Below are 72,089 nucleotides of genomic sequence, written 5' to 3'. Positions count from 1 at the left end.
CTTTTTGCCCATGGTTTTAGACCTTCGAAAAAACCAAAAACTTTGTCTTTTTCGAACATATCCCATATGTCCAACATCAGCCCGACAAATTATTTCACATAGTCCATAATAGTACCCGTATTTTTCACATAGCTTATGCCTTGCCAAAATTCAACATTTTCGGGGAAGAACTGAGAATGCTATTCTGGCTTTAGTTTCGCCCATGCGTCGATAGTGCATTAATCCTCTTAGATGTCCATGAAATAGGACTTTCATCACCCTATTAGATGTCCATGAAACGGGACCTTCATCATAACTTGGCGTCTTCTGCTGATGCATTGTTGCTAAACTGATCTTTGACTCGTCAATAGCTGTAGTTGTAGCTCTGAAATACTGCTCCATATCAAATATAAAATTTTCTAATGCTTTTGCGTCATGAACCCCACAGAAGGGCTTAGGCTCAAATACTTTTACCCTGTTGAATTGGATTGCACCCCCAGTTGGGGCTTGGTTTCCCATCACTATCATGGTGAGGTTAATTCTTGCACCGATGTCTACAATCTCTGCCGGACAATATCGAGCATTTTTCTTCTATCTCGACCAACCGGTCAACTTGGGACTTGCCCAACTGTTTTTAGCAGACATGATTGCAACTTTTCAACTTCACAAGCTGACTTGGCTATGATATTATTTGTCACAATTGCACAATGAAGGTCAATTGATCTAAATTTGAATAGCCGATGACACAATAAGTGTTTCCCGCAACTTCCACCCCCGTTCTTGAAAAAATGTTTTAGAAAATGGGTTTAGAGAAAAAAAGGTTTTCACAAATGTTTGAAAGCATGATTGAGCAATGAAGATTAGTTGTATAGCTAAAAAGCTATAAAAGGGTCAACAACACTTTATAGCATATAGCTCTCGGGTGTGAAGATAGGACAACTAGTCATACTCTTACATAGTACATTTTGAACAAAAAAACATCTACCACCCTTGCATATAGAAAAGGGTAAGCGGCAATATACTAGAAAAAGTATGTAGAAAGTAAACTAACTAGAAAAATGAAATACATAGGATGAAAGCATGGTAAAAATATGTGGAGGCGGACATGGGGCCATGGGTAACACGCTCTGGACAAGCATGACTATGATACTATGCTTCACATAAGAAATTTGGTCATTTTCTTCCTTTCTTCACTATTGATGCTAAGAAGCTCCATTTTGGTTCCTTTTTGTTTTGTTTTGGCTCATGTGGTCCATTTTACCTCTTAGTTGCTCAATACCTATAAAATAGCATAATAAACACATAAAATCCATGAATGGGCCCAAATTTAGCTAGGAAAAGAGAGCACTTTTATGGTGATATCAAACGTTTTGAACAAACAAATTAGCAAAGGGTACCATAGTATTAGTCAACTTCATTTCAAGATGATTTTCTAGGTTAGTAGCAATGTCATTATATCCTGAATTGATGGATTGTTAGTAGTTGCTATAATTGTAGAGATCATGGACTTATTGTTGGGATTGGTGTCCTAATTCTCCTGGTAGTCTTATAGTTTGTAAACACTCTATAAACATATTGTTATTAATAAAATAAGTGTTATTTTATAAGCATTTACTCAATCCAATAAACTAAGATCCGAGATTATTTTATGTAACTTAAGCATGTATGTGGAGACATACAAGTGGATCATGTCTTAAGTAATAACCTAAATGATTTGTAGTATAAGGATAAAGAAGGGATACCTTATCCTAGTGACACTACGGATACGTCATTCATAATTGAGATTTACATTTCACTAGGATGACCATAGGATGACCATAGGGATACCTTGTCTTTGTAGATGTTACAAGTGTTGTAAAGTGCTACAAATAGTCTGATCCTGACCATTCATGTGGAGACATGCGAGCAGAGTATCCTATACAAAGAGTTTGTATAAGACTGGATCACGAAATGATTAGTCTCTTTATATAATGTCATTCATAATTGAGATTTACATTTCACTAGGATGACCATAGGTGACATGACCTTAATCTTGAGTTGGGAACTCCTGTGCATGAGAGCGGTCCTTTGATTTGTATGGGTGAGAGTAGCCAGATTGCCAACTCAACAAGCCTACCATTTTGGGGATTTGTCTGATTGGGGAGTTGGGAACTCAGCTACACAAGACGGAATTCACTCCTTCCCTGAAGCATGGGTAAGTAGATAAATTGCTCCCTTAAGGGCTGATTTCGGGTCTTGAACATAGTGGCCACACCCTCTCTTGGGAAGAAAGGACTCAGTCATAATATGACGATGACTTATTGTTCATTAGAGGAATCAGTGGTACTTAAGGAGTTAGATATAACTATAAGGGCAAAATGGTAAATTGGCCCAGTTGTACTTACGAGTGATTTGTGAAGGGTCATTGTACAATTGAATAGTTATATCCAATGGACACAAAAATATATCTGTAGTGCAAAGAGTGCAACTATTGGTCTTTAGTGGAATGACCAAAAGTTAACGGATGGTAGATCTCGTGATTAAAAAGTTTAGTTAGTTATTCTCGTACCATTGGAGCTTCAAGCTACAGGTCCACAATTAAATTGATTCAATTATATGTGATATAATTGATATGATGTATTTGATACATTATTAATTGAAGGAATTAATATAAATATGATTTATATTAAATACCATAAAATAGAAAAGAACTATGGTTTACATGTTTCATATGATGAAATATTAAAACTATAGGTTATAAATATAATATGATAAGTTGGTTATTATATATACTTATAATATATTAATTATATTTTTTATTTAATAACCGAATTGAGTGGGAAGTTTTGCATGGTTATGGTAACCGTGAGATAAAAAGGAAAATGGTTTTCCAAAATCAAAAGTTGATTTTCATTCAAATTGGTCTCACAAAAGAAAGGTTATCGAGTAAAAGAGTTTTACTAAATGATAGCATCTCACATACTAAAAGATCGAGTACCGAGTTTACTATACGATAGTTACTCATTTACTCCTTGGTACACGATCGAGTAGCAAGTCTATACGATGGGCTTCTTCTTACTACACGATCGAGTATCAAGTCTATGCAATAGACTTCTTCTTTCTCCCACTTACTCGATCGTCTACTCGATCATTTTCCTCATTCATTCCTCTATCCAAAGTCACATGGAGCCCACAACTTCTAGATTATCACACCTAGAATACCAAGGTAACTCTTGTGGTGGTGTTCTTGTCCCGTTCGAGGGTCAAAGATCGAGTTAGACTCGATAGTGATCGAGGATTCTTCAATTCGTGCACTTGGTTATTCTAATCATTGAGTTCGAGTTCGTGCTGTTGAACGAGTTGCTGAACGATCGAGAGATACTTGAAGAAAGAGTTCTTCAAAGGTTTGCATACTGTATTCCTTATGCAACTAGAGAAACATGCTTTTAATTTATTGTTTATGAATAATCTATTCTTTTAGACTATAATTGTTTGTGTTCTTTCTCAATGAAATTTAGAACGATTCACTTCCACTCATTGGTTCTCTATTTAGAGTTCCTTCAACTGGTATCAAAGCTAGGTTGTTCTGATATTCCAAATTCCATTGTTGTATTGAATTTTATTTTACAGTCTTGGTGGGTTTTAAGTTTTCTACAATGCATTTAAGTGTTAAGTGTGTTGTGGATGGTTTGATGGATGTTTCTGGATGATTTTCTCTGTTTTAATTCCTTCTTTTACATTTCAAAGTTAATTTGTAAGAACCCCTATGTTTTTTTGGAATAATTAACTTGCTATCGAGTCTGTATTCAAAGTGTTTGGTGTGTTTTGAGTCGTTCATGATGAAGTTTCAAAGAAGCATGAAGATGTTTTTCTCATCGAGGAAGACGACCAAGGGTTGGTCGTATCATGTAGCCCAGGCTAAACGGTCATTTAGATTTGGCTAAATGATCGAGTAGAAAAGTTCTAACTCGATTGTGTAGCATTTACTAAACGATCGCATGGTTGATGCTAAACAAACGAGTAAAGTGTTTACTCGATCGGTTTGCGTTGGCTACTCGATCGTGTAAACGATGGAGGTAAATGATTGTTGTGTATATAATACTCGTTGCATGGTAGGTGTGTGTACTAAATGATCGAGTAGACCAACATGCTTCATTGCATAGTCACTGGCTACTCGATTACTCGGTATGTGATACTCGATGCTTGTTCCTCGATCGTTTAGACGATTATGCTTCATCATATAGTTGTCGTCTACTCGATTGTTTATACATGCATTATACTCGGTGCCCTACATGATTGAGTGGCCTTCATGCTTCATCACATAGTCAAAGGCACTTGATCCATACTACACGACCAAGGTTACTCGCTCAACATTACTCGGCGATCACAAGGAGTTGCTACATGATGAACTGAAGAGACTTCGCCCGGGCGGTTCAAGACCCGGTTCGCTTGTTTGAATCGGTTGACTTGATGATCTATGTAATAGTTAGCTTTATTTTTCTATTTTGAGACATATTATTCCAGTCCATCATGTTTTATTCAATGTATATGAGATGTATGTTAGTTTATATGGCATAATGTATGACATATAGATTTAAAACCCATCTTCAGTTATGCATTTATTCATACATCATATATTATAAGTGTTATAATATAGTAGATTGCTTGATTAAATTACATTAAAGCATGCTAATGCATCATATAATATAAGAGTTATATTTACACATGCATTAAGCATATCATGCATCATCTTTATATTATAAGTGTTATAATATAAGGGTGTATGAAAGTATGTATGCTTGGTCCATTACTTAGTTATATAAGAGTTATATAAAGTAGTAACGAATGAACATTGGATGAAGCATGACACTTAGGTTTGATGCATTGCTTCGCATTGTGGTTGCTTTTGATTGTTTCATTTTCTATAAGGGTTATAATTAATGAAATTAGAAAAATCAATAGTCAAGAGTTGCATGCAAACTTAAGTAAAATCACGTTTTAAAAGGGTTTTAAAATTTGATTAAGATAGACCTAAGTTCATGGTTCTAATGAGATTAGAAACCTAAGTTTAATCTTTTAAATCGGTTTAATAGGATTAAATTGATTTGAATAAATGATTAAATTTTTAATAAATTTATCAATAAGAGACCTTTTGTCTAAGGCGGGTTCTAGCTAGGCTGGGGTATTTAAGCTGACGGAAACAGAACACCCCTACCTAGGAACCAACCTAGAAAGGTGAATTAGATAGATTTACTGCAAGCATGCAACAAATGATTAAAGTTCGTTAAAGTGTTTAATGAATGATAATCAAAAGTTGTTTAACTTTCCAAAGTAAAAGTTAATTTTGGGAAAACCGAAACAGTCACTTAGTAGCCATGTTTTTCTAAGTAAACTAAACCCTAGGTTCTTAAAATACTCAGTGGGGGGAAAAGATGTATGTGATATGTCAATTCCACTCACGTTTCTCCCTTAATGTTCATGTCGTGAGATTCATGTTTGGCCTCGTGGTGCCTTGGGAGCGTCCCCCTTTAGATAGTGTTTGCATGGGTCAATATGAAGGTGAACGGAGAGAGTATTTACAATAAGTGGGAGAAGTGTGTGTGCCAACATATCTTGCGATCTCCTTCATTAGTTTACACCGTGAGATTTTCTAGCATGGCCTCGTGACGCCCTGGGAGTGTCCCTCTTTGGATGGTTTGTGCGGCTGGTCAATATCAAGGTGAACTCCATAAATGGATTGGGTCGCCTTAGTTTTTTTCCCTTCAGATTGGCTATTTGGGGCGGAACTCTAGGATCTAAAATGAAGGGTCACATTTACAGGAAATTGTTAAGAAAGTTAATGATTTCTTGACCAAATCAATGATGGCTAGTTGTTATAGGAACAAGAGTTATTCTGGTGTAATGATTAGTTGAGAATGTCTCAATTCAGAGGAGGGATAAATTGACTGCCCTTCGGTGGCTTTTATCCTAAACCAGTAAAGCGTCATTACAAAACTAGATGTGTTACAGGGTTCATTTTAGATTTTGCTAAACCAGATTGGATTTGTTATTAAAGAGTAATTTGCTAAAATCTAATGTAGATCAATATGTTTGTTTTTTCAGCAACATATCAATGCTTGATTTTCCGTTAGTTGCCTTTTCTAATTTGACCGATTTCGTACGTTGGAAAGAGTCTATTAAAACATATTTCGTGGTAAACGACCTCGAGTTTTTCATTGTTAAGAAGTGTCCTCAAGTCCCAAACCCTGATGGACCTCGAAATGTTCATAATGCATATCGGGAATGGATGAAGGCTAATTCAATGGCCCGACTTCACATTTTGGCTAGCATACCTGATGCATTGGCCAAAAGGGTTGAGAACATGGTCATTGCACAAGAGATTATGAACTCACTGCAAGAATTGTTTGAATGTAAGTTCTTACTTTTTGTGCAAAATGGAATTGATGACAAAGAAACCATTAGTATCAGTTCCCAAGATATTCTCCAGTCCTTCTTGAATGTCAAGGGACTAAAGGAGAAAACAATTGTTGCTAACTCAGATGAAGTTCATCGACGAGAATTGTTCTTTGAAATGGAACTTGGAGCTTATATAGGTTTTGATACTGATCCCACTACTCTCCAGAAAAGGAAGAAGTCTGAAGACGATAAATGTGATTTATTTGTCTTGGAGATGGGCTTGGTGGAGAATGATGATTCTGCTTGGATACTTGATTCAGGTGCTACTAACCACGTATGTTCTTCATATCAAGGATTTAATTCCTGGAAAGCATTGGAAGTTAGAGAGTTGACTTTTAGAGTCAAAATTGGTGAGGTCGTTTTAGCTATTGGTGTAGGCAGGCTTAAGTTATTTTTGGACAAGAAATGTTATCTATTACTGGATAATGTTTATGTAGTTCCTCATATCAAAAGGAACTTAATTTCAGTTTCTTGTCTAATTGAACAAAGTTATTCCATCTCATTTTCTGAGAATAAAGTGTTTATTTTTAAGAATGGTATGAAGGTTGGTTTTGGTTCAATAGAAAATAACTTGTATGTACTAAAGTCGTTAGTCATAAAAGCCTTACTTAATACTGAAATGTTCAAAACAACAACAACTGTAAAAAGATCAAGGGTTTCTCCTAAAGAAAACGCCCATCTTTGGCATCTAAGATTAGGTCCATCAATCTCAATAGGATTGAGAAGTTGGTGAAATGTGGACTTCTAAATAGTTTAGAAGAAAACTCTTTGCCTGTATATGAATCTTGCCTTGAAGGCAAAATGACCAAACGACTTTTTACTGAAAAAGGTTATAGAGCCAAGGAAACCTAAGAGCTTATCCATTAATACCTCTGTGGTCCGATGAGTGTAAGAGCATGAGGTGGGTATGAATATTTCATCTCTTTCATAGATGATTATTCAAGTTATGGGTATCTATACCTAATGCAACATAAGTCTGATGCTCTTGAAAAATTCAAGGATTATAAGACTGAAGTTGAAAACTTGTTAGGTAAAAATATAAAAACACTATGATCTGATTGTGGTGGAGAGTATATGGACTTAAAATTTCAAAACTGTATGATAGAACATGGAATCTCGTCTCAACTCTCGGCCCCAGGTACACCTCAGCAGAATGGTGTATCAAAAAGGAGAAACCGAACCCTGTTGGACATGGTTCCGTCTATGATGAGTTATTGTAACACCCTGCACATTTTTATTTAATAATAATGTATTTTTCAGTAACTTTATTATTTGGAAATTCAGTAATTGTCCTTAGTTGGAGAGTATTTTTGAAATTTTGGATTTGAAGTATAAGTGCGGGAATTTAAGTGTTGGCATGAAAATTATTCAATTTTGAAATTCAATTTGAAAATTAATGGCACTGTAACGACCCGACCCCCTAGGACTTAAGTTAGGTCGTTACTAAAATACATGCATGCATGGCACTTAAAACGACACTCCTTTATGTTGAAATAAATTCTAAATAAATAAGGAAGTTCAAAAGTCCTTTATTAATGCAAACGTTGAAAACAAGATTAGGGTACCCATAAATCACAAAGGTTCATAATTAAATATGAAAAAAAAATTCTTTCTAACAAGTTTCGAACATCAAAACTAACATTAAGAGAAATATAAAAAGAACTTTAAATCTCATTATGGGGAAGCGTAAAAAAAACTAGTCCCAATGGCTCGATCACGAATTCTGCTTGTCCATCGTCGGTGCATCTCTACCCTTACCTGAAACAACATCAGGAGAAAGATTGAGTATAAAATACTCAGTAAGTAACCCCACTACTAGGGTCAGGCTGGGCATCTATGTCCTCTAGATACTCACCTATGGCACATATACACATGAAACAAGAAAGAGACTGAGTCCTATCGTACTGTAGTTAAGTATGCCCACTACCTCTGGTGAATCCCAAAGGAAACACAAACTAGTGAATCCCGAAGGAAACACAAATTGGTCAACCCCCGAAGGAAACACAAACTTGTGAATCCCAAAGGAAACACAAACTGGTGAATCCCGAAGGAAACACAAACTGGTGAATCCCAAAGGAAACACAAACTAGTGAATCCCGAAGGAAACAAAAAATCTAATGGGCATCTAACTAATCAGTAAGGACAGTCACACGGTCTCAACATCAAAATCATCACCATACGAATCTATGACATACATGTAATCCTCGATACCATGACTCTACCACACACATATATACCTCAACAGCATGTTCTACAACATTCATGTATACCTTAACATCATAGTTCTACAACATACATGTATGCCTTAACATCATCAGGTCAGATACAATCATATGGAAACACATACCATCTCATACTAGCATTCAAGTATCTATGTGTATATTTAAACAATTCAGATCTCGTGCCAGAACATACTTAGATTCAGATCATACTATAATTTATCATGTTAACATTTGCCATAACTTACACTTATCATGTTAGCATTCAACTAAAGCCTGACCCGTGGGCAGTTCCAATAGTAAGATTACTTACCTTAATCGAAATTCCATAGATAAAATTAGACAACCAAACGATGACTGCGGTTTGAAGTAACCGCCCTAACATACGAATACAACCATTAAATTTCAGTCCAACAATAATTGTGAAATCTCAGATTCAAATCAACAATACCCAAAAGCTTACCCAAAGAACTTGATCAACAACCACTCCCACGATTTTGACTCCAAAATCTCCTTCTAACAGATTTTAAATCCCAATGGACGACAACTTGGAACCTTAAAGATACAAGGGTTAAGTCAAACTTAATTCAGTAATCAAAGCATGCCCACAGACCAACAATAAGGACCATAACTCTTACCAAAACCCTTTCCGAACGATCTTCAATCTGCTGGACAGTCGCTGCTATGATTTCCCAAGCTCAAATCTAAAATCAAAATCATGCGACTAATTTAATCCTTAATCCAACTTAATGGGCATCCAAAATCTTTCAAGAAACCCAACCACCAAAAATAGATCTTACCAAAATCTAAAAGTCAAGCTGCTGGAAGACGATACGGCACGCGGCGGTCAGGAGGCTGGATCAGCGGTAGTGCACGATGGTCAGAAGGCTAGAGCGGTGGCGACTCAAACGATTCTCTGGATGGTTGAGCAATGCGATGGGCAGAGGAGAAACCGGCTGGGTGAGCAGTGCGATGGGCGGTGGAGAAACCAGCTGGGCGAGTGATGCGATGGGCGGTGGGCAGGAGGCTGGAGTGGCGACTGAAGGCACGTGAATGGCAGGAAGAATTTTTGGGGAAAGGGTTATGCGTGAGGTGTGCGTGAGGAAGAAGACAGTTCCCTTTTTATTTTATAATAATAATAATAACTAAAAAAGGAAATATTATAATTATATTTAAATTATTTCTTTATTCCATTTTATTCTATTTAATTCCTTTCCTTTTCCAAAGAAAATTACTTCCTGCCATTAATTTTCAAATTGAATTTCAAAATTGAATAATTTTCATGCCAACACTTAAATTCCCGCATCTATACTTCAAATCCAAAATTCCAAAAACGCCCTCCAACTAAGGACAATTACTGAATTTCCAAATAATCAAGTTACTGAAAATATATTATTATTAAATAAAAATGTGCGGGGTGTTACATTCTTCCCCCCTCAAAGAACTTTTGTCCTCAAAAGTTTATCCTTGAAAAAGCTCCGAGTACTGGGCCTTCATCTCATCCTCTCGCTCTCAGATGGCTTCCTTGAATTGGTGGTTCTGCCACAAGGCTTTCACAAAAGCAATTTCCCGGCAGCGCAATGTTTTTACCTCTTTGGCGAGGATCTCTATGGGCTTCTCCTCGTAGCTCAAGTTTTCATTCAACTATAAGGGCTCATAGTCAACTACATGGGACGGGTCTGTACATACTTCCTTAGCATCGAAACATAAAAGACATTATGAACTGAAGACAATGTTGGGGGCAAAGCCAAACTGTAAGCTACAGGGCCAACTCGTTCCAAGACTTCGAAAGGTCCAATGAATCTCAGACTCTACTTTCCCTTCCTGCTAAACCTCAGAATACCTTTCATGGGTGCCACTTTTAAGAACACTTTCACACCAGTCTCAAATTCCAGGTCCTTACGTCTTACATCGGCATAGCTCTTCTGTCTGCTCTGGGCTGTTTGCATACGAGCCCTAATCTTCTATATTGCCTCATTCGTGGTCTTCACCAATTTAGGTCCTAACAATATCCTCTCTCCTACTTCATCCCAACACATAGGGGACCTGCAACTCTTCCCATATAGGGCCTCAAAGGGTGACATCCCAATAGTGGACTGGAAGCTGTTATTATAAGCAAACTCCATTAAGTGCAAGTGAGCATTTCAGCTTCCTGAAAACTCTATGGCACAGGCATGCATCATGTCTTCCAGTATCTGATTCAATCTCTCTGTCTGCCCATCAGTCTAAGGGTGGAAAGTTGTACTGAAGTCTAACCGGGTCCCCAAAGTTGTCTGGAGACTTTTCCAGAAGTTAGACGTGAAACGAGGGTCTCTGTCTGACACAATGGACACGGGCACTCCATGCAATCTTACCATCTCCTTCATGTATATCCGTGCCCACTTATTAACTGAAAAGGTGGGCTTTCCAGGTATAAAATGTGCTAATTTCGTAAGTCTGGCTACAATGACTCATATCACAGTGAAACCTTTGACTGTCTGAGGCAATCTCACGATGAAGTCCATAGACACATCCTCCCACTTCCATTCTGGTACACTCAATGGCTGTAACAAGTCTTCTGGCTTCTGCCTCGGGGCTTTCACCTGCTGGCACACCAAACACTTACTGACGAACTCTGCAACCTTTCTTTTCATATCATTCCACTAGTAGTAACGTTTCAGGTCCTGATACATCTTGGTGCTGCCGAGGTGAATCGAAAATAAGGAACTATGAGCCTCTGACAATAACTCATCTTTAATATCACTAACTGCTGGCACGCACAAATGTCCCTAATAAAGGAGGCTATCTTCTGCTGAAACTGAGAATTTGCCATCTAGCCTGACACCACCCTATGAACTCTCTCTTACAAATAAAGGTCGTCTCGCTGTGCATCAATAATCTTCTACCTTAAACTTGATCGTACCGACAACTGTGCTAACTGTGCCGTGACCTTTCCCACAACCACTGTAATCTCTGCCCTCTCCAGTTCCCTGTACAAGTGAGTTTGTTTGGTAATGAGGGCTGCTGAGTGAGCCACCTTTCTGTTTAAAGCATCTGCCACTACGTTTCCTTTTCTTGGGTGGTACAAAATTTCACAGTCATAATCCTTCACCAGTTCCAACCACCTTCTTTGCCTCATGTTTAACTCTTTCTGAGTGAAAAAGTACTTCAAACTTTTGTGGTTGGTGAAGATCTATATCTTCTCTCCATATAAGTAATGTCACCAGATCTTGAGAGCAAAAACCACTGCTGCTAACTCCAAGTCATGCGTGGGATAATTCTATTCATGCTTCTTCAGCTAACGTGAAGCGTAAGCAACTATTCTACCCTGCTGCATCAATACGCATCCGAACCCCTTCTTGGACGCATCATTGTAAATGAATAAACCACCTGATCCATCTGGTACTGTTAGAACTGATGCTGAAACCAGCCTCTGCTTAAGGTCCTAGAAGTTGTTTTCACAAGCCTCATTCCAAACAAATGCTACCCCCTTCCGGGTCAATTGAGTTAATAGGCGGCTATGCGAGAGAAGTCCTTTACAAATCATTTATAGTAGCCTGCTAACCTTAGGAAACTGCGCACCTCACTGACTGTGGTTGGACGAGCCCAACTCGTAACTGCCTCAACCTTTGCAGGATCCATAAAGACACTTTCCTTCGATACTATATGCGCTAGGAAGGACACCTGTTTCAACCAAAATTCAAATTTAGAAAACTTAGCATATAACTTATTGGCCCTCAACATCTCCAACACTTTCCACAAATGCTCCTCATGCTCGACCTCTGTCTTGGAATAAATCAAGATATCATCAATAAAAACAATCACGAAAGTGTCGAGGAATTCCTTGAACACCCTATTCATCAGATCCATGAACACTGTTGGTGCATTCGTTAGACCGAATGACATCACTATGAACTCATAATGTCCATACCTCGAACGGAAAGCTGTCTTGGTTATGTCACTGTCTTTTATTCTCAACTGGTGGTATCTTGACCGGAGATCAATCTTAGAGAATACCGTAGCTCCCTACAACTGGTCAAACAAATCATCGATCCTGGGAAGGGGATACTTGTTCTTAACAGTCACCTTGTTCAACTCTCTATAATCAATGAGACGTAATGATCCATCCTTATTTTTCACAAACAACACAGGTGCACCCCATGGTGACACGCTAGGGCGTATGAAACCCTTGTCCAACAACTCCTGCAATTGGACCTTCAGTTCCTTCAACTCTACCGGGGCCATCCTGTACGGAGCCCTCGAAATAGGGGTTGTGTCTAGCTCCAATTCAATGGCAAAATCTATCTCTTGCTGTGGGGGCAGTCTGGAAAGATCTTCTAGAAAAACGTCTGGAAAATCACTCACTATTGGCTCCAAAGTCAAGGTGACTTCATTCTCTCTGGTGTCCACCACATTGGCCATAAAGCCCCAAGCTCCTTGGTCGAATAGTCTATTGGCTTTCAACGCGAATATCACTTTGGGTAGGACTATGGTCCTAACCCCTTTAAACTTAAAACTAGCTCCTGTAGAAGTTTTAAAGATGACCTTCTTACGGGAGCAATCTATGCTGGCATGATTAGCAGCTAACTAATCCATGCCCAATATAACATCAAAATCGCGCATATCTAAAATTATCAGGGTTACATCTAATGCGCGATTGGCTACCTCTACCTGACATGCTTTTATCTTTTCTGTAGCTAACATGATCTCTCCTGATGGAGTGGAAATGGACAATGCAAATGGCAAAGGTTCTAAGTCTAACATGGCATGCCTCACAAATACAGTAGATATAAACGAGTGCGAAGAGCCAGAGTCAAATAAAATGAGAGCATGGTGTCCCAAAATGGGAAGTGTACCTGTATCCACGGTGCTAACTTTTCGGCCTCACGCCGAGTGATAGAAAATACCCACTTCTATTGTTGCTGGTGGCTCGGGCCTCCCTGGAATGAGCTTACGGATTGGCCCCTGTGCTCAGACGCATTCCTCTTCGGGCATCTATCTGACATATGCCCCTTCTAGCCACATCGAAAATAAATCCCAGAGTCAGCTAGACAACGTCCCCAGTGTTGCTTACCACAAGTGGTACATATCGGCCTGTCTTCCCTACCAGTTACAGCCTGGGAATCCTGTTGTCCCCATTGAGGTGGAGCATTCACCATGTTTTGGCTCCTCTACTGATGTTCAGGAGCCTTGTGCTCGACTTTCCTTTTCTGCCCTACGGAGGTCCCAATCCTGAGCGATTTCCTATATTCCTCTCCCATCTAGGAGTCAACATCAATCCTCACGGTGGCTCGTAGTGCCGCAGCATATGTCTTGAGATCCAAGGCATGCACCATCCACCGCAGTCTGCTCCTTAGGCCTTGGATAAATCTCTCGGTCCTTGCTGCCTCGGCGGCTACTAGTTCAGGAGTAAAGTGAGACAACTTATTGAATTCTTGCTCGTATTCCTCCACCGACATAACCCCTTACCTCAAGTTCAAGAATTCTGCCTGTTTATTGTTTCGGGTGTTGGCCGAGAAGTACTTCTCATAAAAGCGTTCCTTGAACTGATCCGAGGTTGCAAGTTCACCACCAGTATCAATCATCTTTTCTACTGAACGCCACCAGATTTTCGCATTACCAGTTAGCATAAAGACTACGCATTGCAGCTTGTGCTCTTCCGAGTACCTCATAAAATGGAATATTGTCTCAATAGATGACAACCACATCTCTGCATTGATGGGGTCCCCCAATGATCCAACAAAGAGGCAAGGGTCATACTTGCGAAAATCCCTCAGATGTTTGGCCTCAAGAGACAAGCCCTGCATGTCTCGGTCCTGCGGTTGGGTCTGTCGTAATGGCTCGGGTGGCACCGGTTCCTCCTGAGCATGGGTCTGGGCAGGCTGTCCGGCCATTGTGTTACGGATCAGTTCCTGCAGCTTTCCCATTAGGGTGGTTGCAACAGCGTCACTAATTCTGGCCTCTATCACCTTTTCATCAACTTGGGTCACAGGCGGATTTGGAGTTGTCAAAGTAGTCTGGCTACTCTCAACTCTCTCTGCTTGCTTTTCTTCTCTAACTGTCTTTCTTGTTCGAGGTTTTAGTGCCACGTCCTGTCATAAATTCGTACGTTAACTAACGATTTGTGGGGCTTTCTCAGACATCATGAATTTAAAACACTACATTACTGTTCTCATATATGCATTGAAACTTTCGTTAGTAGAACGTACCTGGCGATGACGAGGAATCCGTTACTGGGCCAAGGGACTATCTAGACTTACGTAGTAAGTCAGTCTACAGAACCCAAAACATGGGCTCTGATACCAACTGTAACGACCCAACCCTCTAGAACCCTAAACCCTAAACCCTAAACACTAAACCCTAAACCCTAAACCCTAAACCGTATAAATCCCTTATCTAACAAGTTTCGAACATCAAAACTACCATTAAGAGAAATATGAAAAGAACTTTAAATCTCATTATGCGGAAGCGTAAAAAAAACTAGTCCCAGTGGCTCGATCACGAATTATGCTTGTCCATCGTCGGTGCATCTCTACCCTTACCTGAAACAACAACAGGAGAAAGAATAAGTATAAAATACTCAATAAGTAACCCCACTACTGGGGTCAGGCTAGGCATCTATGTCCTCTAGATACCCATCTATGGCACATATACACAAGAAACAAGAAAGAGACTGAGTCCTATCCTACTGTAGTTAAGTATGCCCACTACCTCTGGTGAATCCCGAGGGAAACACAAACTGGTGAATCCCGAAGGAAACACAAACTGATGAATCCCGAAGGAAACACAAACTAGTGAATCCCGAAGTAAACACAAAATCTAATGGGCATCTAACTAATCAGTAAGGACAATCACACGGTCTCAACATCAAAATCATCACCATACGAATCTATGACATACATGTAATCCTCGATACCATGACTCTACTACATACACATATACCTCAACAGCATGTTCTACAACATGCATGTATACCTTAACATCATAGTTCTACAACATACATGTATGCCTCAACATCATCAGGTCAGATACAATCATATGGAAACACATACCATCTCATACTAGCATTCAAGTATCTATGTGTATATTTAAACAATTCAGATCTTGTACCAGAACATACTTAGATTCAGATCATACTATAATTTATCATGCTAACAGTTGCCATAACTTACACTTATCATGCTAGCATACAACTAAAGCTAGCCTGTGGGCAGTTCCAGTAGTAAGATTACTTATCTTAATCGAAATTCAACAGATAAAATCAGACAACCAAACAATGACCGCGGTTTGAAGTAACTGCCCTAACATATGAATACAACCATTAAATTTCAGTCCAACAATAATTGTGAAATCTCATATTCAAATCCACAATACCGAAAAGCTTTCCTAAAGAACTTGATCAACAACCACTCCCACGATTTTGACTCCAAAATCTCCTTCTAACAAATTTTAAATCCCAATGGACGGCAACTTGGAACCTTAAAGATACAAGGGTTAAGTAAAACTTAATTTAGTAATCAAAGCATGCCCACAAACCAACAATAAGGACCATAACTCTTACCAAAACTCTTGCCGAACGATCTTGAATCCATTGGACAGTCGCTGTTGTGATTTCCCAAGCTCAAATCAAAATTAAAATCATGCGACTAATTTAATCCTTAATCCAACTTAGTGGGCATCCAAAATCTTTCAAGAGACCCAACCACCAAAAATAGATCTTACTAAAATCTAAAAGTCAAGCTGCTGGAAGACGACGCGGCACGTGGCGGTCAGGAGGCTGGATCGGCGTTGGCACACGATGGTCAGGGGGCTGGAGTGGCAGCAACTCAAACGACTCTCTGGCTGGGTGAGCGGTGTGATGGGCGGAGGAGAAACTGGCTGGGTGAGCAGTGCGATAGGCGGTGGAGAAACCAACTGGGTGAGCGGTGCGATGGGCGGTGGGCAGGAGGCTGGAGCGGTGGCTAAAGGCACGTGAATGGCAGGAAGAATTTTGGGGGAAAGGGTTATGCATGAGGTGTGCGTGAGGAAGAAGACAATTCCCTTTTTATTTTATAATAATAATAATAACTAAAAAAGGAAATATTATAATTATATTTAAATTATTTCCTTATTCCACTTTATACTATTTAATTCCTTTCCTTTTCCAAAGAAAATTAATTCCTGCCATTAATTTTCAAATTGAATAATTTTCACGCCAACACTTAAATTCCCGCACTTATACTTCAAATCCAAAATTCTAAAAATGCCCTCCAACTAAGGACAATTACTGAATTTCCAAATAATAAAGTTACTGAAAAATACATTATTATTAAATAAAAATGTGCGGGATGTTATAGTTATGCTCATCTACCATACTCGTTTTGGGGATATGCAGTAGTGACTGCAGTTTGCATTTTGAATAATGTTCCCTCAAAAAGTGTTTCTGAAATACCTTTTGAGTTATGAAGAGGCCATAAAGGTAGTTTACGCCACTTCAGGATTTGGGAATGTCTAGCCCACGTGCTAGTGGCTAACCCTAAAAAGTTGAAACCTCGTGCAAAAGTATGCCTTTTTGTAGGTTACCCTAAAGAAACGAGGGGTGGATACTTCTATGATCCAAGTGAGAACAAGGTGTTTGTATCGACAAATGTTATATTCTTGGAAGAAGACCACATAAGGGATCATAAGCCACGAAGTAAGCTTGTTTTAAATGAGACTTCAACAATAGTTGTTAAACAAGCTGATAGATCAACAAGAGTTGTTGATGTCAGTTTATCTAGTTAACCATCTCAAGAGTTGAGACTACCTCGACATAGTGGGAGAGTTGCAAACCCACCTAAATGCTACATGGGTTTAACGGAAGCCCAAAAAATCATATCTGATGATGGAGTTGAGGATCCATTGTCTTATAAGTAAGCAATGGAGGATGTTGACAATGAGTGGATTAAGGCCATGAATCAGGAAATGGAATCTATGTACTTCAATTCCATCTAGGAACTTGTGGATCAGCCTGATGAAGTAAAACCTATAGGTTGTAAGTGGATTTACAGGAGGAAAAAGAGGTGTAAATGGAAAGGTGCAGACCTTTAAGGCTAGACTTGTGGCAAAGGGTTATACCCAGGTCGAGGGAATGGACTATGAAGAAACTTTCTCACCTGTTGTCATGTTGAAGTCTATCAGGATTCTCCTATCCATAGCCACATTTATATTATGAGATATGGAAAATGGAAAGACTGCCTTTTTGAATGGTAATCTTGAGAAGACTATATACATGGCTCAACCAGAAGGGTCCATTGATCCAGATCAAGGGCAAAAGGTTTGCAAGCTTAATAGGTCCATTTATGGACCAAAACAAACATCTAGATCTTGGAACATTAGATTTGATAGTGCGATCACATCATTTGTCTATAATCAGAATGTTGATGAGCCTTGTGTTTACAAGAAAATCATCAACAGCTGAGTAGCTTTCCTTGTGTTGTATGTAGATGATATCCTACTCATTGGGAATGATGTAGGTTTTTTTTACTGACATTAAGAAATGGCTAGCCGCCCAATTCTAATCGAAGTTTAGGAGAGGTGCAATTTGTTCTAGGGATCCAGATCATAAAGGATCGTAAGAACAAAAGGTTGGTCTTATCTTAAGCATCGTACATTGACAAGATGTTAATCAGGTACTCGATGCAGAATTCCAAGAGGGGTTTATTACCTTTCAGGCATGAAATTGTTTTATCTAAGGAACAGTATCCTAAGACACCTCAAGAGGTTGAGAAAATGAGACGAATTCCCTATGCATTGGCTGTTGGTAGCCTTATGTATGCAATGTTATGTACTAAACCTGACATTTGTTATGCAATCGGGATTGTCAATCGATATCAGTCCAATCTAGGATTAGATCACTAGACGACAGTCAAAACAATCCTCAAGTATCTTCGGAGAATGAGGGACTATATGCTCGTGTATGGAGATAAGGATTTGATCCTTACAGGATACACAGACTCTGAATTTCAGACTGATAGAGATTCTCGAAAATCGACATCAGGGTCAGTGTTCACTCTGAATTGAGGGGTTGTAGTTTGGCGAAGCATCAAGTAGGGATACATCACGGATTCCACTATCAAAGCTGAATACGTAGCCACTTGTGAAACTGCTAAAGAGGTTGTTTGGCTAAGGAAGTTCTTCACTGATTTGAAAGTTGTTCCAAATATGTCTTTGTCGATCACACTTTATTGTGATAACAGCGGGGTTGTGGCAAATTCGAAGGAACCTCGGAGTCACCTAAGAGGCAAACATATAGAACGGAAGTATCATTTGATCCGAGAGATTGTGCATCCCGGTGATGTGATTGTCACGAAGATCGTGTTGAAGCACAACGTTGTTGATCTGTTTCCAAAGGCTCTCACGACTAAAGTGTTCGAGGGTCATCTGGAGAGTCTAGTCTATGGGATATGCAGCACTTTATCTAGGGCAAGTGGGAGATGTTACTAGGGTATAGTATATGCCCTAGTTTATTGTATTTTGTACTATTTGTATTGTACATTAGTCTCCCGAGGATTTAGGACAAGTGGGAGATTATTGGGATTGGTGTCCTAATTCTCCTGTAGTCTCGTAATTTGTAAACACTCTGTAAACATATTGTTATTAATAAAATAAATGTTATTTTATAAGCATTTACTCGATCTAATAAACTAAGATCCAAGGTTATTTTATGTAACTTAAGCATGTATGTGGAGATATATAAGTGGATCATGCCTTAAGTAATAACCTGGTCTGTAGTATAAGGATAAAGGAGGGAGTTCAACTGTGATAAGAAGAGTTCAGCTCTGGTAAAAAGATTTTAGCTGTTGCTCTTTAGTGGAATGCTTGGCAGTTAATGGATGGTGGATCTCGTGACTAAAAAGTTTATTAAGCTATTCACGGACCGTTGGAGCTTCGAGCCACAGTTCCATTAGGTCCCCTAGGTAGCTTGGATAAAGTCGAGACAGTATTTGGGTCAGTTTGAAATGTTCAAATTGATAAGAGAGAGTTCGATTATATATGATATAATTGGACTGGTTAATTATATATGATATAATTGGCTAAATGTATGAGATACATTTTTTTGGAGGAATTTAGACATAAATATGATTTATATCAAGTGGAGGACAAATCACTATAGTAGATATATGATATCAAACTATAGGGTAAGAATATAATATGATTATACTTATTTATTATTAAATGGGTTAATTATGAGATAATTGGCCGACATATTCTCCTCAATTGTGCGTTAGTGGGAGCAGTCGTGTTCGGTTATGGTAATCGAAGAATAAAATGAAATTTTTTTTCATTTGGCAAAGAGTTAGAAAAATTCATAATCGTGTGAAAAAGTATCGGTCGCTTACCTAGAGCCTATACGATAGAGTCTCATTATCTAAACGATCGCATGCCTTTCCCTAAACGATCGCTTAGCTTTCCCTAAATGATCGCCTAGTGTGCCACGTTTTCTAAACGATTGTATACCTTTTACTAGACAATCGCTTTGTAAAACCTACACATGTAGCTTTGTCTAAATGATAAGCACTCCGCTATATGATAGCTTTCTCTCTCACTTGCTTATCGTCTACACGATCAACTTTTCCTCCTACCTCTACCAAATTCACCAAAGACCACACATTGGATTCTCACTCCAAGAATACCAAGGGCTCCAACTGGTGGTGTCGTCCTCGCTGCTTACTTGTTCGTGGGTGTTCGTGTTGCTGCCGTTCATGTAGATGATCGTGCTGCCGTAGTCGACTGTTTTGCTGGACGATAGTGTTCATGTAGAGGTTCTTCCGCTGCATTGAGTTTGTTTTTTAAGAGAGTCTTCAACTGGTATAGGATCTCATTCGTTAAGAGTTCCTTCAATTGGTATCAGAGCCAGGTTATGATATTCCAATTTCATTGTTGCAACGAATTACATATACATTCTTGGTGGGTGCATATCTGCTCTGTTTAATCGTTAAATTGTTGTAGATGTGTGATAACAAGCAGAAATGCACATTATTACAACGTAAAGATATAAAACAATGTAGGATTGCGACGGTAAAAATATGAAAAATCGTGTCCAAAAGCATTAAGTTAAGAACATTGCGATTGCATGCGTCCATCGCATTAAAGCAGCTAATTTACGTATTTTGTGCAGGAAAATGCGTTGGTACAAGGCAGAATTGCGATCCAAGGAATTCAGCGTCCAAGCGCATTAAAAGATTGCGATTGAAAAGCTATGTGTTCGTATGCGTTCGCGAAGATCTGCTCAAGAAGGTGGTCGCATAAAGACGACGCATCAAGGTGAAAACTTAATAAATCACGATGGGACAGAAAGTTGATGACGATCGAATTCGAATTTAGTTGACAAGCCGTTAACAACGCACTGTAGCAAGTACACTCAACTTTTCAGTGACAATTAATCAGCGCGTCAAATAGAGATTTAATGACATCTCATCAGTGTAATCATTTGAGAGAAAAGCTCTTCACCCTAAAGCTCTATAAATACCGAAGGCCATCTTTATTAAAGGAGTTCAGCAGTTCAGAATTTTGGAGTTCTCTTTCGCCATATACATAGAGATAATAGATAGTCGTAGTCTGTAATTTTTAATACTTAGAAGGCGGAGGTGAGCAAAGAGAGACGATGCCGGAAGATCATTCCTGGTTAGCTTAAGAGAGTGTCGGAAAGCGTTGAGAATGGAGAGAGGGTCAACTCTTGTGAAAGCAAGAACATTCTTTTGGACATAGTAGAGAAAAAAACACAGTGTTAAAGCCTTGGGAAGCAATACATTGCTACCAGGCTCACTATCCCTACTTTCCATTGTCATTATGTATTCTAATTTTATTTATAAAATAGAATTTGCATCTCTACATCTGTTCACTCTCTTTACATTGCGCATGAGTAACTAAACTTCTGAATGGGTTGAGAAGCACTTAGCTAGCATAACCTAAGATCTTCATTTTATGCGATCATCTTGTCTTATGTATGTGTCTATCACCCCTTTAGAGATACTTGAGAGAGAGTCTAAGGAAAGAACCTAGACTTAAGAGAGCTAGGTTAGAATCTAGGCTTGAGAAAATCAGATTAGAACCGCATAAGCAAGAGATGGAAACTTAGAGATAAGTTTTGTTTGCTAACATGCATCGCAAGCACCCTAGAAATAGGATATGATAGTATGCGGTCACCTTGTGTATGTGTGTGTCATTCATCATCATATAGACAAGAATAGAGGTTTAGACATAAGTCCTATAGATATCATCGTATACATCGCATGCATCCAAAAATTAGGAGCTATAGCATTTGCATTGAGAGATGACCTGTTGTTGTATGTGTGTAGCATGATCGCATAACTTGAACGCAATCTTAGGAAGTGTTAGCTAAATCCCTTGTCAACCCGTTCCTCGCATACTCATTGTAACTTTTGCTGTTATTGACTCTTTTCTCAATTCTGTCGCATAGGATTTATATTTTAAACAAACATACCAACCAACTTATTGTTTTGTTTGTCACCACAAGGGAATCAGAATTTACTGTCGCATACTGTCTCCATAGTCCCTGTTTTCGACCCTGGGCTTACCAGGCAACCTAGTAGGATTTATACTTCGGATTTTGCTAGGAAAACTTGCATGTACAACACATACACCACTATCGCAATATACATCATTACTTCATCATATTCAACACGCATCAATGTGCGGATTAATGGAGTTTTCTAGGATGTTTGGGTTTGATTTAATTCTTTTACATTTTTGTTGATTGTAAAGGCCCCTACATTTTTTGGCATTATTAATCGTTATCGAGTCTGTAATTCAAATTCAATTTGAGTCTTGAGTCATTCGTGAAGAAGATCGGAGCAAGGGTTGCAGTTCTTTGAGGAAGGAGACGATCAAGGGTTGATCGGGTCATGTAGACGATGGGGTAAGAAATCGCTAAGTATCGGGTCGTGTAGACGATTGGATGCTCACGTATCATTTAACGCGCGCGTGCATTAGACGATCGTTTAGCTGAACAAGCTTCATCACTTAGTAAGTGACTAAATGATCACTTAGCAATGCACGGTAAATTGTTTACCTTTCGCCGCTTGAAGCGATCACGTAGACGATCAGGCTTCGCAGCCTCGTTGTCATCTAAGCGATCGTTTAGCTTTTGCGCCTATCATCTAGTGCACGCTGGGTGATCGTTTAGCATTTACTAAACGATGGAGTTCTCTTGGTGGTTCAAGACCCGGTTCGCCTGTGAATCGGTTCGCTCTATGGAAAATGTAATAGATAGGGTTATTTCATTCCGGTTTGTTGTAAAGGCTCATCCCGGTCCATTAATCCTTAGTTTAATACATGCAATGTATGGTTTTTATATGTCATATGGTATTCACATATAGTAAATCCCACCTTAGGTTATGCATTGGTCATGTATCATCTCTTTATTGTAAATGTTATAATTTAGAAGAGCATGATTTAATTATGTAAGAGCATGCTCATGCATCTTATAATATAAGAGTTATATTTATGCATGCATTAAAAGCATTGACATGCATCATCTTTATATTATAATTGTTATAGTATAAAGGTGAATGGAAAGCATGTTTTGCTTGGTTATTACGTGTATATATAAAAGTTATGTATAGTAATGACCGGACATTGCATGAAGCATGACACATAGGTTACTTTATAGATGTTATAAACACCTTGTTGTGCGCAATGGGTATTTTTTTTAGTTGTTTCTTTTTAAAAGTTAAAGAGAAATTAGAACTAAAAGAAATAAGAAAGACATGCATGCTCACTTAGGTTTAATTTATGGTTTTAAAATGTTTAAAACTTGGATCACATAGACCTAAGATCATGGTTCTAATATGATTAGTAATCCTAAGGCTTTAATCTTTTACTCATTTTAATAGGATTAAATTGACTAATAAAAGGTTAAAGTGTAACAAATCTATCTATAAGGGACCTTTTGTTTAAGACAGGTTCTGTCTAGGTTGGAGTACTTAAGTTGACGAAAACGTAACACACCTACCTGGAAACTTACTTGGAAATGTGAATTAGATAGATTTGATGTATGCATACAAGTTAAAGACAGTCCATTAAAGTGTTTAAATGTGACTACTTGAACTTGTTCATATTTCATAGATAAACGTTGTTTATGAGTAGAGTTTTAAAAAGATGACTTAAACTAAAATCAGAGCCAGATTGTCTAGGTTAATGAACCCCTAGGTAGAACATTCAGTGGGAGGTACTTGGGGCATAAAATGCTTCACTTAAACCTTTCATATTTCTCCTAAATAGTCCACACCATGAGATCTACCCTCGGCCTCGAGGTACCTTTGGCGTGTCCCCCTAACGGATGGTGTTTAGGTAGGTCAATATCAAGCTGGATGGAGAGAGTTTTCATAGTAAGTGGGAACGGGAAGTGCGATAGCATATCCCTCAGTCTCCTTCGTGGGTTGAATAAAGTGACTATGCATCGCCTTGAGGCACCCTGGGAGTGTCCCCTTAAAGGATGGCAGTTTTGCGCATTTCTTTATTTGATCTTCTGTAAGAGGATAAGGTAACTTAGTCTCTTGTCCTAATCTACTTCTTCCCTACGGTGGGCTCATTAGGGCGAGACTCTGGCATCGAAAGCGAGGGGTCACACTTATGCAGAATTGTTAAAGGTTAGCAGTTCTGGACCGAATGAATGGTGGTTGTTAGGTTATGTTCCAAGAGTTGGTTCTGCCTAATGGTTGAGAATGTCTCATCCTAGCGAAGGGGCATCTGATCACCCCACTAGTGACGTTTGTCCTACCTCACTAGGGCATCATTGCAAAATAGAAGTCTTTAACTTAGCATACTTGAAACTATTTTGCAAGACTAATTGGTTAAATGTGGTTTAGAAAAATCTAATAAAGTTTTGTTTGTATTTTTAGTAACAACTTTTCAAAACAACAACCACGTTAGCTTTTCTTAGTGCTAAAAAATTAACTGACGACAATTTTTCGACATGTAAACACATAATCACGATGATTTTTATCATCGAGGATCTCATGTTCACTCTTACGGAGGTCTGTCCTCCTACTACTTCAGCTCCAAATGCCGCTCGAAATGTTCGGGAGGCATACGAGTGATGGACACGGGCAAATGAGAAGGCCCCAGCCTATATTTTGGCAAGTTTTTCTGAAGTCTTAGTAGAAACATGAACCTATGGTTTCAGCACGTGAGATCATGGAGTCCCTGCAAGGAATGTTTGGAAAACTATCTGAACAGCTTATGCACGAGGCACTTAAGTACATATTCAACTCCAAAATGAAGAAGGCACCTCTGTTCGTGAACATGTGCTTAACATGATGGTCCACTTTAATGTGGCAGAGTTGAATGGGTCTACCATCGATGAGGGCAGCCAGGTTAGCATAATCCTGTATTCTTTGCTGGAGAGCTTCCTGCACTTTGTTATTAATGTGATTCTTAACAAAGTGAAATATAACCTTACAACTCTCCTCAATGAGTTGCAGACTTACCAATCGTTACTAAAAAGTAAGGAGAGGAAGAAGGGTAAGGCAAATGTTACTTCATCCTCCAGGATGTTTCATAGAGGTTCGACCTCAGGGGCAAAGCCTACACCTTCTACTTCTAACTCTGCAAAAGGGAAGAAGAAGAAGGATGGTAAAGGAAAAGGGAAGGTGCCTGCTAACCCACCGCCTGTTTCCCCAAGAAGGCGGCCACTGGTTGAAAAAGGAAAGTGTTTCCACTGCATTCAGGATGGACACTGGAAGAAGAACTGTCTTCGCTGGCTGAAAGAGAGGAAGGCCGCCAAGGCTAAGGCCAAGGAAGATAAAGGTAAATATGATTTACTTATACTTGAAACTTGTTTAGTAGAGAATGATGATTCTGTCTGGATAATTGATTCGGGCACCACTAATCTTCTTTCCAGGGGATTAAATCCTGACGATAGCTGAAGGCTGGTCAGATGACGATGCAAGTAGGCACCGGGCACGTCGACTCAGCTGTGGTAGTGGGAGGGCTTCAGTTAACTTTATAGAATAGGTTTCTAGTTTTGAATGATGTATATATTTTTCCCAAACTTAAGAGGAACCTAATTTCTGTAAAATGCTTATTGCAATGTAAATACATTATTTCTTTCAATGTGGATAAAGCATTTATTCATAAAGATGGTGTACTATTTGTACAACAAATCTGGAAAGTAATTTATATTGCTAAGGCCATTAGCCATTAATTCCCTCCATAACACAGAATTGTTTAAAACTATCATAACTCAATCAAAACGTCGACGTATTTCTCCAAAAGAAAATGCCCATCTTTGGCATCTTCGTTTAGGGCACATCAATCTAAATAGGATTGAGAGATTGGTGAAGAATGGACTTCTAAGTGAGTTAGAAGAAAATTCTTTACCAGTGTGCGAGTCTTGCCTTGAGGGTAAGTTGACTAAACGACTTTTACTGGAAAAGGTTATAGAGCCAAGGAGCCTCTTGAGTTAGTACATTCTGACTTTTGTGTTACTATGAATGTTCAAGCTCGAGGTGGTTATGAGTATTTTATCAGTTTTACTGATGATTACTCCAGGTACGGGTATGTTTATCTTATGCAACAGAAGTCCGAATCCTTTGAAAAGTTTAAAGAGTTCAAGGCTGATGTTGAAAACGCATTGGATAGATGGATTTAAACACTTCGATCGGATCGAGGTGGAGAGTTTTTGGACTCGGGATTCCCAGACTATTTGATAGAACATGGAATCGTTTCCCAACTCTTAGCACCGGGTACACCTCAACAGAATGGTATAGTAGAGAGGAGAAATAGAACCTTGTTAGACATGGTTCGTTCGACGATGAGTTACGCTTCCTTACCAAACTCATTTTGGGGTTTCGTGGTGGAGACTGCGGTATACAAACTCAATTGTGTTCCCTTCAAGAGTATTGCGAGAACACCTTTGGAGTTGTGGAACAGACGTAAAGCTAGTTTACGTCACTTCCGCATTTGGGGTTGCCCTACACACGTGCTTGAGGCTAATCCCAAGAATTTGGAACCACAATCGAGGTTATGCCTCTTTGTAGGCTACCCCAAAGGTACACAAGGGGGTTATTTTTATGATCCAACGGAAAATAGGGTGTTTGTTTCAATGAATGCTACTTTCCTGGAGAAGGATCATATAAGGGAGCACAGTCCACGAAGTAAAGTCGTGTCGTGTAAGCTTTCCAATAAAACTACTGAAACTTCAACAAGAGTTGTTGAAGAGCATGCTACATCAGCAAGAGGTTGATGGGAGTTCATCTAGTAAGCCGGTTCCACCTCAAGAGTTGAGGAACCTCGACATAGTGAGAGGGTTGCGAACCCGCCATTCGCTATCTGGGTTTCACATAAATCCTTGTTATGGTAGCAGATGGCAACGTTAAGGATTCGTTGTCTTATTAGAAGGCAATGGAGGATGTTGACTGAGATGAATGGGTCAAAGCCATGGATCTCGAGATGGAGTCAATATATTACAACTCAGTATGGGATCTTGTAGAACAACCTTATGGGGTAAGACCTATAGGTTATAAATGGATCTACAAGCACAAATGGGGTGCTAATGGGATGGTACAGACCTTCAAGGCTCGACTTGTGACAAAGGGTTATACCTAGGTAGAGGAAGTCGACTATGAGAAGACTTTCTCGCCTGTTGCCATGTTAAAGTCAATCCACATCCTCCTGTTCATTGCAGCTTATTATAAATACGAGATCTGGCAAATGGACGTCAAGATGGCCTTTCTAAATGGCAATCTTGAGGTGACCATTTATATAGTGCAACTCGAGAGATTCATAACCCAAGGTCAAGAGAAAAAGTTTTACAAGATGAATAGGTCCATTTACGGGCTGAAATAGGCGTCTCAATCTTGGAACATACGGTGTGATACTACAATCAAATTGTATGGCTTTGACCAAAACGTCGATAAATCTTGTGTATACAAGAAGATCATCAATGCTTCAGTAGTCTTTTTAGTTTTGTACGTAGACGATCTACTACTCATTGGGAATGATGTAGGTTTACTGACTGCAGTTAAGAACTAGCTAGCGACCCAATTCCAAATGAAAGATTTGGGAGAGACTCAGTTTGTTCTAGGTATACAAATCTTTCAGGATCGTAAGAACAAAGTGCTAGCACTGTCTCAAGAATTGTACATTGACAAGATGTTGCTCGCAGGACTCCAAGAAGGGCCTACTGCCGTTCAGATATGGAGTCACTTTGTCTAAGGACATGTGTCCCAAGACGCCTCAAGAGGTTGAGGAGATGAGACGGGTCCCATATGCGTCTGCCATTGGCAGTTTGATGTACACAATGCTCTGTACTCGTCTAGACATTTACTATGTTATGGGCATAGTCGGTATGTATCAGTCTAACCCAGGCCAGGGTCACTGGACCACAGTGAAGAACATCCTCAAGTATCTTCAGAGAACGAGGGACTACATGCTTGTGTATGGATCTAGGGATTTGATTCTTACTGAATACATGAATTCTGACTTTTAGACTGATAAGGACACTTACAAGTCCACATCAGGGTCAGTCTTTACTCTTAACGAAGGAGCTATAGTGTGGCGAAGCACTAAGCAGGGGTGCATCATCAACTCCACTATAGAGGCGGATTACGTAGGGCTTGCGAAGCTGCTAAGAAGGTCGTCTGGCTCAGGAAGTTCTTGACAGAACTGGAAGTTGTTCCAAATATGTCTCAGCCCATTACACTTTATTGTGATAATAGTGGGGGCAGTGGAAAACTCCAAGGAGCCGAGGAGTCACAGTCGCGACAAACACATAGAGCGGAAGTGTCATCTAATCCGTGAGATAGTGCATCGAGGGGATGTGATCTTCACGAAGATCACTTCGGAGCACAATGTTGCTGACTTGTTTACTAAGGTTCTCATGGCTACAGTGTTTGAGGGTCATCTTTAGAGCATGGGTCTACAGGACTGCCCGTGGCTGGACTAGGGAAAGTGGGAGATTTTCTTGTACTGGGCTTTTATGCCACAGTTTATTGTTTTGTACTAGTTTTATGTATACCCATTTCACTTTAGGACAAGTGGGAGATTGTTGGGATTGATGCCCTAAAGTCTCGTGTCTTGTAGTTTGTAAATAGTTTGTACGAATGCTTGTGTTGTATAATATATAATATTTACTTCACATCTTATTTTTGTTCAGTTGTATGTTTTATTTGCTTTACCACAAACTAATAAACATAAAATCCCTGGTTATCTGTATGTAACTTAAACATGTATGTGGTGACATACAAGTGGATCATGTCTTGAGTGATAACCAAAATGGTCTGTAGTATATGGATATAGGAGAGAAACCTTATCCTGGTAACGCTACAGATGCGACCCGCTTTGTGGAATGGTCATAAGTGTTATGATTTATCACAGATAGTCTGATCCTGATCATTCATGTAGGGGACATGCGAGCGGGGGCGTCCAATACAAAGAGTTTGTATAAAACTTGAACACGAAGTGTTAATGTCTCGTTATATAACACCGTTCATAACAGAGACTTCACTTCACTAGAATGACCATAGGTAACATGACCTCAATCCTGAGTGAGTTGGGAACTCTTACCATTGAGGACGGTCCTTTGATTTGTATGGGTGCGAGTGGCTAGGTCGCCGATTCAAACCTACCATTTTGGGGATTCGTCTGATTTGGGAGCTAGGAACTCAGCTACACAAGATGGAATTTACTCCTTCGCCGAAGTAGGGGCAAGTAGATAGATAGCTCCCTTTCCAGGGCTTGAACGATGTGGCGCCACACACCTTCTCTTGGCCCGAAATTTGTTCACACATAGTTGGACTATGTTGTATTATTCATTAGAGGAATCAGTGGTACTTAAGGAGCGAGATGTAACTACAAGGGGCAAAACAGTAAATTGGTCCAGCTGTACTTATGAGCATCTGTGAAGGGTCATTGTACTCATGATTAGTTTTATTCGGTGGACACATAAATATATTTGTGGTAAGAAGAGTTCAACTGTTAGTCTTTAATGGAATGCCTGGTAGTTAATGGATAGTGGATCTCGTGGCTAAAGAGTTTAATCAGCTATTCACGGACCATTGGAGCTTCAAGCCATAGTCCATTAGGCCCCCCTAGGTAGCTTGGATAAAGTCAAGAATCAGTATTTGGGTCAGTTTGAAATGTTCAAATTGACAAGAGGGATTTCGATTATATATGATATAATTGGACTGGTTAATTATATATGATATAATTGGCTAAATGTATGAGATACATTTTTTTGGAGGAATTTAAATAAAAATATGATTTATATCAAGTGGAGGAGATATTACTATAGTAGATATATGATATCAAATTATAAGGTAAGAATATAATATGATTATATTCATTTATTATTAAATTGGTTAATTATGAGATAATTGGCCTACATATTCTCCTCAATCGTGCGTTAGTGGGAGCAGCCGTGTTCGGTTATGGTAACCGAAGAATAAAATGAAAATTTATTTTATTTGGCAAATAGTTAGAAAAATTCGCAATCATGTGAAAAAGTATCGGTCGCTTACCCGAGAGCCTATACGATAATGTCTCTTCATCTAAATGATCGCACACCTACGTCTAAACGATCGCACACCTTTCCCTAAACGATCGCTTAGCTTTCCCTAAACGTTCGCCTAGCGTGCCGCACGATTGTATACTTTTTACTTGATGATCGCTTAGTAAAACCTACACGATCGTGTAGCTTTGTCTAAACGATAAGCATTCCCCTATACGATAGCTTTCTCTCCCACTTGCTTATCATCTACACGATCAGCTTTTCCTCTTACCTCTACCAAATTCACCAAAGACCACACTTTGGATTTACTCTGAGAATACCAAGGGCTCCAACTGGTGGTGTCGTCCCCATTGCTTACTTGTTCGTGCGTGTTCATGTTGCTGTCATTTGTGTAGACGATCGTGATGCCGTAGCCAACTGTTTTACTGGACGATAGAGTTCGTGTAGAGGTTCTTCCTCTGCATTGAGTTTGTTTTTTAAGAGAGTCTTCAACTGGTATGAGATCTCATTCCCTTGTGTTTTATTTATCAAAGCATGTCCTTAATTAGTGTTCTTTGCATAACTATCTATTAGAATGTATGTGTTGTATTTTGGTTACAATGAAATCGGAAAGATCCGAACGCGCTCATGGATGCTCTTCGTTAAAAGTTCCTTCAATAGAGACTTGTGAGCAGAGATATTCTATACAAAGGAGTTTGTATCAGATCGGACCATGAAATGTTTAGTCTCATTATATAACATTGTTCATAATAGAGACTTACATTTCACGAGGATGACCATAGGTAACATGACCTAATCCTGAGTGAGTTGTGAATTCCTGCCTATGAAGGCAGATCTTTGATTTGTATGGGTGAGAGTGGCCAGATTACTGACTCAACAAGCCTACCATTTTGGGGATTCGTCTGATTAGGGAGCTGGGAACACAGCTATACAAGAAGGAATTCACCCCTTCCCTGAGGTCGAGGTAAGTAGATAAATTGCTCCCTTAAGAACTGATTCTGGGGCTTGAATAATGTGGTGCCACACCCTTTTCTGGCTCGAGAGGGGTTCGATCATAGTTGGACTATGATTTATTATTCATTAATTAGAGGGATCAGTGGTACTTAAGGAGTTACATGTAACTACAGGGATAAAACGGTAATTTTGGCCTAGTTGTACTTATGAGCAATTTGTTAAGGGTCATCGTACTGTTGATTGGTTATGTCCAATAGACACAGAAATATATTTGTAGTACGAAGAGTGTAGCTATTGATCTTTAGTAGAGTGCATGACAATTAACGGATGGTGAATAATTTTACTAAAGAGTTTAATTAAGTATACACATAGCGTTAGAACTTCAAGCCATAGGTCTATGAGGTCCCCTTGGTAGCTCAATAGAACTAAATGAGAATCAGTATTTGAATTAATTTGAATTGTTCAAATTAATAGAGAGAATTGATTATATATGATATAATTAAGTTATTTTAATTATATGTGATATAATTATTATAATGTATTTGATACATTATATTATTTATGAGAGGAAACAAATATTTGAATATGATTCTAATGTTGATTATATGAATTTCATTCATTATTGTGAAGTTTAATATAATGTGATTTATATTAAATGTCATATGTGAGAGAAAAAAAGGTATAAGTTATATTGTATATGATACAATATTAAAACTATAGGTTATATGTTATATTTGATATAACATAGAGTTTAATATATATATTATATATACATATATACATATATATATGTATATATAATAAATGTTAATTTAAATAAATAAATTTTATTATTTTGTATTTTAAAATTAATTTAAATTAAATGAGGAAGGGAGATACAACTCCCTCCCCCTCTTTTCTCTTCACCCACATAAGTGGGTTTTTTTTTTTTTTTTTATTATCTTTACGTGTGAGAGAAAAGAGATCGAGGTAGAACGTTTTTTTTTTAATAGAGAAAGGTTCTCTGAACTCCTCTCATCTCTTCATCTAAAATGCTCATTCTACTCCCTTCCTTCAATCCAAATTAGTAAGAGCCCACCACTCTTGGGTTCTCTAACTAAGAATACCAAGGTCTCCAATTAGTGGTATCCCAATTGGCCATTTTGGCTTTGTTCATGATTTGTAGATCGAGAGATTTCTTGAATTTCCTAAAGAATGTCTTCAAAGGTAAAGTTTCATGAACCCTTAAACTTTTCGTTGTTGAGCATGTTGTAGTTAATTTTATAATTGCCTAATCTATTTGTTTATTTTGTAAAATTTCTTCTCTGTAAAAATGAGATTTTGGACGTTCCCACTTCCGTTCAAGGACCCTTCAATATGAGATCCTTCAACATTATGTTTATGCCATGGAATTTTGATACTATGTATTGTTGCAGTATTTGATTGATGGCTGAATTGTGAGAGTGTTCTGAAACCGAAACATGATTTAAGACTTTGATTTTATGCTTATGCCTATGTGAAATTGATAGTGATTGTTAGCACTTCTATCGAGCTATGCACATCACATGTTGTAACCCTTCGGTTTCACATCTTATGTCTATGCACGGTACTCCTTTGGGATCACCACTTATGTTTATGACCGTGCCCCTCCAGGGTCACTACCTATGAAAGCGTGTCTTCGGATTCGTCCCTTGTGCTTAAGCCTATGTCTATACCTAAACCTACGATGCGTTTCGTGCACTTGAGTCTCGATATAGAGGCCATCTAGTGGGCCCAGTAGTGTATCGCTTATTAGGTATATTTATATAATCATAATTTTCTCTCCATATTTTTCAGGTAAAGGTAAAGATACACTAACAATTGATAGGAGGGATCTGTGATCTGACCATTGGGACATGATGTTGCTTCCGCACTGATGTTTTTATTTATTATATGTTTTGGTTTAGAAGTCTAGTATTTAAAACTCTTGGTTATTTTATTTATTTGTTAATTTATTTATTTTCTCAATTTGTTTTAAATTGGAGTTAGGGGTACCCCAAACGGAGTTTTTAGGATTTTATTATTTGAGCTTTATTTAGTGAAATAAAAGTTTTATTTCTTTTATTTAATTTTTTTTCTTTGAGAAATTTATTGTCAAACATATGCATGCATATAATAACATCCTAGAAGCATAATAGAAAGTTGGGTTGTTACACCCTTGTTTTCAAATTTCTGTTTTCAGATTCTCTACCAAAAAAGTCCAAAGAAACTCTAATGTAGCATAGGGAAACATTTGCATATTCATGAAAATGAGTAAGTTTTAGAAAGGGTAAAATCACAAACATATGTTTTTAAGTTTGAAATCCTTTCAAATTTGACCAATTTAGAATGTAATTTTTTTCACAAAAAACAAGACTTTTAAGTGAACATGATTTTTTAGAGATAGTTGCAAATATAACAACCAACCCCAAAGTATTAGTGGATATAACCCAATGTAAAAAAATTGCAGATATAACAAATTTTCGATCCATCTCTCGGAGTCTATAAATGATAGACTATATCACTAATAGAATAGGAGCATGTTGGCGATAGAGTCTGTTTGCGATAAAGTATAGATTTTACTATATTTATAATTATTTGAAAATGTTACTAGACATTTAGAGTTTGTTCGATAAGGAATTTGAAGACAATGGTTTCAATGAAAACAAAGTTGTATTTCATGTTTTTAGATATTTGTTTGGTATCCAATTCAAAATCTGGTATCTAATTCAAAGAATTGTTTAAAATGTATTTGATAAGAATTTTTAAAACATAAAACTAATTGTAATTACTCATTAAATATTAGTTAACAATAAACTGTTATAAATTTAAGTCCCGTTTAATAATCATCCCATTTTTAGTTTTTGGGTTTTGAAAATTAAATCTATTTTCTCCTCATTTATTACAGTGATTTTCATCTTTCTTAAGCATAATTGTTAAATTCTTAGCCAAATTCTAAAAATAAAAACAAGTTTTTAAAAATTATTTTTTTCGATTTTTTAAAATTTGGCTCGATTTTTTAAACAACTGAAAACATATATACCAAGAGAAGAAATTTGGAGGTAGAAGTAATGTCTGGAGGTAGAAGTAATGTCGATGGACTTAAATCTAAAAAAACAAAAACAAAAAACTTAGGTCCCGTTTGGTAACCATTTGGTTTTTGTTTTTTGTTTTTAAAAATTAAGCCTATAGACACTATTTTCACCTCTAAACTTCTTCATTTGTATTTACTTTTTACTAATGGTTTAAAAAACCAAGCCAAATTTTGGAAACTAAAAAATGTAGCTTTTAAACACTTGTTTTTGTTTTTAGAATCTGATTAAGAATTCAACAATTTTACTTAAGAAGTATGCAAATTATTATATGAAATAGAGAGAAAATAAACTTAATTTTCAAAAATCAAAATCGAAAAGTGAAATGGTTATCAAACGGGGTTTAGTTATGCATATGTATTATGTTAAAAATTTTGTATAGTTATTATTTTGTAATATTATATAATTTATAATACTTAACATAATACATATTTTAATTTAAAAATAAATTAATTCAATCTATAATATGACATATTATATTTCTAAATTTTATTATCTTTATTAAATATTATTCTACACTTTAATATTTAAAATTAAAAAAATATATTATTATACACTTTAAAATTTAAAATTCAAAACATTGATACAATAAAAACATAAAAGTGTTGTTTTCAAAATTTGCACTATTTAAATCATAGAATCTTAAAACAGTTTTTAGAAATAGAATTCGGAATTATCAGTTGAACACATTATTGAAGGAGAAATTTTGGACCAATCACAAATTGTCATATCATTCACTAAATTAAATTAATGACAGAATTCCGAAATCGTCAATTTTGTGATCAATTAAAAGTTGACATATGTCTCAAATTGGAATTGAGGACAAATTCGGTGTTTTCGTCGCAAATGTCGATTGAGTAAAATTAATTTCGACCAATGTGACGTTATAATTTGGGCGTTGACCCAGTTACGCTTAAATATGGCTTAATGTGGGCCTAAAACACCAAAATAGACCTAAGTCTAGTTAATTGGGCCTAAAGACCATGCTCAAGTCCAATTAATTAGGCCCAAAGGTCAGACCCAAGTTCAATTAAATTAGGACCAAAGGTCAAACCCATTGGCCAATCAAGTCTAGGCCTAAGCCCATGAAGCCCATCAGGAAGCTTCCATAAATAGAGAAGTTCTCCTCATTGTCAGCAATTCTATACTCCAGAGAGCTTAGAGAAATTCTAAGACTCCTTGACTCCTGAAGCTAACCACGATTGAAGACTCAAAGATACAAGCATTCTGAAGACTGAAGTTTGAAGACTGAAGTCTTTCAAAGATACAAGCATTCTGAAGACTGAAGTCTTTTAAAGATGCAAGCATTCTGAAGACTGAAGTCGAACACATCCACCCAACCGAGAGAGAATCAAAGGATCAAGCACTAGAGATCGAACCAGATCACATCAAATTAACATCAACACCAACTTAAGTTCAACTCCACAAAACAAGTTTTTCTAGAAGCCTCGTGTGAACACTAATCCTCCAAGAAGATCAACAAGCCCAAAAGTCGATCACCCAAGAAGATCAATAAGCCCAAAGATCGATCGTCAACAAGCCCGAAGGTCGATCACCCAAGAAGATCAACAAGCCCAAAGGTCGATAAGATCAACCAGCTTAAGGATTATAATTTATGTTGAAAGCAATACTATGTATTAGAGATTGTATTCATTTACACAAAATTAATACAAATACAAAGTTTAAGTTCCACGGAATTACCAATCAAACAATTTCATTATTAGCTCTAGATACCCATTTTTAGCATGGCCACACAACTAAATATTTTTCTTTTTATAAATGATTAATGAAAGTGATTTCAAATCATCTCCATAATCTTTGGGTCCAAATATGGTAAGAGTTGACAAGTTGGTTTGAAAATTTCAAAAACTGCCGGTTCGGTTTGGTCGGTTTAAAACCTAAGACGAACCAAACACGTTTTTAATGTGTGATTGTATTTACATATTTATATTATTTTTTAGGTTTTCTTTAACTCTCTCCTAAATTTTTTTCAGCCGCCACACACGTGTCTCTATCGTTGGTTTAATCTCTCCTCTCTCGCTGTGTTCACCGCCGCTCGCCGTCCACCGTTTCCCACTCTTCGCCGACGCTCCTCTCTTTCCGTCTCTCTCGTTTCGTTTTCCCCCAACCCATACCTTCAAACATTCTCGTTACATTCTCCCCCAACCGAAACTCGTACCCCTAACTCGATCCAACTACACCCTTAGCTATCAATTTTGGAGGAACTATTTGAAGATTATTAGAAGATTGTGAAGATGTGCAAGAGAATTTTATGATACTAATTGGTTGTATCGAAAGGTCGATAATAAACAGTTCCATTAGAACGTTTCTCAGTCAGATTCTGTTCCTGATTTGTCTATCTCTAGCATTCCAATTGTTCAATAATAATGAAAATCCTAGCCGCTACATCGAATCAGTTGCCTCTAACTCTCCGCCTACCGTCGAAAATCTCCCGCAACTTTGACTCTAAATTGTCAAGATTGGGGTCGACTTCTCGAGCTCTCGTCGGCGGTAACTCAAGAATGCTTGCAATCAAATGCTCTGCTGAATCACTCGGTAAAATTCTGATCTCAAAGAAAATGATTGACATAACAAATTTAGTTTACGATTGGCATTTATGGGGGAGCGAAATGGAATTGTTTATTTTCCGACCCCAGTAGGCCGCTTTAGAAAATTGGAGCGAAGAAAACTTTATTTCCCTAAATGGCAGTACATTTTGATGTATATAATTTTAACGGTTGTACTACTGCTGTTTCCAGTCGACAGTCCAGAAGCATTTATTGAAGCTTCAAAGAAGGGGAATTTGATTCCGCTTCACCGATGCATATTCTCTGATCACCTTTCGCCAGTGCTTGCGTACCGTTGTTTGGTCAAGGAAGATGATAGAGAAGCCCCAAGTTTTCTATTCGAATCCGTTGAACCTGGCCTGCAGGTTTCAAATGTTGTAAGTTTTTAGAAACTGTCATTTCTTTTTCTAGAACACATTTAGATAAACTGCCAATCGTAGCTTATTGCCTGAATAGTAGATTTTGCTGATATGCCATTACGTCAGGGGAGATATAGTGTGGTTGGTGCTCAACCCTCAATTGAAATTTTGGCGAAAGAAAATGTTGTTACAATTTTGAATCATGAAGAAGGGAAAAGAACAGAGGAGATTGTTGAGGATCCTATGACAGTGCCTCGAAGAATCATGGAGAAATGGAGACCTCAACTAATTGATGAACTTCCTGATGCTTTTTGCGGTACTAATTGACTTATTATGTTGATCATATAATTTACTCTATATTGAATCATTGACTTGATACATCTCTTCCAGCATAAATCTTTGTTTTTATAATATACAGAACAATCAATATGACTTCATGTTCGGCAGAAAGGATCCTTTGAGAATTCATTCAAACAAATATATGTGTGTGGGTAGGTGGGTGTAGATATATATTTTGTGGCATGATGCATCAGCAAGGATTCTATGAAGTTTTAAATGTCAATTAGACTACCATTTGGATATCACATGATTTGATTTTATTATTGGATATAGATGATGATTTTTTCCTTTTCAGATCCCATTACAAGTTTATTTTATTTTATCTTTTGTTACTTGATTCAGTTCATGGCTTACTGTTACTTAATTGACTGAAAATCATCCATTAGGTCCTCCTGCATGCCTTCAAATCCCTAATTCTTCCAAATGGATGTCTTGTCAGGAGGATGGGTTGGTTACTTTTCATATGATACTGTCCGCTATGTAGAAAAGAAGAAATTGCCATTCTCTAGTGCACCAACAGATGACAGAAACCTTCCTGATGTTCATCTAGGACTTTATGATGATGTTATTGTGTTTGATCATGTGAATAAGGTAGATTCATCAATTGTAAAGTATGTTGTTGTTCTCAGGCTTGCAATCTTCTTATTTGTATATCTATTTAACTATCATTTGAATTTGAAGATAATGACTCAGTCTGCGTTGATATTAACTGTCAGTGAGTAGCGCAAGAGGGAGGGAGATCCTTTTGATTTTTTAAAAAGTAGATCTTGAGATCTAGCTCTGCCTTTTCTCTTTTGAGATTTTCTTTTTTATGATTAAACATTTTGGACTACGTCTGCATTGGAAATCAAGTTTTGTGGTCAACAGTGATTTGAATGTGTTCAAAATTTTCTTTTGTAGATATCGCTGCTTACTTCTATCCTTGATTTTTATTGCAGCAAGCTTACGTTATTCATTGGGTTCATTTGGATCAATATTCTTCAGTCCAAGAGGCATACGAGGATGGAACCGCTCGGTTGGAGAAGTTGCTCTCCAGAGTACATGACATAGTTCCGTAAGTGATCCTTTACTTTAGGGGTAGGTGTTTCAAATATGATTTCTCCCTACCCCTCCAATCGTGCATGTTGAGGTTTTCCTCAGATTGTTTAACATGGTTAATTTCAGACCAAAACTTCCTGCAGGATCAATAAGATTATTAACTCATCTTTTTGGTCCAAAACTGAAGATGTCAAGTATGACAAGTTTAGAATACAAGAAGGCAGTTTTGCAGGCTAAGGAGCACATCCTGGCAGGGGATATCTTCCAAATTGTATTAAGTCAGCGTTTTGAGCGCCGAACATTTGCAGATCCATTTGAAGTTTACCGAGCTTTGCGCATTGTGAATCCTAGCCCGTACATGACTTACTTGCAGGTTGCGTGCTTTGGCAGTCGTAGTTGTGCATTAAATTTAGCACTAAATGGTTTCATCCTTTGCTATTTTTATTGATCATAAAAACAAATCTTGTCATCAGGCTAGAGGTTGCATCCTAGTTGCTTCAAGTCCAGAAATTCTTACACGTGTGAAGAAGGTAATCTATTAGAGCCGTTATATTCTGTTATTTTATTATTTTCCAGTTGTCTTTTAGCTACTGTCATTTTGATTATCAGTAAGTTAACTGTTAGGTATCCCAACATAGTAAACTCAAAGAAAACACAAAGAAATACAAGACAGTGACACAGTGCTATATCAAAAGAAGTTACAAAACCTTGATGCATTTCTTCTTCTTTCTTTCTTTCTTTTTTTTTTTTTTTTTTTTTTTTTTGCCCTTTTACTGCAGATTCTTGGATTTGGGAGTGGTCGTTCAGTTTGTTCAATTTGCGGTGGTGTTCAACAATGCCTCAGATGCTTTCGTCGTATTATTGAGAGCCCTTGGTTTAATATTCAAGCGAAAATCCTTTGGTCTAATCGCATCTTTGCCTACTTTGGAGGCTATGGTTTGAAAGAAATTCGAGAATTATATCAGGGCTGGATTCTTGAATTCCTTGAATCTTTAATGAGCCTCTTTCTCAATGGAAAATGGTGGTCTCTAGTATACATGGTTCTGATGCTTTTGATTGCCATACATTTTGGGAAGCAACACTTTAGTCGCCGCAGCCCATGGATTAATATTTCTTGAACTTGGAAGTCGGTGGAATTACATGCTCCTTTTTTATTAGAGAAATTTTCAAGAATTCTTTTATGCCATCACCGCTGGGTGGGTTCATCGATGTTGAAGGACAAGTTTCCTAGGCCTTTTTGAATCCCTTCATTACCAAATGGGGCTGTTTCTGATTTTTGGGAAACAACTGCAGAAATTTCAGATTTTGAGGTTCTTGAAGTTCTTTTGTCCGTTAACATTGGTAATGGTAATGTTTCTGGGAAATGGGAATTGGATGCCTCTGGGTCCTTCTCGGTTAAATCCCTTTCTCACTATTTAAATGCCTAATTTCCTCTACCCAAGGAGATTTAATTGGTTTTATGGAAATCCATTAATTCATTCAGAATTTCAATTTTTTTGGATATTTTTAAACCGCAATCTCAACATAGCGGATATTCTTAAAATAAAAATTTGGCTTCTTCATGTTTACAACTTTCCATCTACTTTCTATTAGGAACCAAGGTAGTATGAGATGCGTTTGTCCCACATTGGTTAGAATGAGATGACCAATGTGGTATTTAAGTGTCTTGGCTCTCCCATCCTAATAGCTAATTTTTGGGGTGTGGTTCTCTAAGGTGCTTAAGTACCTAATAATGGTATTAGAGCCGGTTGTCGACGTTCCGGAATGGAACCGACCGGGTGTTGCTGAGTGAAGTGCCACCGGAGTAGCCATCGGGACATCGGCTTTCCGAGGATGGGGTATTGTTAGGAATCAAGGTAGTATAGGATGCCTTTGTCCCATATAGGTTAGAATGGGATGACCAATGTGGTATTTAAGTTGCTTGACTCTCCCACCCAATAGCTAGCTTTTGGGGTGTGGTTCTCCGAGGTGCTTAAGTTCTTAACACTTTCTTTGTCATATGGCTGGGAAAACTTGAGTCACATTTTTTAGTCGTCTGTTTGCTCAAGATGACTGATTTAAGCTTCTCAATCTATTCAGTTTCCAGTGCGTTCTTTATTCAAGTGTCAAAAAAGTAATTGTTCTTTATTTATTAGTGTGTCCTTCATTTCCGTTGAAGCCTCAGCTACTTTGGGTTAATGCAGTCAAAGCTTCATGTTTGGGATTGTGGATGGAAAGGAATATGTGGACATTTGAGAAAAAATATAGTTCAAGTGTGGACGTCTTTGAATCAGTTCGTCTCACTGAATGCTTGGCTTTGGCGCTCTTCAAATCATTTGATGGATACTCTTTTTTGGATATAAATTTCAACCGGCCCACTTTGTGTTTCCAGCCTAATTGGGTCTTTTCTTATCATGTTCAGGCTTCTATTGTTATTTTCATTACATTTTGTCTTTTGTTTTCTTTACTTCTCTCTCTTGTGGAGCTTTGTTGCTATTAAACATAAATCCTTTTTTATTTCATCAATGAGAAGTTCTCTTTTTCAAAAAAAAAAAAAAAAAAAAAAAGGATATATATATAGCTTAATCCATATTTACACGAACTGGCCTTCTTGTTGGCGTGGGAATATCTCATCTCTCCCTCTTTTTTTTATTATCTCTCGATAAGGACAGTTAAGTTTCTTATTCCCAAAAAAAAGAAGAAAAGAAAAAAGAGTGAGAAGTTACAATATACACAACCTTCCAAGAGGGCTATCTCTCTCCCAAGTCCCATAATGGATAATCCTCACCAAAATGATCTTCTCCTAAGGTGCCCAAACCTCAATTATGACCAAGGCACTGTTGACTAATTACTCTTGAGCCCTACTAATATATTACTAATATTTCCATTGTATCACTTGCTAGTATTCTCAAATTAATCTCTAGTTTGACTGGTTCCTAGTCTACTTATGTGGACGCTCGTAACATTGTGGACATGTAACAAAATTTTGTGTTGACAGTTTGAATGCCTCATTTTCTACCTCCCTTTTCTTGAAGGCGACTGAGTATTTTATTATGGGTGTCTGTTTCCGTTAACATTGACAGGGAAAGATTACTAATCGGCCCCTGGCTGGAACCATTAAAAGAGGGAAAACAGAAAAGGAGGATCGAATGTTGGAGAAGGATCTTTTGAACGATGCAAAGCAGTGTGCCGAGCATATAATGTTGGTTGACTTGGGAAGAAATGATGTTGGGAAGGTATATTTCTGTTTCATCGTGGTTTATTTTGTCATATTAGTTGATTGTTTATTTGTTTTATTATTACTTTTTAAATTCAGGTGTGGCCATATGCTATATATACCAAACATATATTGTCAGCTTCTATCTTAGGCCAATGCCTTTCCAGATAATTAAAACAAAGTCCCTTTGTCATAGGTGTTTCTTCCTGTCAAATTCACACCTCTAAACACTTTATTGTTCCCTTCTCCCCAAAGATTCCACGTCAAAGTGCACACCTCCACGAACCACTAAAAACGACATCTCTTTAAAAGGCGGATGGAGGAGAAACTCTCTGATCATCAAAAGAACAATCTTGCTCTATGCTGGTGCATTCTATCATAAGATCAGTTCTACATGCGTGTTCTGTTTCCCTCTGTTCTTTTGCGGTTTCATGAGATTTTAGACCATCATTTTCTAAACTGATATACAATGGTCAATCTCACATGAACGGCTTGTGCAGGTATCAAAATTTGGCTCAGTTAAGGTTGAAAAGCTAATGAATATTGAGAGGTATTCCCATGTCATGCACATTAGTTCAACTGTAAGTATACTTTTCTCCGTGTCTATTCCAACCAAAAGGTTCATGAATAAATATTACGTTGTTGATTTTTTTCTGTCAATAAATAGCCTTGTGTGTATAACATGAACTCCCCTCCTCTCCTGGGTTTATTTCTGTACTCGTTCTAGCATTTTGGACTCCGGTTTTTAACAAAGTCAAACATCATTTAGCTAATAATGAAGTCTCTCTTCCCAGGTAACAGGTGAGTTAGTTGATGATTTGAACAGTTGGGATGTCTTGCGAGCTGCATTGCCAGTGGGGACAGTTAGCGGAGCACCAAAGGTAACGTTTTTACTTCTGCTCGTCTGCTGTAATGTAGGCAAGGTTTTAAGATTGCAGTTTCTGAACTCTGGAGATTGCTCAGTTTTGTTTAAGTGACTCATTTCTTGATGTGGTTTTGGGTTTTTTGTTCGATGGAGCTCATTTCGTGACCAGTGATAATCTTGAGGTCTTTTCTTGATCATCCTCATTGCAATACAGGTGAAAGCAATGGAGTTGATTGATCAGCTGGAGGTTACCAGGCGTGGACCGTACAGCGGTGGGTTTGGTGGAATTTCATTTTCAGGAGACATGGATATAGCCCTTGCTCTAAGGACCATTGTCTTCCCCACCAATACCCGTTACGACACCATTTACTCGTATAAGGATGCGAACCGCCGATTGGAATGGGTAGCTCACCTCCAAGCTGGCGCTGGCATTGTGGCGGACAGTGATCCTGGAGATGAACAAAGGGAATGTGAGAACAAAGCCGCCGCACTTGCCCGTGCAATTGACCTTGCAGAGTCCTCATTCATTGGAAAATAATGGCAAAACCTTCGTTTATTTAGAATACTTTTGTTTTCCATTCGTCAGTCGTTTCAAGTTCCTCCCATTTTTGGGTTCAAAGAATTCTTCTGAACACGTGATTTTTCACTATAAATGTAAGCGTTTCATACTAGTTTTTAGTACTTGAGTATTTAGCTTCAATGTTTTTAATTAGTTGGAACTGATAATATTGGTTCAATTATAAAGTTAGTCTCTACATTTTTTAAGTTTACATATGATCATTCAACTTTTTACAACTTTCAAAATTTTTAATATTCATATATCTTTTAGTCACAATTTAAAGTTTAGAGTTTGATTAGGTAAATTAAATTCAAGTTTTATATATCAACTTTAAAATTTGAATTTGTTAAGATTTATTAGACACAAAATTGGAAGTTTAGAGACATTAGATGTACAATAACATTTACCAAAGTTAAAATTATAAAATAATTTCTTTATAATATGTAAGGATATACGTATTACATCATTGACAAGTGGGGTTCAAATTCTTCTTAGTCTTTTTAGTTCTTATGCTTTTAAATCATAGTTTAAGAACATAGGGTCATCGTCAGCCTCAAAATCTTACTATTTCATTCAAGAAATTTGGAGCAAAGTTAAGAAGATTTAATCCAATGCGGTTTAAGAAATATTTTAAAACATTTCAAATGATGTCGCATTTTGTTTATGTTGCTACTTATTAATTAAATAAGTGCTATTTAATTAACTGGGCCAATTAATTAAATAAGTATTATTTAATTAGTTGTGCTAATTAATTAAATAAATGTTATTTAATTAATTAAATAAGTATTATTTACTTAATTAAATAAGCGTTATTTAATTAATTAATTGTGAAAAAGGGAAATAGAAAAAAAAGATTAGGAAAAGGGTTTGACTTCTCTATATAAAGACCTTCTTATGGCCCCTTTAGGAGATATAGACACTGACAATACACAACACACAAGTGTTAGACACTGACAATACACAACACACAAGTGTTATTGTGCAAAATTTTCTCTAAGCTGCAAAGAGAATCTTCTCTACTCTCCAAAACTCTTTTCTCCTCTTCCTCTCCCAATAGGTGGATACCACATATCTCTCTATTGGAATCCCAGAGAATAACGAAGTTACTCTCGTGGTAGTGTTCAAGATTGTTTAAGAAATCGTTTGTGATCAAGATCATTGGAGGAGCTCTTCGTTGGAACTTAAAGAGGATTGTTCGTGAAGCTTGGGAATATATAAAGGTAAGAATGGTTCTAATATTTTTCCCTAAGACATGCTATATTACATGTTTAAATTCTGTTTTAGTATATTAAATTTGTTTATGTAAAACTCGAATTGTTGGATGCAAGGCATTCACAATGCTTCCGCTGTGGGATTCATTCCTTTCACATCAACTCTTCAAAAATTGCTCGTAAGTACAGTTGGGTCAAAAATATCATTTTATCCCTATAGTTACATTTAACTTCTTAAGTACCACTGATCCCTCTAATGAACAATTAGTCATAGTTCAACTATAACTGAACCCCTCTCGGGCCAGGAGAGGGTGAGATGCCTCATTATTCAAAATCCAAAATCAACCCTTAAAGGAGCAATTTATCTACTTACCCAAACAATGAGAATGAATGAATTTCTTTTTGTGTAGCCGTGTTCCCAACTCCCCAATCAGACAAATCCCAAAATGATAGGCATATTGAGTCGACGAATCTGGTCACTCTCTCCTATGCTGATCAAAGGACCGACCTTATAAGCAAAAGTTCACAACTCCTTCAAAATTAAGATCAAGTTACCTATGGTCATCCTAGAGAAATGAAAGTATCTTCTATAGCGACGTTATAAAGAGACCAATCATTTCATGGTTCGATTTTATTCAAATTCTTTTTATAGGATACCTGATGCATTTATTTTTATTGAATGGAAATATGGATGATATGCGTTGATGGATTGTATTGTGCACCCAAGTTTCCCTAAAGGAATTCAAGTGTAAATTCCTTTGAGTTTCCTGGTAAGTCCAGGGTCAAACACAGGGACTTATGAAAATAATTGCGTTGGTAATGTTGTGAAAACTTTGTGGTAACAAGTAAATAAATAAAGTGTGGGTGTGTTGTTGCATTGATGAAAAAGAAGTAAATAAAGGCGGCGGATTTGAGAAAGGTAGTTGCGTTAATAGATGCAATGAGTATGTAATGAACGAGTTGAGAAGGTCTTTTAGCTAGCGTTACTCGGGAATGCGTCAAACCTTGCAATCATGTTACAACCATGCACAACAAGACATTTCCCAATGTAAATGCGATGCTCCTAAGTTTAGAACGTATGTGTTGAATGCAAAATGTCCATAGAGCTTATCCCTAAGTCTCTATTCTTGTCCTATGCGTTGATGAAAAATGCATGGAAGCAAGGTGATTGCATACAATCATACCTTATTGCTAAGATGCATGCGATGTGTTAATAATAAATAGTGCTCATTCCTAAGCGCCTATCTCTCGTTTATGCGTTCTAATCTGGTTCTTCCAAACCTAGATTCTGACCTGACCTTCCCAAGTCTAGATCCTGTCTTTAGACTACCCTCCCAAGTATCTCTAATAGACGAATAAAGTATACATAAACAAGATAATCGCAAAGGTGAAGATTCCTTCGTTATGCTAGCTAACTACTCCTCAACCCATTCAACTAATTTAGCTACTCATGCTTAAATAACAGAGAGTGAACAGATATAGAGAAAGACATTCCATTCTTATAACTGAGTTGAGTACAAAATGATAATTGAAAATAAAGGTAAAGAGCCTGGTAGCAATTCCTTGCTGACCGAGGCTTTTTACACTGAATCTCTATTTTGATCTACAAATGTTCCCGCTTCTGCAGGCGTCGGCCCTCTCTCTATCTTGGAGCTTCTGGTGCTTTCCTAAGCTTGCCGGAACGATCTATTGGCACACCTTCTTCCCCACGTCTTCCTTAAAAGGGAAGAAAACTATGGACAGAGGCGTGAACTTGTAAAGTGATGAAGTAATTGACTACTTAACCCTTTCTCTGAAGAATGCACTTGGTATTTATAGAGTTTCCATGGTGAAAGGTGGCTTCTCTCTCCCGGTTGTACAGATGGGACAACTTTAATTCCTGATTGTTGCGCCAGATAATTGTCACCGATAAAGCTGAATGTACTTTATGACCATTATCGACTGTCAACTTAATTTGGATCTGACTGCCGTCAGCTTTCTGTCCCATCGATTTTAATTATCCTTTCACCTAGATGCGCCCACCATGTTACGCTGACCAAGTTATGGTGATTCTTCTTGGGCAAATGTTTGCAAGCACGATCACGCAAAGTCTTGCGGTGAAGTTACGCTCGACTAATGTATTCCTATGATCGCAATCTCTGCATTGCGTTAACGCATATTCTACACAAAAATATAAAGATCAACTGCTCTAATATGTTGGACGCGTGCGACCGCAACATTATAGAATTTATGCTTAATGGACGCAATTTAACATATTTCATCAACGCAATCCACCATTGTTTAAGAACTTAGTACTATGATAACGTGCATTTCTACCTGTTATCACACCCCCAAGTTTAAACAATGCTTGTCCTCAAGCATAAGCTAAAGATTCCTTTAGCAAGTTAACCGCAAAGTTCTTTCCCTAGATTTCTCAAGGATACTTCATTCAAATCCTATATGCCAGAATTTCCTTAAGTCTTATTCAAGTCTCTTCCTAAAATATTTCTAAGACTTAGGGATTGCAAGCTTAACTTTCAAAAGGACTTTACTAAATTCCGGAACATCGCATGATTTATTTTAAAAAGAAAATTTTCTACCAGAATGTCAAATGATTTATCCTTGCACAAAAATTTTCTTCATTGCTATTTTTTTCTAACCTTATGCTGATCCGAGTGCTTTGCCTTCGTTTTGGCTTATCCCTACGTGTGTCATGCGGACATCCAACTATGAGCAATGCACTCTTTCTCAGACTAACTCATACCAATTTGGTAGTGGAGTTGCGGTCATTGATTTATGCGTTGATCCTAGTGACTTACTTTCGTTTTGGCTTGCCCCCACGTGTGTCATGCGGACATCTAATTATGGGTAAGTGCCTTTCACAACTTAACTCTTATCAACATGGGTTTCCCATTGCGTTTACAGTGGAGTTGTTATTCTTAAATATTTTTTTTTTTTTTTAATTTTTTTATAGATATATAGCAAGGTCGAAAAAAAATACCTCACCCCCAAATTTAAAATACGGCAATGTCCTCATTGCCAAAAGAAATTAAAATAAGTCATGCGATGGTCATAGAATGCATTGTAAGGGAAGTTTGAAAGCAAGCTAGCAAACCCCTAACTTCTAGAAATATTTCATGAGGTGACTATCTTAAGATTTAAGTTGACTCTAGTATATACGAAAGAGATAGAAGCATATTTTTCATCATTGAAATCATACTTGGCAAAGAAACAACGTGCGGTAAACTACTAAAGTTATCTATTTGTGATATGATCGTGGTAATCAAGGAGGATGCGGTGATAAAACTTTGTAAAGTAAAATGCAATATGATAGTGCAAAATTTAAAATAAAGATAAGGAAGAGTACATCCCCAAGTTTAGCGCATCGCCCGCATTGAGTATTGATGCATCCATCCTTGCGGCGATCTTTGCTCCTGTGGATTGTGGTTATGGAATGAGATCATTTGCTTCTTCGCAATCCTGTGCCTTAATCCTTGTAAACAGACAAAGAGAGGGTCAAATGATTTTAAAACAAAACAACAAGATTTTTTTTTTTAGAGAAATAAATGAAATACTGATAATAGTAAAATGATGAAGAGTTAAATGTTCAAGAGTTGAGTAAGGGATAGTCTGGGTTTTTCAATTTTGTGGAGACTATTTCTGGCTGGAATTCTCCTCCGCAATATACCTTTATTCGTTGTCCATTAACTTTAAATGTTCGACTACCATCCTCGGTGATCAGTTCCGTCACACCATGTGGAAATCTTGCTTTGATGATGAAGGGACCGGACCAACGTGATTTTAATTTTCTTGGGAAGAGCCGCAATCTCGAATTGAAGAGTAAGACCTTTTGCCCGATTTGGAGGTTTCTAGCGTATGTGCATTTATCATGATAGTGCTTGGTGCGCTCTTTGTAAATCTTTGCATTCTCATATGTGTTGACCCTCCATTCTTCTAGCTCGACCAACTGCAGTATTCGCGCTTCTCCTGCTTTCTTTAAATCGAAATTCAGTTTCTTGACCGTCCACAATGCTTTATACTCCAACTCTAAAGGCAGATGACACCCCTTGCCAAATACCAACGCATAGGAGGACATACCAATTGGTGTTTTAAATGCGGTCCAATATGCCCACAACGCATCATCAAGCTTCATTGCCCAATCTTTCCGCGAAGGCTTTACTACTTTCTCGAGTATAAACTTGATTTCTCTATTGGACACTTCGACCTGACCATTTGTTTGCGGATGGTATGCAGTGGCCACCTTATGGAGGATATTGTACTTACGCAGCAGCTCCTTGATATTGTGATTGACAAAGTGTGATCCTTCATCACTTATGATGGCACGGGAAGTGCCAAAACGAGTGAAAATATTCTACCCACTTGGAAACGTAATCGACGGCCAATAAGATATAATATTTGCCATGCGAAGGAAGGAATGGTCCCATGAAATCAATCCCCAGACGTCAAATAATTCCAGCTCCAAGATAGTGTTTATTGACATTGTGTTCTTCCATGAAATGTTACCGGTGCATTGACACCGATCACATTTCCTTGAGTAGTCAGCAGAATCCTTAAATAATGAAGGCCAAAAGAGTCCACTTTGCAAAACTTTGGCTGTAGTACGTTGTCCTCCAAAGTGCCCTCCATATGGAGAATCGTGGCACTATGACAATATGCGTTGTTGAACAGTGTTTGGTACGCATAATCGAATGATTTGGTCTGCACCTCTTTTATACAGATTCGGCTCATCCCAATAATAATGCTTACATTCATGCTTGAGCTTCTTCTGTTGATGGTATGTGTAATCTTCAGGAAATTATTCACAAACCAAATAATTAACGATGTCCGCATACCAGGAAATTTTTTTTATGTGGAACAACTGCTCGTCCAGAAACACGACACTTACTTCAGATTCATTGCGGTCAACCTTGGGATTTTCCAGTCTGGACAGGTGATCCACAACTTGATTCTCTGTCCCCTTCCGATCAATTATCTCGATATCAAATTCTTGAAGGAGAAGAACCCATTTGATCAACCTCGACTTTGCGTCCTTCTTTGTCATGCAATATTTGATTGCTAAGTGATCAGTGTGAATGAGTACCTTGGTTCCCAATAGATATGCCCGAAATTTTTCCAACGCAAAAAACACAACCAGGAGTTCTTTTTCAGTGGTGGTATAATTTATTTGAGCAGGGTTCAGAGTTTTACTCGCATATGCGATGGGGTGCAAAATAGTTTTCTTCATTGCGCTAACGCGGCTCCCATCGCATACCCGCTTGCGTCGCATTATTTCGAACGACAGTGTCCAATCCAGTGCAATCAAGATGGGCGCAGTAATCAACGCATCTTTTAAAATTCGAAATGCATTGCGGAAGTTGTTGTCAAATTCAAATTTTCTATCCGCCTTTAACAACACACTCAGTGGTCGTGCAATCTTAGAAAAATCTTTAATGAATCGTCTATAGAATCCAGCATGCCCCAAGAAGCTTCGCACAACCTTCACGTTGGTTGGAGGTAGAAGCTTTTCAATTGCGTCGATTGTTGCTTTGTCCACCTCCAACCCTTCTCGAGAAACCTTGTGTCCCAACACTATATTCTCTTTCACCATGAAGTGACATTTTTCCCAGTTGAGCACCAGATTCGTCTCTTCACATCTTTTTAGAATTTTCTCCAAATTGGCTAGGCAGACTTCATAAGTGTTCTCATAAACGGAGAAGTCATCCATAAATATTTCCACTGAGTCTTCGAGAAAATTTGAAAAGATCGCCATCATGCACCTCTGGAACGTGCTCGGTGCATTGTAGAGACCAAACAACAGGCGGCGAAAAGCGAATGTCCCATATGGGCAGGTGAATGTGGTCTTGTCTTGGTCTTTAGAAGCTATCATGATTTGATTGTACCCGGCGTATCCATCCAAAAAGCAGTAAAAATCATTCCCTGATAGTCTGTCTAGCATTTGATCAATGAATAGCAGAGGGAAGTGATCTTTCTTTGTGGCCGCATTCAATTTGCGATAGTCCATACATATGCGTATCCAGTGATGGTTCTTTGCGGTATTAATTCATTGTTCTCATTTGGAATTACCGTCATTCTGCCCTTCTTTGGCACACATTGCACGGGGCTGACCCATGTGCTATCTGCAATAGGATAGATAATGCCCACATCCAGCCACTTGATAATCTCCTTTTTGACGACCTCCTTCATCGTAGGGTTAAGTCTGCGTTGATTTTCAATAGTTGCTTTGTGGTCATCCTCAAGACGAATGTGGTGCATGCAGTGATGTCAGCGAGCATCCAGCCAATTGCTCGCTCATGTTTCTTGAGAATACTCATCAACGCATTCTCTTGATCTTCATTGAGTGCAGAGGAAATTATCATTGGCAGCTTCTCATCCTGCCTTAGAAATGCGTACTTCAAATGTGTTGGTAGTGTTTTTAGTTCAAGGGCTAGTGGTTCTACAAGGGAAGGTAGAGTTGTTTTTCTTTCTTCTTTTGGCTCTTCTTCTTGCATTGCGATTGTTCTTTCTTCTTTATTTGTTTTTGCTACGATCGCATTGCAGGCAGCTATGGATGCGTTGGCATCATCTTCTTCACACTCTTCATCAGACTTTTCTTCTTCAATCAAATTCAAGTCATTGTCAGAATCTTGTAGATCTTCCTCATCCAGGAATTTCATGGCACGAATTACATTAAATTTGAGCTTCTATCCATTTATGCTCAAAGTGATTTCTCCCTTGTGCACATCAATTTGAGCTCGACCCTTTGATAGAAAGGGTTGCCTCAAAATGATGGGTACATCCTTGTCGGCCTCATAATCTAGGATGATGAAGTTAGCTAGAAAAATAAATTTATCAATCGTGATCAGCACGTCCTTCACCTTACCTTCTGGATGAACCAGAGATCTGTCAGCCAATTGGAGAGTCACGGATGTGGGCACAAGTTGCCCCACATTTAATTGTCGAAAGATTGACAGCGGCATCAAATTTATGCTGGCCCCCAAGTCACATAGGGCTTGCCCAATATAGAGTCCTCCTATGGAGCAAGGAATAGTGAAGCTCCCAGGATCGCTCGTCTTCGGTGGGATAATAGATTTGGAACTTTGCTTTAATGCCACCGTGGCAAATTTTCCAGCGCCTCTCTTTTTAGTTACCATGTCCTTCAGAAACTTGGCATAGGCAGACATTTCCTCAATCGCTTCATTGAAAGAAATATTAACATGTAATTGTTTTAACATAGACAGGAAGCGTTGGTACTGTACCTCTTCGTTTTTCTTCTTCTTTAGCCTTTGAGGGAAGGATGGTAACTGAACTTTCACGGTTTCTGTTTCATTTGACTTTGAGGTTGACCAACCTCAGGTTCTACTACTTCATTTTCTTTTTTCTTCTTCTTGCTTTTCCGCAATCTCAGGCTCAGTTACGATGGAAGTGGATTTGTTTTGCTCCTTCTTTTCTCCTTCCACAATCTTTCCACTGCGTAATGTCACAACCTGACATTGCTCTTTTCCTGATCCTCCTGGGTTGCGTGGAAGTTGGGTTGAACTTGGCAACGCCTCTTGCGGTCTACTTTTGAGCTCATTTGCAATCTGACCCATTTGCAATTCGAGGTTCTGAATGGACGTAGCCTGACTTTGAAGCACTGTCTCGTTTTTCTCTATATAATGCTTCAATAGGCTCTCTAGAGAAGAAGATTGCATTGGTTGTTGTGAGCTACTTGCTTGGTTGCTCTGTTGACCATTGTTGCATTGGAAGACTCCTAGTGGCCCTTCTTTTTGCGCCATAGATTGAAAATTTTATTATTGATTCTTCCAAGCAAAATTGGGGTGGTTTCTCCACCTGGTTGTAAGTGTTTGAAAAGGGATTATTCTTTACAAAATATACAGACTGTGGATTTTGCGGGCAATCTTCCATTGCATGCCCATCACCGCAAGTCGCACACCTTATGGTGTTTTGACTTATTGCGTTAATTTGCCCACCTTGCGGTGATGGGCTGCTGATCGCCATTCCTTGAATCAAATTCATCATTGCGGTCATTTGGTTTTGTAATGAAACAATGGCCCCGTTATTTGCATCGGAATATTTGAGTCTCAATCTCTGGTCACTCTCCCTCTAGTCTTCATGGTTCTTAGAGATGCAGTCCAGAATATTTTTCACCTCCTCGTAAGTTTTGTCAAGCAAACCACCAGCGGCTGCCGCATTGGTAGCGGTCTACGAAGCAGGATTCAAACCGTGATAGAAAATTTCCATTTGAAGGCAGTCTGGTAGCCCATTATGCGGACAATCTCGGACCAACCTTTTAAACCTCGCCCAAGCATCGCTGAGCGATTTGTCCATATATTGATCAAAATTAGTAATAATTTTTCTTCGTCTTGCGTTCTTGGTAGGTGAAAATACTTTTTCATGAATTTCTCCACTACCTACTCCCACGAAGTAATCTCTCTTGGTTCGAGCGAATAAGCCCATTTTCTAGCCTGATCACAGAGAGAAAATGGGAACAACGTTAGTCGAACTTCTTCAGCAGAGATGTTCGGGAACACAAAAGTATTGCAAATTTCAATAAAACTTCGGAGGTGGGCGTGCGGATCCTTGCCACGCTTTTCTCTGAATTGACCTGCAGTCTGGATCATCTGCAGCATCACCGGTTTCATTTCGAATCTGCTTCTATCGAGGGCAGGCCTTATGATTCCCGGAGAGAAATCATAGAGGTTTGGCGATGCATAGTCCCTAATGAGCCTATTGCGATCGTTTGCCAACAGAATCGGATTCGCCATGACATTATTATCATTTGGTGCTCCACCTCCAGGCTGCTTCGCCATCTCTTCTTTATCGAATTGTGGTTTCTGTTGGCGGTCTTGTAGTCTCCTTCGAAATGTTCTCTCAATCTCCGGGTTATAGTTCGCCAGAGATTGGAGTTCTGCAAAGAAATAAAAAAAATTACCGGTAACAACTATTTTGCCAAAGTCCCCGGCAACGTCACCAAAAACTTGATGTGTTTATTTTTATTGAATGGAAATATGGATGATATGCGTTGATGGATTGTGTTGTGCACTCAAGTTTCCCCAGCAGAATTCAAGTGAATTCCTCTGAGTTTCCTGGTAAGTCTAGGGTCAAACACAAGGACTTGTAAAAATAGTTGCGTTGGTAATGTTGTAAAAACTTTGTGGTAACTGAGTAAATAAATAAAGTGTGGGTGTGTTGTTGTGTTGATGAAAAAGAAATAAATAAAGGCGGCGGATTTGAGAAAGATAGTTTCGTTGATAGATGCAATGAGTATGCAATGAATGGGTTGAGAAGGTCTTTTAGCTAGTGTTACTCGGGAATGCGTCAAACCTTGCGAACTAAAAAGCATATGTAATCTTGCAGTAAAAATTTTCATAACAAATAGAGATAAGTTATATTCATTAGTTTATCGATTACTCATCTTGGCATTAGTAAACCTATTGCAACAACTACTGTAGAAAGGACATTTTTGTTATGGATATTGTGAAGACTCAATTGCATAATCGAATGAGAGATCAAAGATGAATGATTGTCTTAATAGCATATATTGAGAATAATTTATTGGATAACTTAGATAATAAAGTTATCATAAATCAATTTCAAAACATGAAATCTCATAGAGTACAGTTGTAATGTATTAAATTAGTTAACATATGAATCAATTAATATTGTTTTACATTTCTTTATAAATTTTTAAATTACATTTATATGTATAGTGCTCACAACATAAAATTTATGGATCCATCACTGTCGAAAGAGCTATAATTTCTATTTTGGAATTGTTATGATATAAAATTGTGAACAATTGTAACTTTTGTGAACCATCTCTTGTTTTGAAAGGTTTCAAATTTTCTGTCGTCACTTCAATATCTTATAGACAATGAATGAAAAAGTTAGATCTAAATGAAGCACCTTATTTTTTTTTTATAAAACTAAAAGTTCAAAGAAGTAAAATTGTGTGTGGTGAATGGATGAAATAGTATGAATGATTGAATTATTATGGGAAACAATGTGAGAATGGACAAACATATTTCAATCTTCAAATCTTCAGAAAATGGAATGACACGCAAGGGAAGAATTAACAAATTATTGTGTGTTTATATATTAAGTTTTGGACTAAACAAATGTATTTTTTTTTCCCAATTTCATCCTAGTTTATAACTGTAACTAAAATACAATATAAGGATTTCTATATAAAAGACCTTAAGAATAGTACGTTAATGTCAAGATCTATTGGCCTTTCTATTTTTACTAATATCAGTAACTATTTACAATTTAGTGATCACCTACATTTTATATATATATATATATATATATATATATATATATATTATTTACATATTTTTCTCTCTTCCATGCATACTTCTCTCCCCATGCATATTCTCTCCCATGCATATGTTCTCTCTCCTCAATAACATATTTCATATATTCTCCCCCCATAACTCACACTCATTTCTTTCTCTTCCCAATCTTTTTTCATTCTCCTTCCCTTTCTTTTCTCCTTCTGATGATGTGAGTTATAGGTGGTAGGTGACAATGTGGGGCGAATTGATGGCTCAACATGAGGTGATACGAACGACTTGGGATAAATCGATGGCGTGTACGGCGTGGGAAGATCGACGGTGACAGGTTGAGCAGATTCTGTTGACGGCACGACGGAGCGAACAAATTCGATCAACGACGGGGAGAGAGATCCGTGGTGGCCATGGCTGAAGAAGAAGAGATGAAGATGGAGAGTTATGTATTATAAACCCCCATATGAAGATGGACTTTATTTTTTCCTATTTTTTTATATATACTGCGATATATATATACATTTTTTTAGCTTTTGTAGGAAATTTGATATATACTATGGTATATGTATTCATTTATTTGATATAAACGAGTGTTGTTTTATTTAGATTTATTATATTATGATATATATATTGTGGTATAAATAAAATTTATGAAGATTTATATACTATAGTATATTTTATATATTAATTTATACTGTGATTTATGTCAAACATTAAGTCAATCTTTAATTTATAAACTATAGTATATTTCATATATTGGTTAGAATATTTTCAAATACCTAACAATGTCCTAAGATATATTTAAAATAGTCATAAGTAAATGCAAGTACTAAATAACTAATTGTTGTCGTTTTCAATTTTATATATTAAACCGTTGCTTTTAAAATATGAAAGACCATAATTAAATTAATTAAGATTAAATAACTAATTTAATTATAATTGTAAAACGTTGCTTTATATCAAAGCAAATTACAAAAAGTAAATTTACATTTAAATTACAAGAGGGCATAAATGAAATTAATTAAAATATGAAAGCGCAATTTTGTCTAAAATGTTCTTCTATAACTAAACCTTCAAATTAGAACCATTAGAAGTGAAAATTATGAAAATGGTCTCCTTACCTCCTTACTCCACTCTCAAACTCATAAGAATAACAATTTAAGTAACAAAGGCATGAAAAAGAAATTGATCTTTTCCCATTAAGTCATGGAGAATTAAAGAACTATATAAAAGACATATTTAACTCATAAGAATAACAATTTAAGTAACAAAGGCATGAAAAAGAAATTGATCTTTTCCCATTAAGTCATGGAGAATTAAAGAACTATATAAAAGACATGTAAATATATATTTGTAACGATTGGCTAGATAAGAATGAGTTTACATCATCTATAAAATTAAGAGAAACTACATTGTATGGCAAATACATTTTAAGAATCAAAGCCATGACTTTAACTTTTTTGTAATTGCAGGTGTGACAATCACATAACAATCACATATCAATTACATAGAAATCAGATAGCAATCAAATTTTTAAATGGATTATTTTTACATGTTTGCAAAAAAGTAAAACCTAGGGATATGTGTCCAATTTTCAATTTTTTTTTTATTAAAGCTGCAATTGCTCTTAAAATTAATTACAAACTCATGGTCTAAGATAAGAAACTCCATAAAGTAGACTTTTATTTTGCTTTGAACACATTCATGGAAATAAATATTGTTTTTGAATTTTAAGTAACAAGTTTCAAATAATCAAAATATGTTAGATTAAAACCTACATATATGTATTGAGATCTCATCAATTACAACATGAGCAAAAAAAATGAAGTTTCATATTCAACGAAAGTAAAAAAAATGTTGAAATTTATGGGCAATTTCCAACAACCAATTGATGAAATCTCATATTAACGCTAGATTACATTAAAATATTCATCCAAATAACTTTCAATTTTAAATTAATAATCAAATTAATTATAATATTAAAATAACAATTATATCACATATAATCCCTAAACTTAACAAAAAAAAAAAAAAAAAAAAAAAAAAAAAAAAAAAAAACTTCAAATCCCTTATGCTCCATTTGGCATCTAAATTTAAACAAAAAGGATTTGTACATGATTTTTGAGGTAGAGAATGATTTAAAATTACTATCCGCGTTTGGAACAAAAATGATTTGAAATCACTTAAATTAGTATTTCTTGTTTGGATACCCACGAGAAAAGTAAAAGAAAGTATGTCAATTTACTCTTCAACACAATGTTGTAATATGTAACACTTTGGATTATCCTGTAAAATTTCGTTAATTTATTTTAGATTGTTTGGATAGATTGGAATTTGAGATTTAAATAATTTACCAAGTTAATTTAATTTAATTATTTTGAATTAATTGAAATTTCATTTGACTTATAGTTAAATTGGATTATTTTAATAAGATAATTTGGTTTTCATTAAGAGATGGAAGATTTAAATTTGGAAGGGAATTTTGGAAAAGACTTATATACAGGACTTAATTAATTAGGATCTCATTTTGAATGGTTGTGTAAATCTGGAAACCCCCTTCTTTCTTACTCTTGCAAACCCTCTTCATGCAAGACCCTCACTACTAATCACTAGCCCAAACAATTTAACGATTTTGATTTAAGTTTTGGCTTACCCATATTGTTTTGATGTTGAAATTGGGTTTTACAGGCTCTCAAGATGCTTTCCGACATGATTAAAATTGTTTGACATCTTTTTTTTATAATGTTTGGGGTCTTTGTTGAGAATTTTTGGATACTCACTAATTGTCGGATTAACTTTTGTTTTAATTGTGATTTTTGGAAGTTGGATTAGAAGGTCTAAAGCTGCTGTCCATTAGAGTTAAAGGTTGATTTTGGTGATATAGTTGTCGGATCGTATTGATTTTGAAGCTTCGAAGTGGTTTTGGATCAAACCATGCGTTGGATAATTTTTTTGGAGATATTCAGGTTAAGTTGTTATTGAAATTGTGTATTAAACGTTAGATTTAATTTCGGTATATGTTTTTTTTGCCATGTAATCAAGTTGTACCTATGAATTTCTCTGCACAACAAATTACCTTGAGTAGTAATCATAACGCAAGTGCTGCAAAAAAGTAGAAGAGGAAACCCTTTTCACCACTTTTATTCCTAAGAATAATAACTTGGTAGATATCAACTGAATTCAAATTCAAATTAATATTTATTTTATAAAACAAAATATTAAATTAATAAAGATTAATTTGTTGAGAAAACATATAAAAACAAATTAAATTAATAAAAAATATATAAGAATTCGAATTATATTAAATTAATGAGAAAATTACATGAATAGTCATGAGGGCATTATTGGATGATTATGTAAATTTAAGACATTTCCATGTACAAATCCTGCAAAACAAATACAGTTATCAATAATTCCCAAGCACCTGTAAAATATATTTCTAAGAAACAAACATGCCTATCTAAAGTTTAGATGTCGGACATTTGCAATTCCAACTATCTATAATTCAAAACATCTAATGATTTCGATTTTCTACATTTCCAAAAAACAAATGACCCCTAAAATAAATGGTTGTTCCTTTCGGAAGTTTTTCTTAGATGATTTTATAAAAATACCTTAGAAAGTTTTATTAGGTCTATTTTAACACATATATGCAATATACTAATAATTTTACATAATGAGATATACTGTGAAACATCAAATTAATATTTTTTTTGACATTAAAGTAGTTCCATTTGAAAGTATATTTAAAATAATAAGATGGATGATTGTTTCATTTGAAATTTTCTTTAGATGATTATTTTAAATATACCTTAGAACATTGTATTAGATGTATAAAAGATTCTATCTTATTTATGCAATATAATAAAATTTTTGTATAACAAAATATACTTTAAAACATCGTATTAAAATGTTTTTGGCACTATAATAGTTCCAGACGAAAGTATATATGAAATGTATTAAGATAGACTATTTGTAACTTTGAGATATATCATATGGACTTAAACAAATAGTATATGAGAAATACTAAGATAGAAAGTTTGTTACTTTCAAATATATCATACTTAAACAAATAGTATATAAAATGCATTAAAATAGATAGTTTGTGATTTTCAAATATATCATGTGGACTTAAATAAATAGTATACGAAATGTAATAAGATAGATAGCAATGAACTTTTCAGATATATGATATGGAGCCTTGAATGTTGGAACTCTGAGTTTTTCAATCTTAATGGTCTTCTTTCCTTTCTTTTCCTCAACTGATCCATATTTGGATGTGAATGACGATCTTATTATTTTAGAAGGCATGATCGTTCTATGCTCTCTTTTCTCCAAAAGTTTGATTGTCAGCAAACGAACCAGTACCCCTCAAGTGCCAAAATATTTTATAATAACAACTTGGAATGAAGAAGTTGGAACAATGTACACATGAAAATATACATTAATGAGAATTGATAATATACAAAAATATTGAGTCGCCACGTGTCCTTCCTTTTTATATTCTCTTGTCTTCTTCTCCTTTAAACGTACAACATTTTCCCTTTTTAGTAATATACAAAAATATTCATGTTCTCTACATCTTTTATGGTATCAGAGCCACGACTCTACTATATTGTCATCCAATGACGTCAAGCGAAGGTTCTTCTTCATCTTCTCTTCCAAAGGTTAGTCACCGTCTTTCGAATACCAATCCTCCCATATCTTCGACTCCTCCTCCTCCAACCCCTGTCTTTGAACCTCGACCCCAAAATAGCTTCCAACGTCGACCCAATTTTCCAGCCTTAATTCCCAAGTTCTCAGAGGTTTCCACAACCTCAGTTCCAATCACATTATCCTCCTACTCAACCCTATGTACCAAACAACAATACCCCGTTTATCTTCCTCAGTATCTTAAATTCCTCCCTCATTCCACCTACCTACCTTTCCCTCAATGTTTCCCACCCTACCACAACCTCTTGTTGTTAAACTGACCATCAACTCTCTCCTCTAGAAAACCCAACTCATGATGGTAGTGTGCCTTATCCTCCTCAATTTCATGATGTTCATCAAACTCAGGTCAGTGATGATTATATTTTACTTACTAGCATCATTTGAATTAAGTATTAATGTGTTCAACATATTCTTCTCTATTTGAAGACAAATGGGTGAGATTGTTTCTCTTTAAATTGCTCATGAAATTTTGGAATCTCTACGTCATGTTTGTGATTCTAAAACTACTACTAGAATAATGGTTTGAAAACCAAGTTCCATAAAATTTGAAAAGATAGTTAATTTGTTAACCAATATTTGTCTCAAATTAAAGAAATCATATATCAGTTTTCTGCTATAGGGGAACCTATTTCGTATAGGGATCACTTGGGTCATATTTTGGAAGGATTAGGTGTTGAGTACAATGATTTCGTTACTTCCATGCAGACTAGGGTTGAAACCCCTACCCTTGAAGATGTAAGAAGTTTACTATTAGCCTATGAGGCACGATTGGAAAAGAAAACATCTGTCAACAGTTGAACTTGGCTCAGGCTCATTTTACTAGTCTTTCTACTCAGTAAGTTAATAAAAATCCCAATCGAAATTACCCCCAAACTTTCCTCAGTTAGGTTCTTTTCCTCCCCCCTTCTCCAAACTCTTCTCCTAGTGTTTTGGGCAAACCTCAATCCTTCCTCCTCACTGGCCCTCTAAGCCTACAAACCAGAAAATTCAATGTCAACTTTGCAACAAACTTGGGTATTCGACCCTTGTTTGCTATCAACTTGCTAGTTTTTGCCTCTCGGTAGCCTTCTTCCAAAGCTCATCTCCGCATGGCTACTATTCAGTCGTCTTTTCCTTTTACCTTTGATCCTTCCTCTGCTATTACCACAAAATTTAGAATTGGAAAAAAAATAGGAAATTTATTAATTATCCAAAAATAATGAATAAGGGGGCAGAATCAGGTAGGATTAATTAGAAGTTGAACGCTAGCTAATTTAGGAGACAACGGGTAGTAGATAACTTTTTGTTTCGGCACTGCTCATTGGAAGAATTGGAGGTGAATTAATTGCTCATATACTCCTAAAATTTGAAAGAGTTAAAAAGAGGAAGTGGAATCCACAAGCAGTGAAGGCAGCCACGCGTGAAAACTAGCAAGATTGGAGAGAAAATTGGAGAGAGTGAGAGTAAAGAGAGCGAGATTCTCAGCGAGACAGTAGAAGAGAGCGAGAGCAAGAGTAAGAGCGGGACTAGCGAGACCGGCGAGAGCGAGAGTCACATGAGCCAAACCAGCGAGAAAGCTGGAGAGAGTGAGATTCTGAGAACAAAGAGAGCGAAATTTTGACAGAAGCGTAGATTATGCGTTGAATTTGGCCACGATCTTATGGATTATACATGGAGAACCCTAAAATTGAATACAAACAAAGGTTGAAGACGTAAGGGCAAACGTTAGCCAAAATTAGGTGTCTTATTAAACGAAATTCTTAAACCTAAGTAATTTTAAAGAAGACATTTGTAGGTTGAGTTGTCACACTGAGAAGAGCTGAAAACCACTATAAATAGGACCCTTTGCCTGAAGATTTAACCCATTCTCAAACAAATCTCAGTAACAAAGAATCGTATGAAAGAATAAGTGTGAGTGAGGAAGTTCTGTGAGATTAGAAGAGATAAAGCTCGGGTGAGGTGCTGCCCAAATTTCCTTCTAGTTTAAGAGGGAAATCTCTACTGATCAAATCATAAGGAATAATAAGGAATAATTAGGATCGCAGTCAAGGTAAGTAGTTATCTCACCAATGTTTCATGGTAGTGTACCTTTAATATGTTGCATAATTATGTGATTGTTATGTTGCATTACATGTTTAAAATACATTTATCAACAAGGGACCCCATGCATTATGTTTGTTCATAAGATTAAATTTTAATTAAATAAAGGTTATGCTTCTAGGGCTAGTAGGGCATGTATGATTGCACCCTTCTAGACCCAATTCTATGTCAAGATTATTCTAGGGCTAGCAGGGCATGTATGGTTGTACGCCTCTAGACCCAATTCTATGTCAAGATTATGTTAGGGACTAACAGGGTATGTATGGTTGCACCCCTCTAGTCCAATCTTACGTTATGTTAATGGTTGGTGTTGGATGCGACTCTGGCCCTACTGACTGCATAACCTGCTAATCATCAGATGGGCTAGTTTCCGCCTAAGTCCTCATCTTCCTATCAAGGTGGAGAAATTTACATTAGTGATGTTGGATGCGACTCTAGCCCTACTGACTGCATGACCCGCTAATCATCAGATGGGTTAGTTTCCGCCTAAGTCCTCATCTTCTTATCAGGGCGGAGAAATTTACGTTAGAAGCATAACCGACCACCACATGTTATTATATATTTTCGGTCCCAATCATATGTTTTCAGAACATGTTGTATGTGATTGTGCATTTGGTCACTACCCTATGTGAGAACTACTTACTGGGTATATTATATACTCATCCTATTTTTACAGACTTTGTAGGTAAGGACACAGCGTAGGTGGCAGAACTGAACGTCGCTCAAATGGCCAACCATCAAACTCACTATTATAGGCATATGCATTTTTGTATCACTACGCTAGTGTTTTATGGATCCTGGCGTTTTGTAAAATAAACTTTTTATATAGTTTTCTACCTAATTAATAAAATCTTAGACATGTTCTTTTGAGATTTTTGTCCAAAACTCATCTCATAATAGAAAAGTCTAAGCATCCATGTCGTAGCGGTCGGACCATAGTATGTAAGGATCCGGTCATTACAGGTTGGTATTAGAGCATTTGATCCAATTAGGCTCTACTAATTAGAAGAGTCGTGGTGTTTGATGGTTCGGCCTATTAAGTGATGCCCACAGTTATGCCAAATATTCTGGTAAAAAGAATTTTCAAACGAGTAATTTAGTAAATAATTTAGTAAACATAAGGTATGAGTTAAAAAAAAAAAATTAGATTGCTTCCTTATTATGAAAATAAAATGTGTGTACCAGATGCCACCACAAAGAGCTCCAACACGACGTGGCAGACCTTGAATTGAATCCACAAGAGATCAAAATCAAGGATATGAACAGACGCCTTACGTGTTACTTACACCAGAGGCGCTACAAATACTAATACAAAATATGAGTAATGGAAACACAACCTCGTCCACCACACCAATAACCAACGATACAAATGACTCGAAGATCATTCGAGAATTCAGGAAGTTCAATCCTTCAACATTTGATGGATCATCTATGGATCCAATTATAGCAGAGAATTGGATAACAAAAATAAAAACTATTTTCCGCCATATGAACATCCCAGAAGAACAGAAAGTAAATTGTGTCATCTTCATGTTAAGAGGCGATGCAAAGTTCTGGTGGGAATCCACACAAAGAACAGTCAAAGGTACAGTCTCATGGCAGCAATTCAATCAGGCTTTTTACAACAAGTATTTTCCTTTGACAGTGAGATATCAAAAGAAAGTGGAATTTCTTAATCTTTGTCAAGAGAACATATCGATGGCAGAGTATGAACGAAAATTTGATCGCTTGTCCCACTTTGTCCCTCGATTAGTGGACACAGAAGAGAAGAAGGTGGAAAGATTTATTTGGGGATTAAGAGAAGGCATTTGAGGCATTGTTACTGCTTTCCGACACAAAGAGTATGTTCGTGCCCTTGAGTCGGCCTTACTTATGGAATTAGATCTTGCTGCCAAAACCTCAACTTCTGAATAAGGATTCATGCCAAATCAAAAAAAAAAAATCACCCAACAAGGCTTCCAACATTCACCACGGCAAGCAAAAATTTCCCAAAGCGCTCAGGGTGTATAGTCACAACAGGAAAGTCAAACATTTACATATCCTAAGTGCAGAAATTATGGAAAACACCATCAGGGGCAATGTTTTCGAAACTTAGTGCTATGTTTCAACTGCAGTCAGACAGGTCACTATGCAAAGGCTTGCCCAAAGCTCATCAACTAAGTATCAACTGCCCAGACCACCCAGCCTACTAGTAACAAGGTTACCCAACAACAGAAAGGACGGGTGTTTGCTATTACACGTCAAGAGGCAAAGGATCAAGATGCAGTTGTTACAGGTACATTACCCATCCTCGGGTATTATGCCTTCACTTTATTTGATTCGGGCTCTAGTCATTCATTCATCTCTACAATATTTGCACAACATGCTCAATTAACATAAAAGCCCTTAGGCTACATTCTATCCGTAACTACTCCTGCCGGAGTATCTATGTTGGCCCACTCAGTAGTAGGAAATTGTGAATTGTCAGGACATAAACCAGGGGTGACCCTTATCATCCTAGACATAAGTGATTTCGACATAATACTAGGTATGGACTGGTTAGAGCAAATTATACAAGCATAGATTGCCATAATAAAGAGGTCATATTCATCTTTCCAATAGGAACCAAGTTTAAGTTTAAGAGTTCTAATATATCATCAGCCCCAAGAATAATTTCAGCCTTAAAAACTAAACATTTACTTAATCATGGGGCTTGGGCATATTTAGCAAGTGTAGTGGATTTACGAAACCAAAAGGATGAAATTAAGGCCATTCCTGTAATAAGAGAATTTGAAGATGTATTCCCGGAAGAGCTACCAGGTTTACCATCGAGTCGAGAAATAGAATTTTGTATAGATCTAATTCCTGGAGCTGAACCAATATCTAAAGCACCATATAGAATGGCACTTGCGAAATTAAAAGAACTCAAATTACAATTACAAAAATTGTTAGATAAGGGATTTATACGTCCTACGTGTCTCCATGGGGAGCACCTGTCTTATTTGTTAAGAAAAAGGATGGATCAATGCGTTTATGTATAGATTATCGGGAGTTGAATAAGTTGACAATAAAGAATAAGTACCCACTCCCACAAATTGATGACCTATTTGACCAATTACAAGGAGCCTCAGTATTCTTCAAAATAGACTTACGATCTGGTTATCATCAGCTATGAATCAAGGAGTCTGATATACCCAAGACTGCTTTCCAAACAAGATATGGGCATTATGAATTCGTTGTGATGCCCTTTGGATTAACGAATGCCCTAGCAGCCTTCATGGATTTGATGAATAGAATTTTTAAGGACTATCTTGATAACTTCGTGATCGTATTTATAGATGATATTTTGGTCTATTCTAAGTCTGAGGCAGAACATGAAAAACATCTTAGGGACGTCTTTTCCATACTAAGAAATGAAAAGTTGTATGCCAAATTCTCCAAGTGTGAGTTTTGGACGCAACAAGTTGCCTACCTAGGGAATATTGTAAAGCAAGAAGGAATCTCAGTGGATCCTGCTAAGATTGAAATAGTTAGCAAGTGGCCTCGCCCAACAACAATCAGCGAAGTACGAAGCTTCCTTGGATTACTTAGCAGGACATTATAGATGATTTGTGAATAATTTCTCAAGTATAGCATTACCCTTAACTAACCTCACCAAGAAGAATAATCCTTTTGTCATGGAATCAAGCATGTGAGGAAAGCTTCTAGGAACTAAAAGAAAGGTAGCACCAATGAAGGGCATTATGCATTTCGGACGAAAAGGCAAACTTAGCCACTGCTTTATTGGAACCTTTGAAATATTAGAATGTATTGGCCAGGTAGCTTATCGATTAGAATTATCACCTACCCTTTCTACCATACATAATGTCTTTCATGTATCGATGCTTCGAAAATACGTGTTTGACCCATCACATGTAGTAAAGTATGAACCTCTACAAATAAGTGAAAACTTGGAATATAAAGAGACTCCAGTTTGCATCCTAGCAAGAGAAAAGAAGTCACTTCGTAATCAGGAAATAAGTTTAGTGAAGGTTCTTTGGAAAAATCAGCAAGTAGAAGAAGTTACATGGGAACGAGAAAGTCAAATACCCTTATCTGTTTAAGAACCAAGAAACTTTCGAGGACGAAAGTTCTTAAGGGGGGAAGATTGTAACAACCCAAATTTGTACGCATACACTACAGGAAATTAAATGTCAAATGTTAAGTAGGACGAAATTTTATTTAAAGGGGTGGTAAATGTAATACCCTAACCTTAATTTAGAAAGTAGGAAAAATAGCATGCATGTCGTAGCGGTCGGACCATAGTATGTAAGGATTCGGTCGTTACAATAAAATAGCATATTTGCTATTGCATTATGTGAGTTATTTTTAGTCTTCTTAGCTATATTAGTTGGTTATAGGATAGCCAATATTGGGTCGCCACATGTCCTCCCTTTTTCTCTTTATTTTCTCTTGTCTTCTTCTCCTTTCAATGTACAGTATTTTCCCTTTTCAATAATATATAAAAATATTCATATTCTCTATAGCTTGTAATAATATAGCTTACAACATGAGTAAAAAGTTGTATATATGATTAAATTGTTCTTGCAAAAATGTATTCATATACCTATTATAACTCTTGGATCAATAAATGTAAACATTAACATGCTATTTAAAAATTTATTCAAATTTATACTTTTTATATTCTATGATCTATATATACATACATACATACATATAAACAAATATGTGTATATATATACATACATATACGTTTTCATATATCTCGATATATACATACATCTACATACATATACATACATATATGTATACATGTAGATACATAGATATACATATATATGTATACATACATACATACATACATACATATATATGTATGTGTGTGTATATATCCTATATATATATAATGGTACATATTATATACATTTAAGATAGATTATTTGTGACCATACCTCTTCTAATTGATGATTATCTCCACCATCTCTTGTTTCTTCATTCATTTCATGCCCACCTTCAACATCATCCTCATTTCTCTCCTCAACTCCCCCAAACTCACCATGATTAGCATCCCCTTCTCCTCTATTCTCACTATCACCTTTTTCATTTTCACCTCCCTTATATAAGTGATCATTTTTTTCTTTTTGTTCTCTAGTTATTTGCAAATTCTTCACTTCATCAAACATGTCAAACTTGTTATCTAACACCTCAAACTTTGACAACACTAAATCTTTGAACCCCAAAAAATAGATTGGTATCTGTACACTAACTTCTATCATAATTACTTCGTTCACATTGCTACTTTCACCACATTGATGAGTTCTTTTACCTCTTCATCCTCATTAGACATCTCATATATTTTAAATGATAAAAAAAATATGGAGGGATCATAAAAGACTAGGTATGCATTTGAATGGCCACACAACTAAGGCATATGGGAAACCAACAAGATGTACTTGCAATGCATCTGCATTTCTTTTAATTGATTTCTTGGTTGATTCACCGTGGTCATACATATTATACATCCTCATAAATATTGATCAAGTAGAACTTCATCATCCAACATCTTTATGTGATCAACATTGACGACCGTGGTTACATGTTTACTCAATAAGAAATTAAACAAGAAATACAAGTTAGCTAATTTCACTTTATTCTTCTTTTTTAATAACTCTTTAGTCATGAACATCTTGCTTAAGTTCGTCCTTAAAATAGATTTTTCTTATTGAAAATACTTATTTAAGAATCTTCCATTAAACTTATGCATATCCAATGTTGGCAATTCCCCACAATATAAATTTATGATATATTCAAACTCATATACTCCAAATCGAGAGATTTTAACCTCAAAATTAAAAGTTAGTTTATCTACACTATCTTCGGATGAGGTGGTATAAGAGTTAACTAGGGAATTTGCTAATTTTAAGATCTAAAAATTGGCGAAAAGGATACTTGAGAACTCATTCAAGAGCTTCCGACTCAGATTGTCCTTAATGTTTCTAATGACCTCAATTTTCCCATAGATGTTCAACTTTTATACACTAGACCACATCTATCTAGGTAGTAGTAATGGTGCACTTAGTAATATTAAGATCACACACTAAATTGTATGTAATTCAAGTTGCACTTTTTAAATGAACAATTGTTTACGTAAAATATACCTCACATAAGCTTTCTAGTTTGTTCTCATTTGTATTTACTCTTCCATAGTATTCATTTTTCATCTTCTATTTCTCACGATTTGTTTTTTTTCATTCATTACAAGATTTAGTGTCTATCAATGGTTTGTTTGAGCTATTGTGATAGGGTTAAACTGTTGAGAGATATGTCGTAGTAGTTAATGCATCGGTGACAGAGGCTGTGTTGAAAGCATCTATTGCAATAGTTTAAAAAATTGTTGGAATCAACTTCCAAAACTGCTACAATAGGTACCTAAATTGTAGCAGTTGATTACATCAAAATGAAACATTTTAGCAATTTTTGTTTCATGCACAAAAATTTGGTAGCTGCTACAATCATATGTGAACCATTGCATTTTCCATTTTGATTGCAACAATTATTTATATAATTTAGCAGTGATGAATAACCTTTGCTAATTTGAATCGATTAAAAAATAATAGAAACAACTTATAACCATTGCAATGTTATCCTATTGCAATGATTTATTATCGATTCAATAGTTTGACTATCTGTAACAATGTTTTTTCTCTATTGCAATTGTTATAGCTATCTTTGCTATTTTACAACAATTTGTGTAAACGTCAAAATTCTTTGATAATTGTTACATTAATTAATTGATCCTATACCAACAATTTTAGGTCTTATATCACAACAATTATTATAGCCTATTTTGAAACAAATTTATATTGCAACTATAATTCATTTTGCATTACACATCTATTTTCCAAATTTTATTCGCACTTCCAAAAAATAAGTAAAAATTGATAGGGAAAGTAATAATATACTAATTAAGTATTAATAGAAAAATTGCAAGATAAAGCATTCAAAATCCTATGAAGTACTATCAACATACAATACCAAATTGTTATAAGATATGCTCAACAACAATAAAAGAAAATGAAAACAAACTACTTATCATCTATCACCATTCAATCTTTATGTTTGAAACACTTCGTTACAGAGACTCACCCGAACTTGATTCGCATCTTCTGTTATTTTTGGATACATTTTCCCTTTGGTCCTATTAAAAAATAAAAAAAAATATTAGAATAAGAAATATATTAAAATAATTTAGTTTATATTTCCTACCTCTCTTGAATTATCATCCAAAGATGCCCCTCTATTACTGCGAAGTTATGTAGAATTCTTTTGTCCCAATAATGCAAGTGCTTTTTTCATATCTAACCGCATGTTTGCCACTTAAAACTCTGGTTTTGTTAGTCTAGATATTTATTCTAAAGTTTCATGATTTTTTATATTTGTCCCAGAAGTGACCTCAACCCCTACAACTTCATGATATTTACTTTTAAAAACTTCAATGGGTGTAGGTCCTAGTTCAATTCCATCGTCTAGAATGTTCTTTACCCATGACTTGTTCAAATACCTCCTAGGCATAACTTCTGAGGTATTTACATTTTCACTCATACATTCTTAAAAATTTTCCTATCAAAGAATACGATTACAATTAGTAAACAATAAAACTCTTAAGTTTTAAATTAATTTTTAACTTAGAACAATTCCTTATCCATGTAACTTCCATCTTTAGCGTATGAGTAGCTAGAAAGACTTCTACTTTGGTGGGATCTTTCTCCAACTCTTTTTTCTATCCTTTAGTGAACTAGTTAATAAATGAATTATAACTTGCTAAACAATACAGTGTATAGAGAAATTACCATCTCATTTGTTTTACATGCTAGACTTTCTTCTACATGAATGAATAAATTTTTGTTTTTTTATGTATCTCAGTATTTCTTGCACTTCGTCTGTAGGATAAATAACATAGATATATAAAAATTCATACAACATATAATTTGGTTTGTATACCTTAATGATCTGTCAAACTTCTTCTTTGTATATATTGGGTACCTTTCTTCCAAAGCATTTGAACCAACTTTTTAGGTTGGTTCAAACTATTGAATTCAACTACAATTTTCTGACATTTTTTTAAGTTTCAAATTTTCGACATGCGTGTTTGACCACGTGTCTTACGTATCCTAGATGAATATTTTTTTAAAGAAAAAAAATTAAACATTGAAATTATAAAATTTAAGTCAATTTGTATAATAAATTCATACATGTCTACTAGAACAACATCACTACAAATTGTTAGATTAGCTTCTGTATCCACATTAGCTTCCTCCAAATTGCTAGTGTTTCTTTCTAAGGGACTAGACTCTGTGACCATCATATAATGATGACTTCTAATTTGAAGGCATATTTCACCCAATAAAAAAAAAACTAAGAATTAATAAGAAAAATTTTATAATAAAAACACAAAATTTAAAATAATCGGATTGTTAAAATGAAAGGATATAACTTACAATTTTCAATTTTATTTAGATGTCTAAAAATCAGAGTCAGTATTATCATTCAAACTTTTGTTTGCACCAACATCTAATAAGCAATTGATAGTGATTAAATCCAGACCATCCTTGGCTAAATTTAAATTAGCAAAAGCATCACCATAAACATCATCCAACAAAGGTACGTTAGATGACGTAGTCCTATAATGACTGCTCTCAAATTCACTTGACAAGGTCCCCATATCAAACAAGTCATATTAGGTTTAGTATGAACAACAACACTCCATTCAGGTTCCTTTGGATCTGCAATGTAATATACTATTTTTTCTTGAGAGGTAAAGACAAAGTGTTCATGCCCTAAACAAAGAAATTCACTAAAGTATAATTATACATGTCGACTTTTTTTTCCCAATTCCTATAGTTGGATCGACCTAGTCGCATTTAAACAAAACAACCTTGAATCGATCATAGTAATTTAATTTGACAATGCCTCTTAAAATTCCATAGTATATAATATCTTCTATTATTGGATTTATGTCTCGTAAACTAGCATAGCTTGTAACTTGTGCTACCATTAACACTCCACTACTTTGTATCTTCATGGATGCATCTTTATCCTTTGTACGAAAGGAAAACCCATCATACTTTTTTACAACTTTATAAGGATCTCGAGCAGGCCATCTAACTTCATTTGAAACTTTATCTCCTAATTTTGAAACCTGATATCAAAATCTATACTAAGTATAGGTACACGTGAATAATTATAAAATATATATGAATTGAGAAGTTTTTATATATACTTACATTTCAAGATGGTCGACGATTGCAATAGTCTCTTCACTATTATCTCATGCTCTCTACACATAACAATAATTGTTATAATATTCTTGTCATCATAATTTGACTAACTAAATTAATATATATATATATATATATATATATAATATAATATAATATAAAAGAATTACCTATGAAAGGTGGTTGTTCCTTCACAATAGAACAATACATATCAATGTGCTTGAATCCAAGACATGTCTTCCAAAGTACAATTACACCACTCTTAATTGGTCTACCAAACATTGGAAATAATGAGCTATGTGCCTCCATTTCCAGAACCAAGTCATCATTTCTCCTTGGATAATTAAATAATGTTTTAACACCCTCCAAATATTTTGAACAAAATGTTGCAAACTCATCTATCATATAACCTTCAGTAACTGAGCCTTCTGGGTGTGCTTTGTTTCTTACCTACAACTTATGTTTTCCCAAAAGCCTATGTATACATTATATAAGTTATGTAAAACTCATAACAATTATAAAAGAAAATATATATTTTGTAAGTACCTCACGATAGGATACAACCATCTATATTGAACAGGACCAACATGTTTGGCCTCTTCGGCTAGATGTACAATGAGATGAACCTGTAATGACCCGATTCCCTAAGACTTAAAGTAGATCGTTATTATAGACATGCATGCATACAATTCAAATTGACATCTTTTCATGACTTAATAAAACCAAATAAATAACATAAAATAATCAACTTTATTAAAATTAAATAACTGAAATTTATTTAATAGGGTACCCTTAAAACCATAAAACAAAACTAGAAAATTCTTCTAAAAAGTCTAAAAGCAAAATACAAAAAATTCAAGTTTAAATATCAAAACTAGAAATTTTAAAACATAAAATCCTTAAAACATGAGCGGAAACATATGACTAATTCCAGTGGCTCGATCACGGATTCCGTTTGTCATTCACCAGCGTGTTCTTATCCCTTACGTGAAAAATAAACATGAGAAAGAATGAGTATAAAATACTCAGTAAGTAACCCATTATTGGGGTCAGGCTATATTGGGTTTTATGTCCTAAAACTCGTGGTATGTAAACAATGGAACTTATTTTGAAAATTCAATAAAGGTGTTATTGAATAGATGTATTGCTTATGAGAAATCCAATAAACCTAAAAGTCCCTTGACTATTGGATGAATACTTGAACTTTATATGGAGACATAAAGGTGGATCAAATTCGAGTAAATAGTCAAAATGATCTATAGTATATGAATAAGGTTGGGTACCTTATTCTAGTAACACTATTGGATGCGGCCTACCCTGTAGTTGTTACAAAGAGTTGTAAAGTGCTACAAACGAAGTGATCCTAAGTCGTTCATGTTGGGACATGAGGAGTGAGGGTATCCTTGTGCAAAATGGTTTATACAAGATCAGACTACGAAATTAGTCACTCTTACTTTATAACGCTGTTTACTGTTTAAGACTAAATATTT

The 72,089-nt window shown here is 36.4% G+C and overlaps 1 protein-coding gene across 4 annotated transcripts; it reads left to right on the top strand.

Moving 5' to 3' along the window:
* Positions 1-36,095: 36,095 nt before the first annotated feature.
* On the top strand, positions 36,096-43,193 carry LOC120073673 (anthranilate synthase alpha subunit 2, chloroplastic-like). 4 transcript variants are annotated; one of them, XM_090312295.1, is made up of 11 exons: positions 36,096-36,704; positions 36,908-37,092; positions 37,201-37,390; positions 37,853-38,004; positions 38,352-38,467; positions 38,578-38,824; positions 38,925-38,981; positions 41,514-41,666; positions 42,148-42,228; positions 42,442-42,528; positions 42,727-43,193. In XM_090312295.1, exons 1-11 carry the CDS (start codon positions 36,536-36,538, stop codon positions 43,048-43,050), a joined length of 1,761 nt encoding a protein of 586 aa, XP_090168421.1. In that variant the 5' UTR covers positions 36,096-36,535; the 3' UTR covers positions 43,051-43,193. The 4 variants fall into 4 exon arrangements, with proteins under 4 accessions (XP_090168421.1, XP_090168422.1, XP_090168423.1 ...); XM_090312297.1 differs by having other exon boundaries at positions 36,123-36,704; positions 37,175-37,390; XM_090312298.1 differs by lacking the exon at positions 36,096-36,704 and having other exon boundaries at positions 36,953-37,092; positions 37,172-37,390.
* Positions 43,194-72,089: the final 28,896 nt, after the last annotated feature.

The sequence above is a fragment of the Benincasa hispida genome, chromosome 3 (genome assembly GCF_027475165.1).
Source record: "Benincasa hispida cultivar pf3 chromosome 3, pf3_genome.v1.1, whole genome shotgun sequence".
In the NCBI taxonomy this organism is placed as follows: Eukaryota; Viridiplantae; Streptophyta; class Magnoliopsida; order Cucurbitales; family Cucurbitaceae; genus Benincasa; species Benincasa hispida.
This window is presented reverse-complemented; position numbering and strand designations above follow the sequence as displayed.

What these genes read in the sequence shown, in the direction of transcription:
- LOC120073673 (XM_090312295.1), top strand. Translation starts at nt 36,536, where the DNA reads ATGAAAATCCTAGCCGCTACATCGAATCAGTTGCCTCTAACTCTCCGC. An exon ending in TGTTTGATCATGTGAATAAG is followed by an intron (nt 38,005 to 38,351) that starts GTAGATTCATCA and finishes TTTTTATTGCAG; the next exon opens with CAAGCTTACGTTATTCATTG. An exon ending in GAAGAAATGATGTTGGGAAG is followed by an intron (nt 41,667 to 42,147) that starts GTATATTTCTGT and finishes CGGCTTGTGCAG; the next exon opens with GTATCAAAATTTGGCTCAGT.